At 38.8% G+C, this 52930-nt stretch overlaps 2 protein-coding genes across 2 annotated transcripts in view; one reads left to right on the top strand and one right to left on the bottom strand.

Annotated features, from left to right (window-relative positions):
- TVP23A (trans-golgi network vesicle protein 23 homolog A (S. cerevisiae)) overlaps positions 1-5344 on the bottom strand; it is a 15928-nt gene extending 10584 nt beyond the window's left edge. Inside the window, exons 1-2 of the mRNA XM_010003282.1 lie at positions 5175-5344; positions 4558-4591 (exon numbers count right to left, since the gene is read on the bottom strand). Coding sequence (XP_010001584.1) covers positions 4558-4591; positions 5175-5344 — 204 coding nt within the window. The remainder of the gene's footprint in view (positions 1-4557; positions 4592-5174) is intronic.
- Positions 5345-12032: 6688 nt separating this feature from the next.
- CIITA (class II, major histocompatibility complex, transactivator) lies at positions 12033-35793 on the top strand. The gene is made up of 15 exons (XM_010003283.1): positions 12033-12339; positions 21421-21558; positions 23233-23367; positions 23797-23856; positions 25289-25372; positions 25965-26024; positions 27527-27685; positions 28863-28994; positions 29128-29184; positions 31279-31344; positions 32070-32366; positions 32426-33845; positions 33945-34115; positions 34971-35042; positions 35709-35793. The coding sequence occupies exons 1-15, from the start codon at positions 12033-12035 to the stop codon at positions 35791-35793; spliced, it is 3243 nt and encodes a 1080-aa protein (XP_010001585.1).
- The last annotated feature ends 17137 nt before the right edge of the window (positions 35794-52930 follow it).

Raw genomic sequence — 52930 nt, forward strand, 5'->3', positions numbered from 1 at the left:
GCAGCGCTGGAGGCACCGCTGGGCTCACGGCGGTAGCTCTGTCCTGTGGTAAAGGGTTGCTCCTGCTTTTGTTTAAATTGCGGAGTTAAGGAAGTAGGAAAGTGAAAGGAGACAAATGAGCTTCAGGATATGAGTAGGGGTTTCACAATAATGGAGGGGAATAGCCCAGTCAGCTAAGTATGAAGTGAGTATCAATGAGTATCTCATAAATTGAATATTTGTAGCTCAGACTAGCTACTAGCATTAAACAAGCCTGGAAAATAATAACTTCCTAGCCTTTTCTAGAACATTCTACTAAACCAGAATGTATTGTGTAAGCACAGAATTTACTAAGGTGAACGTTTCAGGAGCCAACTGGAGAGTAGCTTTGTGCAAGATCTGTTATTAGAGCAAGACAATACCTGATGCATCAGGAAAACTGGTAGAACTTAGTAGGATTTGTAATTGTAGGGTGGGAAAATATGTGCTTTATATCTAATATATTGTGTCCTTGGTAGTATTAAAACAACACTTTGTAGTGTGTCAGTAAATACAGCAGACTTACACAAAAAAAAGTGAATAGGCAGTCTGTATGTAATTTGATGGGATGGCTCACAGTAGCCTACAATACTACAAAGTATTTCAGTAGGTTTTCCCTCCTAAAGAAGCTACAAAGTGACATCTATCATGAGATATGATTATTTAAGTAATTTTGTTCATGCCTGAACCTGACCTCTATTTACTGTTTGTTTCTGCTTATGAGCAACATATTAACAATAACTGAGCTATAACTGACATCTGACTCAGAAGCAGTTCCTGCAACTGCACTGACAAAACACGTTAAGCAGAGGGAAGCCTCTTCTCTTTTTGACTCCAGATTATTCATCTCAGCTACTGTATCAATCAGCTCTTCTTTCACATCTCAGCACAGTTCTGCCAGTTAATCACATGGTTTGAATTTAGTAATCCCATAACATTGCTCTATGATCTGAGCTGTTGCATTTGTTGTTCTAAGGCACCAGAAAATAACTGTGTGCTGTGTTCCTTAACAGATATAATAGTACTTGCTTCTAAGGGAGAGGTGACTTTAGGTCTCTTATTTACTACACTGGAGCTGCTAACTGATTTCATTAGAGATTAAATTGTACAATTAAAAAACAGAACCTGTGTTCTGTTTTTTAATCCTTGTCTCTGCTGATTGTAGAGATTATCTGTTTTCCTAATAAACTTTATTAGATAATCCCACAGAAGACTATCACTATGTTGTCCCAAAATGAGGTCCATTTACCAGACGTGCAATAATCCAATCCACACAGAGGTAGCTCTTTATTCCAGTCCTGTGCAGAAAGGGGTGCTAGGTGGTAAATCCACAAAGTTAACACACCCCATATGGAAAACTATGGCATATTTATCCCATTAAACAAGCATCAAGATCCACCTTTATTTACACTTACAGGTTAGTAACTTAACACTACTGGTCTCCTTGGTTAATTGCACTCCCCACTTCTGTTGCAAAGCACAGTGTCCTTTTAAATCAAAGTGCATGTTCTGTCAGGAGTGGTCTTGACTGGGAAGTGTTCTTGAGTCTGTGGTCTTGATCTACCTCTGCCCCCTTTAGTTTCTGTTGATTTCTGCTGACCTCATGCCTTGTAGCACAATGTTTTCTTTTTGTTATCTCTCAAGGTTCTTCAGGATATTAATTGTTATCAAGGTATGCAAGCTAGAGTCCTTGTTATTTCTGTAATTCTTCAAGGCTGTTACATAGGCCTTTACCAGCCTCTGGTATTCCTCAAAAATCTCCCCTTTGTCATAAAGTACACGATGCAAATGGTTTTAGTTATATTCTCTAAAGAGCTATGTCAAATTATGTGATTAACAAGGTATTATATAGGTTACAATTTCCTTTTAAAGCAAATTAAGAGCTAGAAAGAATCTTTGGTCAAAACAAGAGTTACTTCATTCAAACAAAGAATTAACTTGTCATGCAATTATTAGAAAAGCATTCTTCCTTGTTTTAAAGTAAATACATCCTGGGAAAACCTGATTAGAATTTGCCAGCCTTTTCTAGGATTTTGCAGACCAGACTCTCCTATATCACCAATTTTTCAGTGTTCTGATTTAATTGCGAAGTATTTGAACATTGGAAAGATTAGCAACATCCTAAAAGTGATACAAGTCCTCAAATACTGCTTCAATAGCAGAAAATGTAAAGATAGTTACACCTAACTTATGAATTGTGGTTTGGTTTTCAGGTTTTTTTGTACACAGGAAAACGTTGACTATTATAAAATATATGAAGATTTCACTAGATTGCTGACTGAAACATATAGCATGAAACAGTTCAAAACTGTATCATTTGCTGCTGTGTGTTTGCCATGACTTTACAGGCAGTCCTGCCCCAGAACAAATAATGACCTTTCTATCATAGCACTAACAATGTCAAAGGCTTGGTATGAATAACTAAGAAATATCTCTTGCTCTGTTTCAACAATAAGTAGAATCTCCTCCTCCAATATGAATATGAAAGTTTTGGTCATGTGATTAATGTTAAGTCAGCTGATTTCTCGTCTTTGCAGCATTTCCTGGAATCACTCCTTGGCACAGAATCAGAGACATGCCCTGTAAACTGCACAGGGATATCTTGAGTAACTTGGCAGTTGTTTCTCTGACTAAAGTATCTTGGTGGTGTTTACAGTTAAGCATTTTGTCCCCCTGAATATTGGAAAATATTGTTAATCTAACTTTCACCTCACTGGCATCAGATACACTTATAGGGTTTGTTGGAGTTTCAATAAAATGTTTACATTTTTAGGAGACAGACCAAATTAGAGAATGTATTAAATAGATTACTTTCTAATAGCATCACCTTCTAATCAAATTGTAAAATTTTATTTCCCTGCTTTGGCTCTGAGTGAATTTCCATGGAATCTTTTGGCTGTATTTACCAGGATTGTTGTACTTGGCAGCCTTGTATTAGGGAAGTAGCCGCAGCATTTGGCAGATCGGGAGAGTGTCTTTTAGTTGGGTGATATGTAGCAATACAGTCTCAGCAGAGCCATCAGAAAGGAACTGTTAACCAAAAGATGTGTCAAAGCAGAAGGGGTTTGGACCCTAAATATAAATTGAGATTAAAAAAATTAATCTCTATTCAACCTTCATTTAGTTATGTCTAAAAAGACATAAGTAGTCTTGTAGGATCTTGAGAAAGAAGTATAAATACCCATTATTACACAGAAACTGGTTTTGATTCCAAAAAGTGCAATAGCATTTGTATTCCTTTCAGTGAGGGGAGAAAATAAAAGAAAAACAAAAACCAACCTAAACCAAATAAACATTACATGTTTTATTTGAATAACTTAACTTCTGTATTCTCTGTGTGACTGTAGGCCTTATTTAACTCCTGCCGTAGGAATCTCTAGTGCAGTTACCTAGGAGACAAAATGCTTTGCAATTATTAATGAGGTTAATTCAGTAACTTTTCCTCTTGAGACTGTGCAGTGTTCACTTAGAAACAGCCATAACAAAGGCAGACCAAAGCAAAGTCATCAGCTGTCTTCCAGCTTGAGGAGTATTGCTTTCCAGCCCTTGGATACAGACTTCTTAATGTGTTTAGCTTTATACACCTCTTGATATGTACAAGGCTTCAGCCATTCTTAGCTGAAGTTCTCGGTACTTGTTACTTCTGCAAATAATCTCTTATTTCCCAGTTTGTGAACTCCAAAAATAAGGGACCGCTTGGACACCTGTCAAAAGTTTGGTTTAAGTGACTTCATAGATGCACTCTGGTAAACTGGGATAGGATCCATTTCCCAGAGTGGCAGCATTCTGATTTCACTAGAAGAGGTGTTTGGATCCCTTCCCTCCCTTCATATGCAAATTTTAAAGGCCCGTTCACACTTACACCAGTGTCCGCTACCTGTTCAGACTTAGCCAGTTCTCTATAGGCATGCTGGGGTGTGGGAGAAGTAATCTAAACCTGTTAAATGAAAGCCCCTAAGGGTATCAAACAGTTGAGAAACTTAGTACAACAGGAATAGGAAAAATTGAGTGCTTTTGCTTCTGCTCTTTTTTTCTGCAAAAACAGAAGTTGGAATTGCTTATAAAAGCTGTAAACTGCTTATTTGTTCGTTGGTTGTTCTTTTCTTAGCTGCTAGTGATACCTACATAGTCTTGTTCAGATCCCTGAGGTTCTTGCTGGACAGCTCTTCAACCACTGCTTTCATTGGCAATGTCTACTTCATCTTTTGTTGTGGAGGCTGTGGTTAAACATCTTTTGCTGTATTTACTTGCATTTGTTGTTCTTATTTTGAGTTTATGTTGGGGGGTTGTAAAAGCAATAACTTTCTGAGAAAAAAGTAGAATATAGGCAAAACACAAGGGAAGTAAGAAAGGGTTTGTAATCTGGTGATGCAAAGAAGTGAGAAACCTATACCTATAGTTCTTAGTTATTTTGACCTGCAGATTTTTATGAAGCAGGCTGTGGTCTCTTCTACAGCATTGTTACTTAATAGTACCTTTCCTTAATTTGTTTATACATTTTTATGTAGTTCACTAAATAGCTTTAGCTCCCTAAATTACCTTATACTCGAGCACAGGGAACATGATAGGGTACCTGAGAAATTAAAATTCACAAAATATATGCTATTTCTTTATGTCTGAATCATACAAAGAGGTAGAGGTGCTCAGGATTGGTCTTTAGGTAAGCTGGATCTTCCATATAAGCCAGGGGAACATTAAGTGCCTTGGAATGGGGTCTGGCACATGGACTGCAGATTATTTACCAGATATTATACCAGGTACTACTGGAGATAACTGGCTTTATATGCAGTACTCAGCTCTGAACATCTGAAGCTAGGGGCCCAGCCTCTTTTGGCAAAACCAAAAACAATGTTCGTGTCTGTGACCTATGAGCCCCTTTTGCAATGGAGTCTGTGCTTGGGAAGAGACCGTAATTCCTTCTGCTGCATGAAAGGTGGCAAGGCTCAGCCTCTCAGCTTAGAAGAGGAAGAAGCTCTGGGCTATACTGGAGGCCTCCACAGCTGTCCCATGAAAACTGTTCTGCCTAACTCCCCAGCAGAAGGGTGAAGCATTTGTTTCTCCTGTGAATGGGCCCAAGTTAATGATCCACACATCTTGAAAATCTATAAATAATCAAATTCTGACATAAACCTTGGAAGAACAGCAAGGACCCAAACCTGTTTTTTTCTGTCGATGCACTAACTTTCTGGCTTTCATCCTCCATGCAGAGCAGCTTCAGCAGAAGGGTTTGAGTTCCCCTTCCCTGATGCAGAGGAGTGCAGAGACCATGCTGCAGGCCTGCAGAAACATGGAGCTGAAGCTCCTGAAAAGAAGGTGGTGTGACCATCTATGATATCACACTTACTCTCTGCAATAGCAAGAGTAACAGTTCAGCTACTGGAATGAAAGTCATGGTAAGTGCTGGTTTATTCAAGTGGCTAAAAGTAGACCTACTGTGCCTGATATGGGTTTCAGTATCCTTTGTGTCTGCTTTGTGTTTTAGAAGACAGAAATCAGAAACATTCTAGGGAAGCCCCCAAAATACATGGTTGCTTTAACTGTCGGTGGTGTATTTTTGCCCAGCTTTCTTGTCTCAATCATTCTGAAACTCATGACAGGCTGTGGTTTTGCACACATCCTTTTCCTTGTTAGTCTGTGTTTGCATTTGTATTCTGTTTGCCATTCTTTATTTTATTTCAGTGTAAGGGGAATTACAGGGATTTTTGTCACGTGCTCCAATGTACTGGACTAGTTCTATGAAGTCTGGTGGTGGGAACAGAAAGGATATTATTTATTTTCTATTCTTTTTTTTGTTGTTGTTGCTCTTAGATGAATACTGTTGTGCAATCTGTCCCAAAACTACTGTTAAGGGATTTGTACATTTGTGATGCTCACAGACTTCTTGAAAACCAAGGAAAGGCAGCCTGTAGGTCAGGCAGCAGCTGCAGACCCTGGTGCTCATGGTGTGCTTGTAGAGCATGCAGCTGCAGCCAACTGCTGATGAAAAATGCTTCATACTCCATGGCTTCCTGATGAAATACCCTGTGCTAGTAAAACTAGTGTAATAAGAGAACAACATGCTTATAAATCAGCAGTGCTCTAGGAAAGTCTTGCTGAACCAGCAATATTTTGTTAATTTTAAGTTGTTGCAGGATTTTTTTTTTCACTGAGAAGTTCCAGCATGTCCCATGGCACAATCACTCTAGTGCCAGTGCAAGTAAGGAATCACTGGTGTACAGGTGAGGAAGGAAGTGGTGGAATTCATGGTTTAAATATGGGCCAACCAACACGGATAGTTTAGGAAATATTTAATACTTGCTGCTGAAAACACTCTAGTGTCTTTGTCTTCATGTGTCTGTGGTAGCTGTGTCCTCTTGGCACAACAATGACAGTACAAAGTAGGCTGGCAAATTGATGTTATGATGTTGCTATTATTTATGTTACTAAGCTAAAAATGCAAGGGATGCAAGTTTCTAAACTCCAAAATTTTAGAGATGCAGAAGAATTCCATGGCAGACTGGCAGCAAACTTGGGTATCTCAGCCCAGTAAAAGCAGAAACCAAGGTCATTTCCACAGGAATGCCTTTCGAAGTTACTCTACCAGGATTTTGCAAAGCAGTCATCTAAACAGGTCTGTCTTTCAGCCTGCCTTGCTTCTGTTGGTCTTCTGAGATTGCTTTTCCAAAGTTCTGTGAGATTCTGAATGGCTAGAAAAATTTGAGGCTGTAATCACTCCTACTAGGTTGGAAATTCCCAGCTTTTGAGTTCTTAACCTCACTTGAGAAAGTTGTTGTGGGGAAGCTGCCACTCTGACCAGCATCACTGTAGTGCATTGCCTTGGGCTTTATGCCATGTCTTGCCTGCGGGGTTCATGCTGAGGCTCATCAAAGTGCTTGGGAAGTAGTATGGTAGGTGATATCAGAAATGTAGGTGTTGGAGGATGCAGAAGGACTTCTACACATAAATGGAAGCACAGCTAGTTTCTGAGGGGAAGAAGAAGGGAAAATAATATATCAGACAGTTTTGAAAACAAGTTATGGGAAAAGACATCTCAGCAGCCTAAAAGACAGACCTTTTATGTTCAAAATATCTTCCATACCATCACACCTTTACTTTCCTACAGGAAGCCATTTTCAAAATAGACATAAAATATTTTACATTAAGAGTTGTAAACCTTGGCAGAATTACTTAGGAAATCCATTTGAATGTGTTTGCATAACAAAAGACACACCTTTGGTCTCCATCCTAAGAGCCCAAGTAAATCCCAGCACTCTAGCTTTGCAAAATGTAACAAAGTTGGGGAATAGGCTGGTAATTAGGTAGTCACTGAAAGCATCATTCTCTAATGCTGGTGGACACAGCTTGCAAAGCCCCTATTTATTTTAGTAGATACTCTATTATGAATGAACTGTACTTCCTTGGAAATTCCTTTAATTTTGTCTGAACTGTTTGCTCTGGTTTTCCAGTCAGCTGGGGTCTTTGGCCTCTCTGGCCATAAACTGGATTCAGTGCCAGAATTTTTGCTTGGGATTCCTTCTATCCAGGCTGAATAGCTTTGACGTAGTGCTGGTTGAACAATTCTTCGTAGGCTGGGAAGTCTATATAACAGATTTCCTTACATTCTGATTGCAATAATTCAAGCCTGTATAACATATAGGCATTAGCATTCCACTGCTCTGCTTCACAGATTAATGTATGTATTCAACTGCACAACTTCTCTTCCTGTTCTAAGGAATCTCTTAAACTGACACACAGCTTATGTAGATAAGAGAGGTGTTTCATAGCAGCTGTATCTGTTTTTAAGGATCATCATGGTAGTCTTCCTCTAAAAGTCCAAAGGAAAAGGCATCTCTTATCTATAGAAGGTGCTAAACAATAGCAACATAAGAAGTAACAAATAGTGAAAATATATGGGCTGGCTTAGTTCTCTTTTTCACACACATTGTTTGTGCTATGTTACATTTTAAAGAGGAAAGTTAGTTTAAAAGGAGAACTTGTGCTTTTGATTTCTCTGCATTGAGGGGAAGTATCACTTCCAAGTAAATATGATGCTGCCCAAAGTATACAGCTAATTTTGGATTCCAAATAATCTTAGTGAAATCCCAGAAATTCCTTTCACTGTTTTTGCTAGAGGTAATGAAGCAGCTGAAAATGTACCAGTGTAAGCCAGGTTGCATACTGCAGTACCTGGCATTTGGGTATGTCATGAGCCCTAGCAGGTGAGCCTGTCAAGATAATAAGAAATTTTTATTTATTTTTTTTTATTTATACAAATGCAAAAAGAAAAGCAGAAATAGAAACAACATCAAATTATTTCCTCAAAATTGTGAATTAGGACTATATCAGCACTACAACTTGAATACAATTTTCAAAGCTTAAACCACTGTAGAATAATTATTCCCTTATTTTTGCCTTAGCTTACAAGATAATTGGTTTTGAGGTCAAAGACCTTTAAAGTACTTCTAGCACATTTTTGCTTGGCAGGTTTGCCTATAACCTAGCAAAAGCTGGGGACATGCATAGGAATCAAACTTTATCCCTGATGACAATTTTGCAGATCTTTTTGGAAAACTCATCAGGAATCCTTAAAACGTGTGGGAAGCGTAAAACAGTAATCAGTTTGAAACCTTTGTGTTTTAACACCTATGCAAAGGCAGTCCCCCTTTTGATCTGTCTCAAATCTAGACATAACAGAAGAAACAATACTGCATTTGGGTTGAAAAGCCTAGAATCTTCTATTCTTGGTGAAATTTGCCTGGGCACATTTGCAGGTTGAAATTGCTTAAGGTATAAAACACGCAGAAAATCTGTTTTTCTCATGCTTAAGTGGCAATCATGATGGTGAATCACAGGTGCTTATTCCCTTGCTTGTTTGCTTCTGGAGGGAGCTATCCTATGGAGGGGAGTTATTTGCCCACAAAACGAAATCTACCATTTCCACCTTATTATATCCCCTCATAGTCAAACACACTTATGCCCTGCAGCACTGAGCTTTCTGTATCTGGGTTTTGCAGAGCTAAGGTGCAGCAGATCAAGGAGTTGCAGAAACTGGCTGAGGATTACAGTTTAAATTGAGTTTGTTCTTTTAATACACAGCTTCTTTTGCAGCCTGAACTCTCCACCTTATGTCAAAAAGGGGAATTATTAGGAGAATTCTTCTGCCTAGAGGGGCCTTGAATGTAAGTGATGATGCTGAGAAAGGCTTCTGCAAGCATCCTGGGCCAAATAATGTAGACAGTACTTTTTTTTTTTTTTTTTTTCCTTTTTAAAGATCTGTTGAGCCCATTCAAGAGCACATCATTTGCGAGAGAAGTTGAGATTGAGACTGTCTCTCTTCCTCGAACTGTGGTAAACTCATTCAGCTTTGCTGTGGTAGCAAGCAGTTCCTAACTTTCTGCAAGGAAAACCCCTAGCTGCCTTCAGCATGTGTTCTGCTCCACAAGACGGTAAACTACAAGTGGAAGTATCTTACTCAGTTCAGTTTTTATGTTGATAAAACCAAGGGAAACAGCCCTTTTGATGTAGTACCTGAGAATCAGTGCCACTCTAAATGAGTTGGAGCTTATTCCTACACGATTCAACAAAACTAGTATTGTCTCTTCTGTTTTAAATCAATGCAGGTAGCAACTTCAGAGAAAAATACATTTAAAAGACAAATTCTGAACGAGACAAGAGTATGCAGACAAGATCCAAGTGATTTACTTTTCCATAAGTGAAATAAATGAATCTGCTTTTCACAGTTGTATCATTACAGTAAAACTTGTTACCTACCTGCACCTGAAGTTAAATGATTTTGGATATAAATGTTGTATATATAATCATAATATAATGCTATTGGATAATGAGATAGCTTGGTTTTCCAGTGGACTTCCTGATATTGAACATACACATGAATGTTCAGAAAAAGCAGTATTGTTATCCTACAAAGATATATGGGATCTTAACCAGAATTTGCAGGCCCTACTTAAAAGTTTTATAAAGACTTAGCAAGTTCCTCTCAGTGCATTGTTTTTTACTAGTTTGAATTGTTGCTCCACCTTCCAATGTGTCTGGTGAAAAGAAGTCATGGCAATATTGAAGGCTGTAAACCTAGTAGCAAATAAAGAGAAAGATATTTAGATTATGTTTGAATACTTATCCCATACTCAGTCTACGGGCTTGTTTAGGCAGCCACATAGCAGACTGCATTTTAAAGATCCTATCTGTAAGCAGACAGACAGCCCTAGAAATTTTGCCCCACTGTTTACTTCAGGACTGTAGGTTCTGCTACAGCAATCAGGTATCTAAAACAAAGTAGAAAAATCTATAAGTAAACTGAATTGTTTATATAGCTACTGCCATCCTTGTAATGTTGCTTCTGTTTTAGAATACTGAAGTACTCTTCCCCAAAGAAGCAATAATGCCTAAACCCAAGCCACTGCAAAGCATTGTACAGATCATTTAAGTAGAAAGTTTTAAAAGGCATAAGGAAAATAAATCAGCATTAGGAAGCACTGGATAGAATCTGTTTAATTTTAGATATTCATTTTAATGTATTTGTGCCTGCCTCATAAAACATATTTTTGTGATTGAAGATCTGGAAATGAAACATTTCCTTTAAAGTTATAGAGATGCAAAAATTAGTGTCATGTACAGTATTTTTTATATCTCAGCAAAATTGGTAGTTTACTTTGCACTTTTAACAAATTGTTAGCAGATGTAGCTACTATGAGTAAGAACTGTGCTAATAGAATCTAGTTAACCCAGTTTACAAATTATATACCTTATTTTTGCTTGCAACATGGCTGATGTTCATATTTGGCTCAGAGGTGCTTATGTTAAACACATTCATGTTCTAGTCAGTGATGATATTTGCCCTTTTGATGCTGGCTTTGTAGATTTAATCTGTGTTCTGCAGTCACAATACACAAGACTGGTGGATAACATTTGGGCTCTTAACAAGAAAAAAATGCAGATATACATTTTACTGATCTAACTTACTGTATTCCTTTCTATTTGCTCTTACCCTGCTCTTTTAATTTTAAAATTTAATTTTAAAAATTATTTTCAATGTTATCCAGTTTGAAGGCACCTGTCTTTGTTTTTTTCCCTGTTAGAAAATGTTCGTATGAGAAAGATAAAACACTACTGACTGTATTGAGGAATCTCTGAAGTGTCCTAATTAGACATTGCCTAGTCTTGGGCTTTACAACAGAAATTACTTCAGAAAGCAATATTAAATGAGACTCCTTAATAGTTTTGAGCTGAATTGACAGCTCAGGTTGTAGTAGATTTGGAGTTTTATTTTAATATTGTGTTTTGTGATATGGAAGAGTTGATACTTATTTAAACTGGGGTCTTGAAAACTCTTTTGTTTAAGGAATTTAACTTGTATCTGCCCCTGGAATATGAGTATGTTTACTTTAAATGAGAATATATGGAAGTCATACCCAGCTTGTTTCCTAGTTATTTTTCTTCCAAATAACTTCAGATATAACAGAAGCCAGAGCCAGATTTGGGATCATTTTTTTACCCCAGGGTTTTTATCCTAGTTCTAACCCATTTGACTTTCATGAAGGCAGAATTTATTCACAACCTGATCTCGAATCTTACATTGAATTCCCCAAGTTTTAAATCTATCTGTCTTGCAGAGGATTTGTTTTGGGCTGGTTTAATTCAGAAATGACCTTGCTGGTCCCATGCTCCACCTTGGCCAGGAGACAAGATCCAGATATAGCAGTTCTTCTTCACTGGGGTAAATAGTTTTTAAAAATATTTTTTCAGGTGACAATATTGCTGATTGAAAAAATGTGGCTGATGGATGCTTAGAAGAATTGTGCTGTTGTGTCATTTCATCAACAAGTTATTTGTCGTTGAAAATGTTATTTAAAGGCTCAAACAAATGAGGAAATACCCTTGTTATTGCAGGGCAAAATCTCTTTTTTTTTTTTTCACTTCATCTTTTTGATGCTGACTGAGTGGATTTTTTAAAATTTATTTTATTGAAACAGTTCAGATTGTGCTCAAACCTCCTCCAAACATTTTCAGGTGCAGGTATGAATCTCTTTAAGGAGATACTGCCCAGAGTAAGGAAGATTCTTTCAACTGCTACATCTTCTGATGACCACAAATTGCTTAACCTCATGCTGAAAGAAGATGTGATCTCCAAGGAGTACCATCAAGCCTTGCTCAATGAAAAAGATAAAGAGGACCTTGCAAGGAAAATATCTCTGACATTTGTGGAAAAATGGGACATGTGCTTGAACACTTTGGTTCCCTTCTGTTGTTTAAACGTCTGTGGCAGTGGCAGTAAGCCTCAAAACATTACAGACAATGGGCCAACAGGAAGCAATTACATTTCTGGTAAATCAGCTTTTTTGTTTTCTTTTTTTGCTTCGTTAAAGATTTACTTTTGTTTATTGCATTTTGAGATTGCATTGTGGCATAGTGCAAAGTACAGCTGTGGAGTGCAAGTGGGTAAGAGGAAAGGGCAGAATGTGATGCAAAAGCAGCTAAAAAGAGATCTTGTTCAGGGTAGCTAATAGATACCCATTCTCATAGCCAGGTCATAATAAAACCTGTTCTCTGACACCTTTTGCAGAAACAGAAATGCCAAGTAGATTAGTGAAGCCATGATAAGGTCAGGTTTTTTCAACTCACATGCCAACCATTGATAGTCTGACTGGCATTTGTTCATGGCATGTGCTGGTAACTTGCATAGGGAAATATCTTTTTCAATCATCTATGGGAGGAATGCTCTCCACTTTAAATTCCAGCTGTGTATAAGAAACAAATTGCCCTGTCTACAACAGAGTACTGCAGATTTAAGGAGGGGAAGTACTTAATGATTTATTTTTTGATTCAGGAGTCTTGAGATTTTCAGTGGGCAATAGGAGAGAGAAAATGTAGGCACCTTGTAATTCTGAGGCAGTAAACTCACTTTTTAGTCTGACCCACTTAATGGTTAATGTATATGTTGGAGAACAGGGGTTGCTCTGTGACAATCCTGACATTGTCCATTCTATGTAAAATGACAGAATTCCAGCTTAGATTACAGCAATCAGAATTACTTTTACAAAACCAAACAACTGTAAAGGGAGAGTAAAAGAATATTTAGTAGGATATTGGAGTAATCCTGTAAAACTGAAGGAAGGAACTTCTGATATTGTAGTAGAGATGGTCTTTAAAAAAAATACTTCCAAAGACATTAATCCACCAGGAAATTACTCAAATTCTATTTGAGACTTCAGCTTCCTTTGAGGAAAATTATTTTCTTACTTTCTTTTTTAATTTTGTTAATTTTTCAGCCTTATGTTCAACAATTGTTTCACTCTGAATTAGCCTTGCAAAGAAAACTCGGGTCAGGAACAGACTGATATCAGGGTGTTTCTCACTACTTAATAGTTTTGTAACTATTTCTTCTGCCACAAATGAGATCTTTACAATTTCTGGGCAAAAAGAAATAATCCTGACTTTTTGACTCTTGCAAAGTGCACTATTGACAGCTGTTTTGCAGTGCTTCCATCACCAGTCAGTTTGTTCTCTTTCCTCCCTTTGCAATAGTGCAGCATATCTGCATGCATTGAAACAAAGAAGTTGATGGTCAGGTCACCTGAGAAGCTTAGGCAGTTCTCTGCTGTCTCATAGCCTCTTGTTTTCCAGTCTGTTTTGCTCTCAGTCTCTTAGATTTTCTTTGACTAGTCCACCAGATGAACTAGTACTCTGACAATTCCCTTCTGCTGTTTCTTAGCAGCCATGGGTGTTGTGTGAAAAGCAGACAGCCAGTCTTTGCTGCAGTTATGAATTGGAATCACAACACCTGAACTCTTTTGTTCCCCAAACATTTGTTCTTGATATATAGATAGACACAGGTCACCTTATGAGAGTACAGCCTCTGAAGCTGGTAAAGAAATCTGCCCACAGGGCTTGTAAAGGAGCTTATACCTGTGAGGTTGTGCTGCACATTTGTGTAGGGCTTACAAACAACCCTCTTACATTTTTAGAGATTTCTCATGCAGAGATTGCATCATTGTCTCCTATCAAAACAGAGCATTAAAATATCAAATCTGTATTTGAGCAGCCTTTTATTATTTTCTGCTCTGAATGCTGTTATACTGAGGTGTTGTGTTTCTTCTAAGGTGTGTAGAGGAATTCCAATAACACAGCTGCCTGCCTGGTCAGAGAACCTAAAGATGCTGGTGCTCTGCATCACAGGCTGGGCACTGTACCTCTGTGAATACTGGGAAATGATCAGTCACTCCCAGGAAGAAAACAGCTTTATCTTGTCTTAGTGAGCATGTGCTTATGGAATGTGGTGGAAATGGATCTTCTCTGCAAAGGGAAAGATTGACACAGGTCGGCAGCTGCTTTGCTTATTACAGGAACTTTTGTCTTGTGCATAAGCCAATTGTTACTGAGCAGCTGATTGAAATCTTGCCTTACTGAAGCAGCAAGTCATGGATATTGTTGACTTCATCAAATCTCTATTCCTTCCTTTGCCCTTCAGCCTCCAATGGGGCTTTTGTTATAAGCTATAGCCAATGGCATAATACTACAAAAAATACTTTCTCCCTTGAATATATATTCTCTTTCATAAGTAATTTCTCATTTTCATAGGTCTGTGCATGAAAAAAAATACGCAACTAATCTTGAAGAGCCACACAGAAGCAGCTGTAGGCATCATGATAAGAACACTCATGGATGAAGGTGGTTTTCAAAAGGTTGTTTGTCTTACACCAGGGAAGGCAATGCCAGCAGGATAAGTGCTGATTAGATGAATGAATGTTCTGTTAGGTGCTGCTACAAGCAAACCCTGCACACCATGAATAAGCCAGTTTTCATAGAAAAACTTGGCAGTTTGGGCCAATGGCAAGAGGCACTTGCACAAGGTACCAGATCTCCTTTGTATTGGTAGAGCCTGTGAACATGTGAACAAAATACTTTCACTTCTGTTACAGCAAGTGGAGCTGCAAGGTAAGAGTGCTGCATGCTGCTTGCTTGATTCTTACTGAGGACTGTTTAAGAGCATGACTTTAGGGCAGAATTGAACTAGAATAAAAAAGGAGAGGAAGAATTCTGGGGAGCACCAGAAATTGTTACCGCCGGCTTTTGTCTGATTTTGGTTTCCAACCAAATAAATCCATCCGTTCCAAACTAGTGACAAGGGCAAGCTCTGCTGAGCAGTGACCAGTGACTGGTAAAGGTAACTGCTTATTGCTAGAAGGGAAGTTCACCTCAGTTTTTCTTTTTGGAATTTCCCTTGAGCCTTTAACTCTTTTGCAGTGACTAATCTAGCTCATTTCCTCCTTTTGGTGTCACTTTCTATAAGCCTGGAGCAGTGATAGCAGTGCTTCTCATTTTCTAGTACTGTATCCAGAGTGGAAGAAGAGGAACTTTCCAGTTTCTTAAGGTCAGTTTTTTCTCATCTCTTGAATGCAGTGCTTTTGTCATGGTAAATTCATCTTATCTTACCTTTTGTGGATATTGTGAAATACAGTGTGTCATTATCTGGACTTGTATTGCTCAAAATATTAGTAGGATGGAAGTCTAAATGCAGGTGAAGTTTTGGAGAATTTTTAGCAATATAGTCTGGTGGCTAGCCCTGTTACTTGCTCAAAAGCTTGCTGTAGGTTGTTTCAGACTTTATAAACAAATCTGCTTTCTGTATAAATGCTGCTCCTATCGAAACTGAAACTGAAGTTCATTTAATAAATTATTTTAACAGATCTACAAAGACAACTTAGAGCTATGCCTTCCATTTAGGATGGCTGAAATTCTGTCTGTAAGAGAGTCTCTAAGTGTAAGTGTACTTTTTTCTGCCAAAAAAAAAGTTATAGGCAAGGTGTCTTCTGTGCTGCTTTATTTCATCGTAGTTCTGGGATGGGAGAGCTGTGACACGCTGGGAGGTATTGGATATGGAAAGAATTCTGCTCTCAAATCACAACTCTGACACCTGCAGGACAGTATATTGTTAGTCTGCCTGAACTTGTTATCTCTACTAGTAATGTTTTTTTATGTGTTGTGTTAGTCACTATACAGCTAAGTTTATTGAAAGCAGAAACTTCCTTTACCTGATACTTGTCCTAACTTCTTTATATTCATCTCTAAAGGAGATAAAGGAGAATGTGACAGGATAGAGAGCAGCTTTTTTTTCCAGCATCATCTTTGTTGTTCTTCCGTGTTAGACTATAAAGCCCATGGAAAGTAACACACCATTCCATCGGCAAGATAAAGACTGTAAATATAATATTTTTTTTTAAAAAACCTGGTAATACAACAGGAAAACTTAAACTGTCTTTCAGATGTGTAAGCCTTTCATAGATCTGAAATAGAAACTGAAAACTTGAAAGCTAAATATAAATTGAGCACCATTACTTGCAGTTTATGAATAGAAGAAAGGAAAATCTGTTTGGTACCTGTGGAGCAGAGGAATTGTTAGTAGTGGATTTGAGGAGAGGAAAAGGAGACAGGTGACTGTAGCATGGAGGAGAATTGATTCCTTCTCACTGCTGGCTTGCCCACCTCCCAGAGAGTGTTGCCCCAAAACACTGTCAGAGACAACAGCCAGGAAACACATCCCCACCCTGTGGTGTGTGTTATGCAAAATTACATAAGCAGGGTGCAGAAGAAGAGACACTTTCTAAAGCTGTTTGGTTTTTTTTTAAAAAAAAAGAAAAAAGCTTTAAAACTGTGGCTGATGCTATTGAGACTTTAGCTCAAAGTACTAGTGTTTCACTGGACTCCTTAATTTAGAGTTTAATATAACCTGGTTTTTTGCCACCTTGCTTCACTCAGATGAATGTGTAGCACTTAATGAGTCTGGGATGTTGCAAGAAAATAACATTTATTCAGCAATCTTTTTGTTTAATTTTTTAACATCCAGTCTTCACAACAGTTCTGCTCTCTTATTTTTCCCTCATCTGAGACTGGGAGCTGTAACATTATGTCATCCTCGGGTTAAGAAACGTGTGATGTGCATGACACTACTAATTTTTGCTATGCATTATCCTCAGCTTCATGAATGGGCACAAAAATTAAATTGCAAGAGTTTCCTCTGTTCCTGAAATTATATATTTTCAGTTTTCTCACCCTCTGTACTCATGTGAGACATTACTACCTGTCAGTTCAGACATCAACAGACTTTTGGGAAGAAAACATTATTGCCTGTATAATCCTTCTCCATTCTATTGGATATCTTTTGATTTTACGTATTAGCCTGAATTCTTTCATATGTTGATCCTTTCAAATATAAGACGTGCTTAAATAAAATTATTAGTGTAAAATGATAGCTCTCAACCACCTCTCTTACATCTAGAAATCTAAAATGCTTCACCTAACTCTTCAGACTTGTATGTGACTTAAGTGAACTCCTAATCCCTCTTTAACTGGATTCTTTGTCCTGGTATGGTGATGTTCACTATTTCTTTTAATACTTTTCCAGCATTTTTTGTTCTTATGGTGTCACTTGGATTCTAAAACAGCATTGACAAAACTATTGAGAATCTTAGAAATTAATCATAACTTTATGCTGTAAATGAAGAATACTGTGCTAAAACAAATGTATTCCAAGTAGAATACTTGCTGCAGCAGGTAGGCACTGAGTCTTTGCAGAGGTAATACAGTGGGAGCACAAGTCTACCAAATATAGTGATGCAGGTATTATTTCAAGGTTTAAAGAAAAGAAGTCTGACTTAACCAGTGTACAAACAACAAAGGACTGAACTTTCTGAATGGCATGGAAATACAATTGCAAGGACATCTTGTTTTCCCCTCGCCAGCCTGGTCACTTTGTGCTGGAGGCCTGTCACAAAGGAGAGCCGAGGCAGCCCTGGGGGCTTCAGTCCTTTGTCTTGTGGGTCAGTATAGGGTCTGCCTCCCTGCTGAGGGCTGGCTCAGTGCTCCCAGCCCTGACACAGAAATTACTATGGCATTTTTTAGTCCTCTGAAATGAAAATGTCCCAAACAAAATGGCAGCAAAATATATGGGACCCCCAAGGGACTGTATTATTAGTGTGAAACCAGGTATGAAATAACAGAGAAAATGCTGAGCATTGCAAAGCTTACTCATCTTTGGTCTCAGATGTGGGACTGCTGGGATGCTGTGAGAAAAAGGGGAAGCCCTGGGAAAGGAATTGCTGTAGTAAACAAGCTTGGTAATATCTGGTTTCATTTTCAGTTACAACACACAGCAAAACACTTGCTGTCCCTGAAGTGTAATTCCACTTGATTCTGGCTCTCTTGGTGCAGAAATTTCCATCTCTCCAAAACTCACTTCTTCTTTCCTGCACCTTTGGACAGAGTGCTTTCCATGGTGGCACCACGATTTTAATTCAACAAAGCACAGCTGCTCTTAAGTATATGTTGGTTCAGCTACAGAAAGAAATCACAGCATCCCAAATCCTGTGTAGTTAATATAAAGACAGCTATGTATAAATTTGTGTCAAAACTGAAGTTATTAAGCAAAAAGAGGGTAAGCTGAGGGCCATTCAGACCAGTGAAACAAAAAAGACAAGTAATCAAGTTTTTCATTCTTCAGAGTGGCAATCTTCATTCTTCTCAGGGTAGAGGCTGTGTTTCTCTCACTCCTATGCTCCTGTGTTATAGAACACTTAAGGTTCTAATTTCAGCTGTCTAGCTGGGCTTGGCATTGGCAAGACTTACTCTTGGTTTCCTACTTACTTCTTGACCATTGTAGCCAAAAATATTTTTCATTACTTATGTATTTATCACCAGGGAAATTCCATTGAGAGAAAAGTTTAAATAACAAAAGCTCTAGTAACTATGACATAATTAAAGCTTAGTATTTCCATGAAGATGTAGTTATACTTAGTCTCTTTTCATAGGACTTGCCCTTTGCTTTGTGTGCTGTAATTAAGCAGTTTACTAATCACCAAACTTGGACTGATGCATTTGTCTGTCTTGCATTCTCTTTACAGCTTCTGCCCAATTACTTCTCTGTCTCTAACCCAAAATTACATTGACTCTAAGGTAATTCTTTAATCATAGAATGCCAGGTTGAAAGGACCCTCAAGGATCATGTGGTCCAACCTTTCCAGGTACCACTATAGTTCATCTGAGATGGCTCAGCACCCTGTCAAGTGAGACTTAAAACTTTCCAATGTGGGGGAATCCACCACTTCCCTTGGGAGACTATTCCAGTGTTTGACTGTCCTCATGTTGAAAAATGGAGCTCTTGTGTCCAATTGGAATCTCCCCAGGAGCAACTTGTGCCCGTTACCCCTTGTCTTTTCCATGTTACTCTCTGTAAACAGGGAGTCTCCATCTTCTTGGTAGCCACCCTTTAAGTACTGGAACATGGTAATAAGGTCTTCCTGAAGCCTTCTTTTCTCAAGGCTGAGCAAACCCAGTTGTCTCAGCTTCTCCTCATGGCAGTCCTCTGATCATCCTTGTGGCCCTTCTCTGGACTCTCTCCAGCTTGTCCAATCCTTTTTGTAGAGCAGGGACCAAAACTGAACACAATACATCAGGTGTGATCTAACAAGCACCAAGTAGAGTGGGATGATGGTTTCTTGATCTCTGCTGGTGCTGCCCTTGTTGATGCAGCCCAGCATCCTATTGGCTTTCTTTGCCAACGTACTTTATTCTATAATAATGTTATTTTTTAATAGTGTTATTCACAAAGTCTGGCAACCTGGCATTCCAAAAGGCCCGACTCTGTTTAGATTTTATATTAATTCAACAAAGGAAGGGGCAAAGTAAAATGTTGCAACAAGCGGAAAATTTCATCTAGTATGTTTATAATCTTGTTCTTTCTTCTCATGAAGGTTCATCAACTTCTGCTTTCCATTTGTAGTGCATCAGGCAATAATACCAAATTTTCTTAGTAATATAACAAGGCCACACAACATGAAAAAGGAGAACTAACTGAGTGTACGTTATTCCTACTTGTGTGACCTTACTGCTCTTCTGAGTTGTAGGTCTGGATTCTGGTGTCTGCTGCAGTGGAACATAGTGAGGTCCCTTTCCAAACTGTTCAGAGGGACAACCCCATGAAGGGGTAAGAGGAATGAAGATTAGTTCATCACAACATGGCGCATGGTAGTATGAGCAGGTCTGCTCTGCCTTCTTTCATCAGAGCTGCAGTATTACTTGTATTTATCTTTTTTCATGTTGCAGGTAGACTGAATGGTAGAGCAGGTTGCTCCACATTTGCACACCTCAGGAAAGTAGACATACAGCTAGGGTCATCAGTGGCATTCTGCTAAAGGCAGAATATTTGACAGCCATATTATAGCTCTTCTTCATTGCAAAATATAGTGCTTGATGCCCAGCTGAAACTTATGGTTGTGGTGTGCAGACACCTATTTAGGAGAATATGGTCTAGAAATTTTGCTGGTAATTCATTTTATGCTGGCATCTCAATATTCTGGTGGAATAAATTACTTGGATCACTAGCCTGGGTGGCATTAGTATCAGTGATCTGTAAACACTGAGGAGCCAATATCTGGTTTTTAAATAGTGTGTTAAGATGATGAATAAACAACAAGCAGTGTTATTCCCCTACCTGTGAAATATCCAGGAGGAATGTTTGAGCTTATTCTTGTGCCTGCTGCAATAACTGGAAGGAAATAGGATTTAAAAGTAGGTGGAGGAAGAGATTAATTTTATCAAGAAATATAGCTGCAGTAGTCTAAGCAGTTCTCACATAAACATGGGTGACTGGAGCAAGGACCACCTTAGCTCTGTCAGATTTGTCTGGATACTCTATGGCACTCTGCCTGAAAAGCTGTAGCAATTCCCAACTCATTAGTAGATATGTGCTTAAGTTCTGAGGGGGAAGGGAGGCTGATTACAAAATAATTGATAGATTCCAAAGTGTCAGTAAGTGCCCTGTTACCAGAAACTAATCTCCAAGGTGATAATGCCATTTTGTACACAATCAACCATATAGTTTGGGAAAGAATTATATAAGTGTTCTGCCTTTCACTATTCCTTGTTGTGCTGAGGGGATGTCTCCTAGTTGCCACCTCCAGGGCTTAGGAATTGAGTGTAGTATCCCAGCCAGAATCTGCTTCCCCTGTGAAAAAATTATGCTGACAGTAAAACATGGGATTCTTCTTCCATTATCTTCCCTTCAGTCTTCTCATTTCCCCAGTATCTGTGCTTGCATCATTTATATCCAGATAAAAAGGAGTTGTGACTGATTCAATACTTGACACTTTTGTTCCAGGTGGTCATACTGCATTATACCACTCCTCTCATTGGAGTAAAAGATGGATAAATCTCATTGTAAACTGTGTTTGCATCTATAAGCTTAAATAACTCAGGGTTATAAATCAGTGAAAGATTTGGTAAGTAAGATCAGTTCCATAGCCTTAAGATCTCAGTGTCTTGTCAACAGAAAGCCACAGTGCAGGACTTGTCATTTTTGCTGGCAAAAACTGTGTATTTGTCATAGCTAACTGTTTTGCAATTTGATTTCAGACAGCAAGAGACAAATCATGGATTCAGCTTTTTTGCCTGAAAATGGCTATCTTGCTATGCTGCATGGTGATCTTGATCTATTGCATACTTTTCTTGATGCTAAGCCACCTGGAGATGAGGAAGGGGACTTCTTTCCAGGTTAGTAAAACACCAACAAATGCTCGATTAGTCATCATGCTGTAAGTTATTACCATCACTTCTCACATATTAGCCATCTAATGACAGTTTCTCATGGTGTCTGGAATAAATTCAACAGACACTTGATTTTACGATATAGTAACTTTCTATTTGTGTATAAAATAGTGACTCCTCCCAGAAACCATCATGTTTTTTAAACATACATATTTACAGCTTCCTGCTCAGTGAGTCTAACAAAACATACAATGCATGTCACTCACCAAGGTGTGAGGATAATGTCTTCAGTTTGGATATCATTACTGTAAGTATTTTCTTTGCAAATGTTCCTATTTTAAACTGGTCAAGTGTCATTGACACTTTTGTAGCTTCAAGCCAAAAGCTTTACAAAGCAGAGACTTTCAGGCTAGTTTGTGATGAAGCTAGTCTGCCAGCAAACTAGCATTTAATTTCCTTCTGTGATCCTAAGGCACCAACACAGCTGACTTTCACTACCAGTTGCCTTTTAACAGCTTTTTGGGGCACAGACCACTGATTTTATGATTTTTGTGACAGAGGGGGCATAAAGATGATAGGTTCTTGCTCATAAGTTCCTATAGGTAATCACATTGGGAGGTTGCCCTGGCTCTCAAACTTTCCTCTCCTAAATTTGTGTAGAGGTTGTAGGATGTTCTGCTCTCCCTGAGTTTGCTGACATAAAAGTATGAAAATGTATCTGTGCTGCTGACTGTTGTGGAGCAATAGGTGACCTCATTTAAATAAATGAGCTAGGCTGTGGGTTGAGAGTGGCAATGAAAGGAGAAGAACAGATGTGTACCAGATGTGAAGTCTTATAACTCTGGGCCCAATAGGTATGAAACATGGAGGATAAAATTGGAGGGTTCCACCTCACATCCTTGTTGCTCTCATAAGTGACCAATGTCAGCAGGTACATGGTCAAATCAGTGGACAACTGGGCACAAGGATCTCTAATCATCTTTGTGATTAATTATTTCCCAGGTTAAACTTTGGTCTCTCAATTTTGGACTGTTCATAACACCTGCAGGAATGTTTCTTCACTCCCATGGCCTCACTTGCTCAGTGACTGATAGTAGGATGAATTATGAATCAAGGACTGACTCATTACTTCAGAAATGTTTCACTGATTTGAATACTTTTGAGCTTTAGCAATGTCTGAGATGATGTAGATAAATTGAACATTGTCAGGACATGGTGGCAGTTATTGGTAGCTAGACATCTCTGCTGTGAAGATGTTAGCATGGTCCCTCACAAGTTTTTGGCCTTGGCCAACTAGCAGCTTCAATAGGCAGTTTGTAGCTGCAGTTCAAGGGTTAGCAAGGACCCAGCACCAAACAGGAAATTTTTATGGTATCACTATATGCTACAGAGTAAGAAGGTTTAATATTATTAATGAGCCTGGGCCACACTTCTCACAGAATGGATGCTGGAACTGGTTTATTTACTAGGGAAGATGAAGTCTCAATGTTTAGCAAAAGGAAAGTGTTGATTTCTGGGAAACTACAAATTACTGATAGTTTAGTCCTGTTTCTACTTGGCCAACATACAGCGAAGAGCCAAAGCCTTATGCTGAAGTAACCAATCTGCCTTTTCTGCATGTCCTGCTATCTGTTTATTTTTATTCTTTGCTGAAGGTATTCATTGTGTATTCCTTCTTAGTTCTGGATCCTGAAGTTGATGACAGCAACTGTGAGCAGTCCAATAATATGGATTTCCTGTATGCAAAGGAAAGTGATGAAAATGGGGAAGAATTGTATGTCTGTTCCAACACCATAGAAGCCTATGCTAGAATAGGTATGAAAGCAATTTTTTGCTTCTTAAATCACTTCCAATCACTTGCAATAGCTATTTCTTACAAATTTTATTTTCTGGCTAAAGAAGTGGCCTATGCTCAAGTTGCCTGTCCCTCATGCACGGTAGATCTAGCCAGGGTACCTAAACCTGTGGGGAAACATATGAATAGTACCTTGTGGTTATTCAGGGGAAATCTCACTATCGTTGGCTCCTTCTGCTTAATACTTCCTGTCTCAACTTCTCATTTTTAATTTTCATTTCCTGAACTACAATTTATCAGAAAAAAACTTAATTTAACTCTTCAATTTCATTTATACTGCAGAATTCTGTTAGTGAAAGTAAACTTACAAGAGTTTGATGTGAAATGTGTGGTGTCATTACCGTGTTCCTTTTTTCTTTTGTTTTTTTTTTCTTCCTCCTCCTTCCTAGCTGGATTAGCAGAATATGTGCTAAAAGATCAGCAAGAGAAGCACATGGAAGACATTTTTGGTAAGATTTATGTGGCGTAGATTAATTTCCTACATGACAGTGTTTTGACTAACTATACCTCATCCCCACAATCTGAACACTAGTAAAGCTTCTACACATCTGCTATCCTCTTCTTTTTCTCTGGGAACTGTCCCCAAGGATTTACTAGACAAACTTCAAGGGTTTTCTGTATTTTTGCAGGTCTTTGTCAAAGATGGCAGTTTTCTCTCTGGCCATTGATGGCCACATTGCTTGTCACATCACTATGGCCATTGTGTACACACAGCTGTACTGACTACTGCAGTACTTGCCCTCAATTAGCATGAGACTTATTCTGAGCACAACACAGATACATAAGTATATATATATACATAATACAATATATATACACATTTAATATATACATTTAATATATATACATTTAATATATATACAATTAATATATACATAAGTATATATTAAACTTGACCCACCCAGGAGACTTGGCGTGGCTACAAATCTAGTTCACACACACTTATTTCTGTCCAGGATGCACAAAGCTGCCCAAGGAAGCATGTCAAATTTTACTCTCACCCTGATCAATGCAGCAAGGGTATAATACATATGTAGAAAACAATTCCTTCATTCAGTGCTTGGTCAGAGATAATGGCTTGGCTTTTGGCATAAAATCATTGTTTTGATAGTGGCACAAATGCAGCTATTTGCTATTTTAGAAGATATATACACTAATATGTGGCTATTGGGAAATCTGTAGAATTAGATAGATTCATAGAATATCTGTATATCCTGTTCTGTGTTTGAGCAAAGTAATTTGGAATCACTTATGAAAGGTCAGTCTTCCCCTATGACAGTTCTATCTACAGAAATTCACATGACTTTTTAAATGCTTTTTACTACTCCCTGCTGTGCTTGCAATTTGAGGATCTTGTCACTTAATGGCAAAATTTATATTGGCTTTAAAGAAAACAAGATACAATATTATTATTTGCCTTTAGAAGAATGGTATGGGTATTTCACAGTCCTTACAATACAAAATATTACATCTGTTTATGACTCTTTCTTCTGTCTCTTAGAGGACCTGATCCTTTTCAAACATAAGTAACTTTATTAGTACTGAGATCACACTGATGTAGCTGTGATGTTTTATCCTTTGCTTATCATTAGAGCATTGAGAAGAATTTCTGTTTTATTAGCCACTGAATTTCTGACAGTAGATTGTTTTTTTGCAATTCAGAAACTAACACAAGGTAACAGTCTGCATTCAGAATTCTGTGGGCTTTCTAAATTGTATTCATCTGGATATGTGTTTTATCACATTATTTTATTTTTTGTCTTTTATTTGGACCATACTTTATCTTCAGTGACAGTTGGTATGTTCCTCTTGCTTTTACCTCTTACTATAATTTTTCTAGGAGAACAAAGGTTGATGTGTGGCAATATTTCATGTTTTTAGCAGGGAGCCTTATTTTGGATGAAATGGCTGCTGAAAACACTGAGAAATTTACTGACATAGAGATGCAGAAATGTCACAAACGAAGTAAGTGAAAAACAGAGTTAGAAAGGCTGCAGTGTTTGAATGCTAAATTTGCATTTTACAGCACTTTGATTTTAATACCCCCTCGATGCATCTCTCGTAGCTTTTCACTGATACACCCAGATGTGCTTCCTCTGACTTCACTCTTCCTGCGGTCTGAAAATGAAAACAGGTCCCCCAACCTTTACAATTCACAGAATTTGTTTTCCTATAATATAAAATCAAGCATGTTCTATTTCTTCCTTTTTAAAAATCTGTAAAACAGTGTTTTGTTTTGTTTTCAGTGTATTTTTTTGTTTCAGCTTAGAAAAACATTAGCTGGACAATTCCTTCTTTAATAGCAAGAACAGCCGCCAAAATATTTGATTACGGGCACAAAAAAATCTACAGCCTAATTGAACTTTCATGGTTAGAGTAAAATAATGAGACTTTCCACATTCATGTTTTATACATTGGACTTGTACAGTTGTAAAATAGCTGAATTGAAACCCATAACAATCCTTCTACTTAAAAAAGTTAATTTTCCACAGTGGAAACTTAAAATTACCAAACTGGTTCAATTTTTGTCACTGATAACCTTTTTTTCATTTTTCAGCCTTCTTGAGCTCTTCAGAGAGTTGCTCTGATGCTTCAGTACCCAAATACAGGAAAACTGGTAAGTTATAGGCTAAGCAGGAAATTATTATTGTCTCCTGTTCCAAAGTGTCGTGCTCTGTTAGGTATTGTATCTCTACCTTCTAGGGAAAGTTTGCTTTCATAGATTTGATGATACAGCATTACCATGCATTTTCATGTTTCTTCTTCCAGCAGAGTGGAGATGACTGTAGAATCACATTTTCATACATCTCTGACAGATTCATGATGCAACAAATCTGTGCTCTCTTATCAGTAGTAGCTATCAAACTGTGCATCTTAGGGACACCTACATTGTAGCCTGGAAACAGTTGGATCTTTATGCTTCAAAAGCAGATGTTGCTGCTGGGTGACAGGAAAATTACTTCCTTAGTGTCAGCAGAGGAACAGCTGAACTTTTCTAAATTAATCTAAGAGAAGAAAACAAAACAGTGGAGAATTAGGCCGGTGCCAAATTTTCTTCTCTTTATCACATACATCTTATAATTATAATGAGTAATGTTACTCAGGCCATAGTCTGGCATTTCCTGGGTTTGATCCTCTTTGTTCTAAGTGTGACACCTTCCAAAATCCATTGAAACATCCTAGTGAAATAACTATGAAGAGACAGCTTCTTGGCCCAGCTCATGCTATACAGTGCTTTAAACCAAAATAAGAATGGGAGAAAGGGAAATCTCAAGGTGTCACACAGGGTTAGACCATCTACAGGGCATTACCTGTGGCCAGCAGGCAGGCTATAACTTGTTCCCTAGGTGTAAACTGGTGCTAAAGTTCTTACCCAGCTGTATGTAGCCTACATGGGTGTCTCAGGCATAGCTAAACCAGCAAAAGACTCTTCCAAAATCCTTGTGAGAGAATCACCTTTTGATGAATATATTATACTGTGTTTTGAAGTCACATGCACATTAGAGCATGCTAGCACACTTTCCAAGCCTCCTAATGGGAACTCTGACTGTATCAAAACCCTTGGGCAAAGTATGTGTCAGGGTGGACAGCCAAAGCCAGTGTACATCCTAGAGAGCCATACAGAGGGCTTAGGTCATGGGACTGCACCTCAGAAAAATTCAGGCCAGCAATTGCTAAGGAACTGGCATAGTCTGGATGAAAGTCATAGAGCACACGTACACTGGGACTGTGACCCCAGCTGGTTTTCAACAACCATGCTGACTTCTGGGGGTGGGTTTGAACAGAATTAGCTGTGAAAAAAAAATACATTTGTTGGATCTGGATGGTTAATCAGAGTTCTGACTGAACTGCTGGTTGTAGTTACTCAGACACGGATCAGGTTCCTGGCAGTTCATACCTTTTAAAGGTAGATAACCTTCTCTCTGCTTAAATTCCTTTATAGATTTGGCACTTTTTAAAGCCTATGTGTATGACATATTAACAAGGAGAGCTTTCAACAAAGAAATGGCTCATCAGCTTCTGATTAAGAAATATATCTCTATATTGCAGCCTCTTCTTTGCCCTCCTTAGCTTCCAGCAATGAATTAACTTTCTCCTTTTGTTTGACTTTTTTTCAAGTGGAAGCCCCTGCAGTGTCTGCAGGAAATGGCAGTTTCTTAGCTATGCCTCTCAGCAGCCATCCAGCTACCTCTGCCTCACTATCCAACCAGCACATGTCCTTTTCTCTTCCTGCTACCAACGAGTTGGAGAGGAGTTCCATAATCCCTGGTAGGTACAGTACAGCTCTAAGTCTGCACCTGTGCACAGCTTGATTTATACAAGGGGAAGGAAAACTCTCTTATTATTGGCTATGAACCATGGTGAGGGAAAACAAGTATTGCAATTGTTTCAATCAAGGGCTTAAAATCGTGGCACTCACTGGAATAATTAAAAATATTCATAGGAAATTAGGAGTGCATTGCCCTTAATGAAAAAGAATGAGTTTTTTCATTTAACTGGTGAAATGCATATTCATAAATAAGATAACAGAATTCTTTACTATATGCTACCCTAAATAATTACTTAAGCACAGGAAATTACAAAACTTTTGTTAATAAACTTTGGATTAGTTCCAATTTCTTCCTCATCCAGAGGTTTGTAAATGACTGCAGAATAATGATATTTGCACTAGTAAAGCAAAATCTAGGTTGGAAGTTTGTTTACAAAAACTGAGTACTAATCCAAGTGGTAGGCTGTGTAGCCTCCTTGCCATGATCATGTTGTGTAGCAGAAGGTGCTTGTGGTGTGCTGGCAGTGCTAATGACAAAGACACAATTCACAGCTTTCACTGTTAAATCTATACTGGAAATGAACCAAAAAGCAGTGGATAAGTTACAAGTCTTGAAGTATCTGATGCTAGCTGAAACAGCACAAAGTAGCAGAAGTTCGGTCACACTCAGAGCTATGGCTGATTAAATTGCAAGCACTGCATCATCAAAAAAATTTTCCAGTTGGGCTTAGAAGGATGCTTGCTAGCTGCTTCTACCAGCTGCATGATGTGCAATTATATGGGAAAGGTGTAGTGCAAAGGAAAAAAGTAAAATTCAGAGACATCATATTTACATGTTTTTTCTTCTGGATCTCTGGCCCATACATTTACAAGCTTAGCCTTAAGGACTTCTTCAGTTAATAGAATTTCTCTTTAGACTATCAAAAACCAGTGGGCACTAAAAGCTGGAGAATGTGTTTCACATTCATCATACCTTTAAAGAGTTTGTTTCATGGATTCTATGGACCTCATGTGATCCTGTGAATTCTGGTTCACAAACTGTTCCCTGAGAATAGTTGTTCAGAAGCTGCTAGAAAGTTTTAAGTAGCTTTTAGGAAGCTTTTTTTTTTCCTTAGAAACTTTTAGAAACCAGGAGCCTTTAAAAATTGAAGAATAACTATTCTGCACTCATTTCATGACCTTTAGCACCCTTGAGTCCAGAGTGTCTACCTGTCGGTGTGAAAGGAAGCCAAGAGAATACAGGATTTGCAGATCCTCCTCAGCAGATATTTAACTTGGTTCTTGGAAATGGCTATTCTGATGTTATAATATATCCAGGTAAGAGCAATAACATTTTATCCTCAGAAATAGGCATAAAGTACTGGAAAATCAGTGCTGTCAACAATGTACTAAGTTCCCTCAGTTACCAATAGCTACAATAGTCTGAAAACTATAATTTGTTTCTTGCCAGTGCTGACTTCTTCCACAGAAACATTGATATATCCAAGTTTTCCAGTTAATTTATGTAGTAAGTAGAAAATTAATTTTATATATGCAGGACTTTTGTTTGGAAGAGGGAGTATATTCCTTCTACCCAAAGCCAATTCTCCCCTCCAGGCTTTACTCATATTCACATTCATGAGGAAAATAAAAATTAATGGCATTTCCCTCTTTGTATTGATCATTGGCTGCCCAGTCTATTCCAAAATACAGAGCAGATAAAGGGTTTTAGAGCTACAGTCTCAAAGATATCTTAGCAGCAAGCCACTGTGTTTGCTATGAGTTCCAGTTCCTGGAATAAGACAACTTGTTTAGTTAAATAAATACAAAAGCTTCATGTGCTTGAATCACCATGAGAAGTGGAAGTTGGGCTGGTACCAGTATGGCCTGAGCACCCCAAAGCCTCAGACCTGGAAGCCAGGCTGCAGTCATCTCACATAGAAGCCCCAAAATCAAAACTGTTAATACTTTGTTTAACTAAACAATACAGAAGCCTAATATACAGAAAGGGTTGTAAAGAAATCAAGAGCCTTGGTCACGGTGTAACAATCCCACCTGTGGTAGCAAACTTTCCTCAGACACTTTTCCTGTAGCTGTCAGAGAGCTCTTAGAACAGGGAGCTTGATTTCAGGGTTTATTTAGTTTCTGATCTCTGCTCCCTGGTGCTAACTGCTTGCAGTTTAGTACAAGTGTGTTGTTGCCCTCTGGCGGCAAACACCACCCAAAACTGGGATTAATACGCAAGTACCCCTAGGTTTGGAGAAGTATTTGTAAATTATATGTACTGTTTATGTGAATATACAAGATTAATAATTCCAACAGATTTACAGCAGCACAAAATATATGAGTATGTTGTAAGCCTAAATTCCAAATACAGCAGAAAAAAAAAACAGCATATGAGCCTACAAGGCAGTCCCTTTTCCTTTTTGAAAAGTTCTTAACAGCTGATTGATTTGACCGGTGCTGGTTCACATCTAAATGTGTCATTGCAGCTTTTCTTGGTTTTATTTACTAAAATAAATAGTAATCTAAAAACCAGGCACCTTTCTGAAATAGGCATGTCCCCTTTTTATTTAATATTTGAAGTTGATTTTTATTCTACAAGAAGGAAAACTATCTCTATATCAAATGTATTCCACTGGAAAAAGGACTTGCTTGTTACAAGTCTGTGAGTGCTTCCCTACTAGAAGCAACTCTGAACTCTAACCATTTCATCTGTTGCTGGCATGCAGAGTAGGAATTGGTTTCCAGATTACTGAAATTTTTAAGATTTATATTTTTTTAACCACATTATACATCAAGATGAGCCAAATATAATGGTAATCAATACACTTGTAGAAATGGGAGATTAACCCATTGGAGTTTTTTCCACATCACTGCTGAGTGTGGTTACCACGAGACTATTGATGAGGTTGGGTTTGTTACAGTCTCTGTCCATTTAAATTCTGTCCAGCATCTTGCAAAGTTTTTCCTACCAAAAGTTTTATCAAAAGTGATATTTGGTCATTACCAGTCTGTAGGAAATATGCATTCTCTGAAAAAAATTCCAGTTTCCTTGTGTATGGCAGACTCATCTGACCAAGTGTAAAAGTCTGCAGTAGTTTGGAAGAAAAAAAAAAAAAGATAAAAAGAAGCAAAAAGAAAGAAAATTGGACAGTGACGGTACTTTGTCAGGAAGAGTAATGGGTAAATTCTGTTACCAATAGTCACATCTCTGTGAGTTGAATCCTTAACGCTTGGTTACAAGGTGTAGAATAACAGAAGGAAGCTCTTGCTTTTGATGACAAAGAAGTCCATGTGAATGTGAATTTATGCAAAACACTGACAAATCAGTGGATGTCACCTTGTTGTGCTGAGTCTTCTGCTTCATTCAGCTGTGGAACAGCTGTCATCTAGTTTGGTGTCATACTGCCTGCAACCGTTCACATCAGCCGAATTGTACTTGTGTGAGGACTTGTTTCCTTTCTCTCAGAAAATAAACAACAGATCTCTTTTTCTGGATGGCACATAATATATATTGCAAAAAACTTTAAATTTGTATTAGTCTTATTGTTAAAATTAGTAAAGCTGAGTCAGTGACTATCTACTTGTCTTCCTCAAGTGTATTATTTTGTTTCTTCAGGTTCAGAACTGTTCAAAGAGATCCCAGTTACCATCATTCCTTACAAAGAACCTTTCAAAAGACCAAGTGAGTTTAGAACTCTTGAATGAAAGCTTCCAGTATTTTTTTGGCTAATTTTTCAGTGTTTCCCTCCATAAAGAAAAGCTACTTGTTAGAAATTGTCCTTCAACAACTGGCGAAGCTGTTCCAAGTGTCTAACCATAATTCCTGTTTTTAAGATGTTAGACTTGTCCAGCTTTAGGTATCTGGCTGTAGCACCTACTAATAAGGTCACTATACTTACCTGGTTTTATCATATGTATAGATACCTCCAAAATTATTCAGTTCATAGGTCTAAAAGTGTCTTTTGTGCCTGCACTCCTAACTTAAGTACCTACAGTTGCTTGGGACAAATCCAGACCTACATGCTTGATGGGAACGGATGTATTTTGACCGTATTTAAATTATGTAATTAAAAAAAAAAAATTTAAACTGCCATGAGCTCCATGCCTGGAGCATAGGAGGTTCCATGTAAATATCAAAAAAGACTTTTGTGAGAGTGACAGAGCACTGGGACAGGTTGCCCAGAGAGGTTGTGGAGTCTCCTTTGCTGGAGACATTCAAAACTCACCAGGATATGTTCCTGTGTGATGTGCTCTAGGTGATCCTGCTCTGGCAGGGGGGTTGGACTAGATGATCTTTTGAGGTCCCTTCCAAACCCTAAGATTCTGTGATTCTGTAAGAGTCTGTGATGAAGTGTTGGAATTTGTGGATTGGTTTCTTCAGTCTGTGTGTCCTTTTTGTTTCTCTAGAGCCAGTGGAAGCTTTCTGTGCATCACTCGTGGATTATTTCAGAGATATGTGCAAATATGTGGCCATGGAGCGTGAAGTAACTCTTGATCACCTGTTTATTGGTGGAACACTTGTTCAAAGCCAACCTGAAACCAAGACTGGGAAGAATAGCACAAAAGCAATGGAAAAGGAACTGGTAACCTGCAGTCTGCAAGGAAAGGAAGAGACAGCCCTTAAAAGAAACCAAATATTTCAAATCCCAGAAGGTAAACACATAGAGACTAAAGTGATTTTGGTGCTGGGAAAAGCAGGAATAGGCAAAAGCATGCTTGTTCAGAAGATCTGCCAAGACTGGTCCAATGGAGAGTTTTCTCAGTTGGAATGGGCAAAAGCATGCTTGTTCAGAAGATCTGCCAAGACTGGTCCAATGGAGAGTTTTCTCAGTTTGAATTTGTTTTTTGGTTTGACTACAAACAAATAAGCTTGCCTGAGAAGAAATACAGCCTGAAGGATCTGCTGCTTGAATTTTTTGTAAAACCTCAAGAGAGTAGCAAAGAGATCTTTGAGTATATATTGCAAAATCCTGCTAAAGTCCTTCTGATTTTTGATGGTTTTGAAGGGTTGCATGTTCATGAGAATTTTCCTTATTGCTCAGCCAGCCAGCCTGAAAAAGACTTGTGCAGTGTAAAGGAGCTGCTTTCAGGACTCATCCAAAAAAAGATACTGAAGGGTTGTACTTTATTACTTACAGCAAGACCAAAAGACAAGGTGTACCAGTATGTGTCCAAAGTGGATAAGACTATTGAAATAGTAGGATTTTCCCCTCAGCAGAGAGAACTGTACATAACCAAATACTTTGAAGGATTACCCTACTGTGATAATGCACTGAAATTGATCAAAGACTCTGGGTACTTGTTCAGTCATTGTTACAGCCCTGTTATGTGTAGATTTGTTTGTTTTCTCTGTGAGACAGTTCTTGAAAGGGGAGACCAAAACCTTCCTTCAACTCTTTCTAGAATCTTCCTGAAATTTGTTCAGCAAAAGATAATACATATGCAAACAGATGTTACAGCCATGCAAAATCAAGAGAGTCTTGCTACACTAGCCCGTATAGCCTGGTATCTTGGAGAAAAGCACCAAAGTGCCATGAAAAGTGATCTTCTTCCTTCTAAGAAAGTTAAAGAGTTTGCTCTGAAATACGGATTTTTCCTGCCATTTGCATTCCCCAGACATTCAGATAGTGGAGAAGAGGAATTTGGGAGCACATTCTCTGATTTCATAATTCAGAATTTCTTGGGTGCGCTTCACCTTATGCTGCCAGAAGAGATCAAGGATAAAAGTCTAACCAAGTACCTGTCTTTTCTATCCAAGAAGAAAAAACTTTATAGCTGGTTAGATTTAGTGCCTCGATTTTTGGCTGGTTTGTTGTTCCTCCAGGATGACCCCTACTTCTGCTCCCTTTCAAGTAAGGATGTAAAACATTCAATCAAGAAGCAGAAAAAATTCTTGAAATATATTAGAAGACTGAAGATGAACAAGCTCTGTCCGGAGAGGTTACTTGAGCTTTTACATTGTATTTATGAAACACAAAACAATTATCTCTTGCAGCATGTGGCCTTAAGGCTCAAACCAGACCTGTCTTTTCTGGACGTAGGTCTTACACCACCTGATGTCCATGTAGTGCACTCTATTTTAAAAAGGTCAAGAAAAGAGTTTTCCTTGGATTTGCGAAACAGCAGCATTGACATGCAAGGGCTAAAAGACTTGATTGGCTTAAAGAACGTGGCATCATTCAGGTTGGTCATTCTTTGTAGAGTCATTCATAGGACTGTCTGTAGATGACACTTTCATGCAACAACAGAAGTCTTATCTGTTGATGTTTTGTCACTTCACAGGGCCTCCCTCAGTGATGCAGTCAGGCTCTGGAAATCTTTAGAACAGACAAAAGACTACGAGCTGCTCAGAGCATCAACAGAGAAATTTGTTCTTGGCCCCTTTAAGGCAAAGACAATGAAGGACATCAGTGACCTTTCAGACCTTGTAGAGGTGCAGAAGATGATTAGCTGGTAGGCTCTTTTATGATCAAAAGTATCTTAATATACTAGCAATTTAAGAAAATGGGGGTTCACTGACAGTGCTGGAGAATGAGTTCTCTGCTCGTTCTAAGCAGAAGTAGCTCAGGCAGTGCAAGCTCGTGTCATGTTGGAGCATTCTTCTGCCCTGATGTCTGGTGTTTGTCATGGCAGGGAGGAGCAATGACAGCACCATGCAGAATATTTATCAAAACTGCCAATAAAAAAGCCAGCTGTATTTTTTTTAATTCAGATTTCTTTTTCATTTCTGAGGATGCTGCCTTCCAATTGCTTTCAATTACATAACTTGGGATAACTGGTCTTCCCCCTGCAGCACCTGTGCCATAAGTGAAGTCTCATTTTCCACTGGTCACAAATGACCCAAGTCAGTCCTTCAGCTCAGGAAGTAAAAGCTTGTGCCCTGTGAACTACAAACTCTGTGTTTCATCCCTGCTTATGAGGTGGCTAGGGGGTTGGTTGCAATTAAAAGCATGCTTAGCCGGAGTGCTTTGGGGTTTTTTTAATAAAAATTGTGACTTCCATTTTAACATGGGTGGAGTATTGTGATTAAAAGATACAAAAAATAAGCTTCATGTTTGACAGAAAATACTTGAATTAGAAGAATGTCTTTTAAAACTTGATTGGGAAAAGAGCACTGTGAAAGCAAATTATCAGATGGAAATTAATCAAATGAAGAAAGGTAGGAGCAGAAGTTATTCTGAATTTCCCAGGGTCCTCAGTTAATGAAGTAGTGGTTTATTTTCTGTAAAAGTTCACTAGAAATTATTTTTAAAGCACTGGTTTGATTGCTAGAATATTTATCATACTCTTCTACTGTGATTTATTTAGTGTGCAAGAGGCATCTGGTTGCAGCAGCTATGAAATTCCTGCCATCAAAAACCTTCAAAAACTAGAATTTGCGTAAGTGAAACACCTCTCTGTTCTTAAATGTATCCATGTAAGACTGAGAAGATGCAAGGGTGTTGGCTGCAGTCCTTGGGCTGATGTATAGTTAGCTTATAGTTAATCATTAAGTAAACCTATGTATTGCTGTTTTGCTTTTCTCAACTCAATTTATTAAGTTATGGCCAAAAGTAAAACTAAAAAAAAAATTATGTCTGGCTCCTGCAGTAACACAGATCAACATGGTTCTATCAGTTTTGTTTGATTTCCACTACTCGCTGGGGGAAAAGAAGATTATTTTTTTCATCTCAGTTATCAAGATTCTAATACTTAAAATAAAAAACCTGAAAAAAATTAGACATAAATAATAATTTTAAAAAGAACAGAAATAAAAGAATCTAAAATAAGGGAGTTGAGTCTTGAAAAGAGTAACAAAAAAGTGGCAGCTGCATGTTCTGGTGCTTCTGTGCAAGCTGCTGTGCTCTGACCTAAGGCTTGTGGGGTTCTTATCTGGAGGATTCAAAGCAGAAATCCTTGCTGCAGGTTGTAGGGAATGGCTGCTTCTGAGGAGTGTAAAGTAGCTTGTGTTTGGGGATGCAGGGAAAGAACTTAAAATTCATAACTTCTGCTGTTTTGGAGCATGTGAAAACACAGCTGCATGTCGGCATATTGATTTTCTTCCAGGCTAGGTCCAGTGTGTGGCCTTCAGGGACTCCTAAAACTTGTGGAAATCCTGGCAGCATTCCCATCACTTCAACATTTAGAGTGAGTAACGCTAAAGATTAACTTTGCTAATGCTGCTGCTCAGCAGCCCTTGCTGATGGGGGAGCTCATGTACAAAAGAAACATTTTATTTGCCAACAACAGTACTTGCTTTGAACAAACTGAACAACAAAAACATTCAGAGAATGTAACAGCAGACTGAAAACTTGGGCTCTTCATCCTCCCTTGAGACACTTGGGGTGTTTCGACACTAGGGGTTTGTTAGATACCCCTTCAGTCACTTCCACTTTAACCACAGCTCCTCAGTGGATAAAACCTTGTTGAAAAGGTTTAGTACAAAGCCCCACTCAGGTGCTCTCCCTTCCTGCCAGGGCACTGATCAATACTGCCTGCAGATTACTTGTTTCTTCACTCAAGCTGATAATGTGCCTGAGCTCCTGGCTTCCCCATGTTGAGGTGTGAGGGACTCAAGCTGATAATGTGCCTGAGCTCCTGGCTTCCCCATGTTGAGGTGTGAGGGACTCATGGTCATGTCTGCCTCAGGAGAGAACAGGCTTCCTCCTGACCTAGAAGCAGAAATAAACTTGGAGGGTAATTTTCAGCATTTGTGTTGGTGCTGTGCACCTTCTGGTGTCAACCATCATCCCAGACCTCTGGCAGAATTTGTAAGAGATTGAACTTTGTGGATATGATTTGTATAAAAGAGATAAAAGGGCCATGCTTAGCTAGTACCTAGTTTTGTTTTGCCCACATAATTTCACAGCCTTTGTCCATTGCTTTACTAGGAGCAGCATTAAAAATAGAGTTTTAAGAGCACCAGTTACTATTTATTCTCTTGTATCTATGACAAAACAGCTGTCTGAATGTTAAGCTTCTCTGTGCTAGAAACAGGTATAGCAACGATAGTCAATATTCTGCCATTATCTCTATGGGAAGATTACTGGGTTTTGAGAAGACCTTTAGTCTTACCACCTCAGCCCATTGGCTGTTTGTCTGTATTATATCTGACCTTTTCATGATATTTTGGGAAAACAAAGCTCTGAAGTTGGAATGAGTCCTAGGTAACCCAGCATTGTCTGTCAGATTAGAAGATCCCTTATCTAAAATTGTGACTATCTAGAATTCTTTCTGTCTGGATACCTGAATGAGGAAGAACTTCATTTCTAATACTCCCCATCTGGAGAAGGAGCTGTTTAGGCAGAGCTCTACAGCATCTGCAGGATTTTGTCAGTTCTATATTTCTGTGTGCACAGGAAATCTCATTTCAGCATAGCTGGAACTCAGTTATTTCATAACCATCTTAATAATCTTCAGTGTATGGTGGATGCAAGGCATTAAGTGCTCCATTTGCATATCAAAGCAACTGGGTCAATCCATTCAACGAGTAAAAAAAAATCCTGTGCTGTATAAATTTGAGAAGCAGAAAGCTGCTTATTAGAGAAGCTGTGGTTTGTGTGATGCTTCTTGCTGATTGAGGCTACTGAAGTGAAGGAGCTTCTCAAGATGTACAGAGTGGTCTCTGAGGTCAATAAAATGCAGAAATCTAAATTAAATGGGAAGCTAATTCTCCTTTTGTCCTCACCCAGCCTTGATGCTCTGAGTCAAAATGGCATAGGAGATGAAGGAGCAAAGAGTCTCTCTGAAGTCTTTCCAACCCTGAAATCACTGGAAACACTAAAGTAAGTGCAGGGTTAACAGTTCTGGAAAATTTTGAAAAGAAATAGATTAAACCTAGAGCCTTAAGGGACTGTGCGTTAACAATTATGGGCACAACTAGCCCATGAGCATGGAAGACCAATGAGTCTATGGACATACTTAATCTTTACATAAATTAGAGAAATAGGTTAATCCTACGGCAATTCCTCATTTCCCTTCAAGGGCCATACTTTGTCTTTCTCCCTGTATTTGGCCTAAACAGACTCTTCAAATTAAATAAAAAATACATTGAAAAGATTTTTCCCCACATTGTAATAGATTAGAATAAATGTGCACAACTAACAGTGATCTCGCTTACTGTAGCTTATCACAGAACAAGATAACAGATGTGGGTGCTGAGAAACTAGCTACAGCCCTTCCTTCCTTGTCTTCATTAAAGACACTAAGGTAAGTAGTTGTATCCTGTTCAGTTGTTTTGTTCAATGTACCTTGTTATCTCTGTCAAATTGCTGAGTGTGGAACTAATATCCACACTGTGCAGCAGCCAAGCTTTTGACTTCATCCTTGCATAAAACCTTTAGAGGGAAGAGGAGAGAAATGTATGAGCCAGTCTAGACATACTGAAGGATACCTCAGGGACATAATGAGGACTGTACTGATTTTTAAATCCAATCCTTAATACCCACTTATGAATAATACCCTGTACAAATGCACACCCAAGGCCAAGATCTACTGCAAGCTTGTGTGGAGCCTGCAGAGTGCAGGGATAAGCCTTCAGCCAGCAGGGATGGAGTGTGTGGTTGGTGCTAGGGGCCCAGTGGTCCATCCCACACCATTAGGATGTCTGGCCTGAGCCTGGATGAAGGGAAGAAGCCCTGGTGTGCAATTCTGGAACAACTTGCTCATGTGAAAATCTTTTGAATGCTGTGCACCAAATCTTTGAGCTTACATTTTCTTGCAGATTTTTAATTTGACCTAATGTAGACAGAAATGTCTGATTATTCATTAGGAGTCTAGGTCTGTTTCTGTTCTAGCTGTGCTAGCTGGAGCAGGGGTGTGGCCTCCTGTATTGATTGACACAGAAAATATAAAACAGTGTTTTAAACACCAACTGCCAATAGATAAGGAGAAATTGGAAGTTTGACCTACTAAACATATCTGAAATTCCTTGTTCTAATATGTAATCTGTTTATATTACCCACTATTCAACTGTGACTACACTGGTTTGGTTTTCTGCAGCTTATACAACAACAGCATCTGTGATTTCGGAGCAGAAAATCTTGCAAAAGTTCTTCCTGTGATGGAATCTTTAAGAGTGCTTGAGTGAGTATGAAATCTTTGGAGAAAGAAAACTTGCTTACTTGGATACTGAAAATTCAAATCTTCCATGCTTGGGCTAGAGGAGACAGAATTAGGGGAGGCAAATTTCATGGAAATTTCACAGGGAAAACATGCTTATGCAGAGTCCAGATAGTCAGTGGTTAGAAAGGATTAAGGAGCAGCTCACCATAAAAACTGGAAAATTGGTTTTAAGATGGTATTAGGGTCCTGGGGAGTTGAAGAAGGATCTTGGGTACATAGATGTCCCTCAGATGAACTAACTTAATGATGTTCCAGTCTGAACTTTTGAGTATTTTATTAGAGACTTTTCAAGTCAACAATCTTTTTTTTTTTTAAAATAATTTTTCTTTCTTCCCCCGTCTGCAGATCAGGCTGTATAGTTTGGTTGTTGTGTTTTGGTTTAGGGTTTTTTTTCATTAAATGTTTGATTATACCACTACATTGTGATCTGGACTAACCAAGTCAGTTTTTTTCCTCAGTGTTCAGTATAACAAAATAACTGGTGTTGGAGCCCAGCAGCTGACTGACAGCCTACGAAAATGTCCCCATATAAAGAGCTTGGTGTAAGTCTCTTCATGTGCTGTTTGTTTGATCTTGTTCTGTAAACTGGGTTAGAATTCATGCTAATGCTGTGCTCTGTATTTGTCAGATTTACAAGAGGGACAAAAAAAGATATCACAGAAATGTTAAAAATGTCCCTGATTTCAGCTGCATTAATTCCCAATCGTGCCAGGCAAGCAAGCTTTTCCTGCATTAAGCACAGTTTATACTGAGCCTCCCTTCATAGTACCTGAACTACTCTGTCCTACAGGACTTGTGTTTGAAGAATAGACAATGAGCAGATATTATTAAAAGCTAAGTAGATTGAAGCTGCCAGTACACATTCAGAGGAAGTGAGTTTGATAGGAAGCTAAAGAACAGTTAGGGAGACAGGCCTGTACAGTGTCCTATAACCAAAATCAGCCAGGTTATGGGTGACTAAAATGATTTATTTTAAATGAAAATGCATTTTCATTGGTTCCATAGCTTAAATATTTTATAGGATGAGCTTCAAAACAAAACACAAACTTATCATAACAAATGCACAAAAAAGCTGTGAACCAAGTTATGCTTCTTAAAATGTTTCCTTTCTGAATGTATCCCTGCAGGATGTGGAATCCCACCATTCCCTATGGAGTTCTCGAACACCTTCAGCAGCTGGACTCTAGGATCAGTGTGTAGATTCAGATGATCCCATGAAGGTAACATAAACCCTGGTTCCCTGGGACAGCAAGACTTATTTTTGTGGCATGTGTTGATTCTGGTTCCACTGGCAGCAGGCACAGTAACAGCATCCGTGTATACATGGCTAAGGAAAGAGCTGCTGCCTCAAAGTAGCACAGATCAATATTACATCAGGCCCCCTTTGCCCCCCTCACCTTGCACCCCTTATCTTCCTGGCAGCAGCACTAGCAGACTGCAGAAGCTGCAGCAACAAGAATAGACTTCTAGGACTCCTAGCTCAGCCCAGCTCAGTGACTGGCAGCTGGCTTGCTCACCTTCTTTTCAGCTGCAGAAAGCTAAATAGCTCTGTGTACTTCTCACTTTTAATAGATGCGTCGTGAAGTCCTTAGAGATAGTTTTGTGTTGCTTTTTAGTAAGTAATTTCACTTCTGCTTTGTTTAATACAAATCTTCCACAGCTGCTTGTCTCACTGTGAAGCTGCACCTACACTATACTCAGAGCAAACCATTGGTTCTTACATTCCTTGTCTTGTTTTGTGTGGTTTAGCCACTGGCAGCCACTTTTACTTCATTGATTCTGCCTGTATTGTTTCAAGGATCCTTGAAATAATTGCATTGTTAGGAATTTTCTAATAGTGCTGATGATCACCAGGATCTCACTGGCTTGATACTTCTGGACTTGAAGGAGCTGAAGCAATCACAGGAAGTTAGGTTTCTGTGTAGGATTTTTGCTCTCAGTTTTCTGCCATGTGCTTCCTCTTACTCTTAAACAAAAAAAAAATTACACAGGATGCAACAGTGAAACGATCCCAGTGAAGAAGAAGCCAAATGCTCCTTGGTCAGCTCCCAAATGATCTTAGTTTTCCTCTGGACACAGAGCAGTGGCAATCAGTGGTAGGGAGTTCTGCTATGTGAAAGCTGGTGATTCTTGGATGCTGGTCAGCTTTTGCACCCAGCAAAAGGTGTGTTTTACACAGCTCTGAATAAACAGCCCCTTGCATCTCCCTGCACTGCTGTTCTCTCATGTTTGCAGCACATGCCTGTGGCACCAGTTCCCACATTCAAGCAACATGAGTATGTGAGGAAACATTCTTCTTCCTTAGCACTGAGGATTAGATGCAGCAGGAAGTCTGGATCCTGTATCTCAAACTTGAAACATCCAACATCTACTAGTCACTGCTGTCTGTTTTCAGAGCACATCAAATACATAGTTTTGGTGATGATAACAGTGATTAAGCCAGTGTTCATACATCTAATATTCTATTTTCATCATTCCACAGGTAGCATAAAGAAGAGGTGAAGGTGTCCTCTGTGTTTTCCTATCTTCTTGCTGCTTTATGAATTGGTGGCTTATTTTCATGATAGTGGCAAAATGAAGAAAGTCACCATTAAGTTTCTGGGTGGTGCTTCAAGTGGGTGGATGATAGAGTTCAATGTTTAAGATCACTTTAAATGCTATTTAAACACCTACTGAAGTGATGAAGAGTAAAGTAACATCAAGTTTTGAAGATGAAAACAGCATCTGGATATTGTGATCACTATTAAAGGTGACAAGGAATCTCAGGATATGGATGGTATAAAATTCCACCATCAATTAATCAAAGAATAGACTGCAAGCTGCTGGACCTGCAACATCTGAAGAAGTAGTGACAGATCACATCTCCTTTTTTCATGGTGCCAGTGCTAACTGTGATCAAATTCTGCATGATGATTTTGGACTTCCAAAGCTCTGTTAGAGATTTCACTTCTTTGTCTGCACTGATTTGAAGTGCTAGGGTCAAGAGCATAAATAGGAATGATCAGTCTTATAAAACAGTCTGATATTGTAAGATTATCCATAAGAATCTAGAAGTAGCTCTTTTCTTGATGCTAAACACCAATGTTGTCTTAGGGATAGAAAGATATTTTCTGTCACTCTCTTGTTATTGAATCCTTCAAAAAGATTAGGAAGAAGAAAAGAGAAAAAAATAATTAAAACTGGAAAACTGACATTGCAGAAATTCAAATGCATACAAATACCTTCAGTTTCTTGCACAAAAATCCTCAAGGTGACAGTCATCAAAGGTTTTTACTGTGTCTCAAATGAGAATTTGAATTTTTTATTTCTTCATTCCTATATCTGGTTAGGGATTTAGTTTCTCACTTGCAGGTGGCAGCATAAATGTACGAGCATCTGCTTTATACTTGACAGTGGAATCACTACTGTGTGGAGTTTGTGTGGCCTTCTCTTACAGTTATTCTTAACTAGGCAATGACAGTAACATATTTCAAAGCATTACCATGTGTCTGCACTGCTGGCCTCAGTGATATGTGGGCCAAACACTGATCCTGCTGACTATGATAACAAAACTATTGTCCCCTTTTTGCCTTTTTTCTTTTATTTTTGTCTTCCGTTATTTAAGCTCTGTGAACATGGAGAGAACTTACAGTCATATAGAGATGATTGTGAGGACTAGCATTCTGGCTCCCTGTCCAGATACACCCTGGAGACAGAAAAACAAAATAAGAATTGAAAAGGCAAGGAATATTTCATATTCCATAAACTGAGAAGGGAGGTTTCTGCCATGGGGTTATCTCAACAACCTCCTTGAAATCTCTGCTGCTAGGAAGCACTGACAGTACTGACCCAAGGAACAATACAAGCTAGAATCACTCAACTAGCCTCTCAAATACTCTACTAATTTTTTTTTTAAAAGTCCCCAATTTAAACAGTCCAAATCCACAACCTTTATATTCTTTCCAGCAAATTATACTTCTGCTGAAGTTTCAGTACATGCATAATCTTGACAGCAGGGATGGAGGATGGACAAATTAAGGAATGAAGGAAGGAAGCTTGGTTTGGCTTGTTGTTCCTGTTAATCAAAGGAGAGCAGAAAACCAGGTATAGTACACGGAGGAAATGGTACAAGAGAGCAAGGTGGAAAAACTCTGTGGAGATTATATTTGTAACTAGGAAGTGGTATTTTTAACTGTCTGCATGGTTCTTCCCTCTAGCTAAACTCTAGCCAGAGTCATGGAACAAAATCTCATTTACACTCTGCTCTTTGAGCTGCTTGAATGGGAGGCAGTCTGAGCCAAATCCTGTGTGATGTTTCTATCAGTCTGCAGCACTTCAGCCACACGAGCCCTTGACTTGGCATCCTTGAACTAAGCTTTGGATGACAAATGCCCCTTTAGGGATATATTCTGCACCTACACTTCACCCTGGCTGAATCTGATAATGTGCTAAATATTACATAAGCAGCTGAATGTTACAGGACCTTGTCTGGCCTGGTAAAATCATGCTGGATGTACTGCTGTACTCTTTACAGGTTAGTGGGAGACGCATGTTTATAATGTACAGATTGTAAATTGTCACAGTGTTTTGTTTTTCTTTATACATCTTTTTATACATATTAATAAATGTATTTCTTTTTACAGTAGCTCATAGTAGCTGTTGAAAATTATTTTGATTTCTCTCTTGGAAATGCCACAAAACCACTGCTGGCTTCTGAACATAATGCCATGCTCAGTGCTTCCTGTGGTAGGTCCATGGAAAGCATTGTATGACAGTGCTGACAGGTTGGTGACAGGTTGGTCTTGCTGGCACTTACCAGTTCAGCGGTCTGGAAATGGAGATTCTTAACAGGCATTGGGATCTTGCAATGCCAACTGACAGAATCCAGGATTAGATGATATAAAAATGCTGACTGAAGCCACCTGCTAATAACAGCAAAAAGTTGTTTTCATCCTTTCAGATGTTTAAAAGTTCTGAAATTAATCAAGGTTAAAAGCTTGGATATTCTTGTGGCACAAAGCTTATCCAAAATGCTTGTTCCAAATGAGTGCCTTGTGTATAGAGGGGTGAAGTCACTGGCTACCCTAAAAAAGATGTTCTGATCAAATCTATATCCTAAAAATCTTTTAGAATGAGAAAAGTGTTACTCTCTTCATTCCCAGGCTCTTTTTGTTCTCAAAAAAGCCTTGTTAAAATGCTAAGGCTTGTGTTAGGATGGTAGTCAGGTCCTATAATCTGAGTACTCTCTCCATCCTTTGCATGGATGAAGCTAAGCTGAGAAATCAGAAATGTCAATCTAAGATTAAAACTCTTCAAAGTGAATTACTTGGTGGAATTTGTATTGCTTGATCTGTGCATTGGGTGGCATAAACCTCCTGCAGTGAAATTATTAAAAACTATCTGCAGTAAGTCCCTATAATGACAAACTGAACCATGTTCTTCAAATGGCATACATGTGACCCTGGAACATTAGTGTAAGCCATCTCTGTGAACAGTGTAAATTTATATTTATAAATGCAGCAGGAATGCTACCTTCAGTAGCAAAATTCAGCTTTTTTGCATTAGTACCAAATGGGCATGTAAACACAAACTTAGCAAGCTTTAAAACTTGACTATTCTTAACACAAGTGCCTAAATGGGGATTTAGTTCCCTAAATGTGTCTTTACTAGTTGGAATACTGTGCACTAGGTGACTTCATCCATGAATTGCAGGCCAGGGATTGTATGGAACAAAGCACTTGCCAGTGTTTTAAGGCCCTAAACAGTGTCTGATGGAATCTATCTTGGAGAAAAGCTACTTAGTTCAGTGACAGTGCTTCATCTCTTGTAGGAGCAGCTGAAAATTTCATCTGGAGCACAGAATTTTGGGTACTGGGAGCTAATTTCTACTGCACTAGTAGTGCATGCTGCACTAAGAGTTTACAAATGTCATTTTAGTACAACACTCTGAGAGCATCAAGAAAAAAGATGTTGATACACAAGTTTATTTGTCATTGTTTCATGGGGGGTCTAAACCATCACCCTCTTGTTCCCTTTCACTGGCTGTCATGAGACTCAGGACACCATCTGTCTGGATCCAATGTCTGAGCTGGGAGCAGATGGTAGAGATGCAGACTGCAGAGCATGGACATAATGCATAGAGAGCTCAGGAGAAATGGGTTCAGTTCTGCTTTATCTGAAATGTCCTTGATATATCAACTTGGCTTAACAACTGCCCAGTTACAAAAACTAGACTTTTGTAAAAAATCTGATGAGAATAAGACAAAACCAGTCCAATAGCTGCTGCCTGCAGTAACACCTGGGGTTTTACCCCCACCACACTGTGCAGTCCTTGGTGTTTCAGTTCAGGTCTGTTTTTTTTAAGTAGTTGTTCATGAGAATTTCCTACATGCTGGCCATTTCAACAACCTGGAAATACTTGCAGGTAACTGTACGAAAACTGGAATATTTGGTAAAGTTTATTTCAATTATTTTCTGTTCAGACTGAGAAAGAACAACTCCAACAGGACTACTTCACTTTTTCATGGAAAAGGTCAGTCTTTATTGTATTGCTTTCACATCTGTACATAGGAACATGAGCTTAGACAATCTGCAAAGTATCCTGTTTAGATAATTAATCCATCTGACATATAAAATTCACACTCTGATCTGTTTCAAAATCATTATTTAAATAAAATCTCTTACTAGCACAGTTCTTACCGTAATACCTCCCTGAACAGAGCCTCCTTGCATATTTTCCCCTGAGAAAGCACTGTCTTTGAACTACTGGCTGGTAAAGTTTTCAATGTGCAATTGTAAAACTTGCTTAAGCAGTATGTAGAGAGTGTCCATTTGGGTGACATGGTATTTATTCGAAAGTTTAGAAAATCCAAGTAACATCTTGATTTTCTGTTATAACATAACATAGCTTATATTACTTGTTAATATAGTCCATCCCAGAATTACCTATGGAAGCCCAGCACGTTGCATGAATCACTGCAGTTAGTGCACACTCAAGAGGCAATGAACATGAAGAAAAGTCACAGCTGACAAGGTCTGATGACAACTCTTCTTGTTGTCCCCTTGTCCTTCTTTCATCTCTACATTTCAGAGAATACTTTCTTTCCATGACTCAATCCATTAACCTGGTCATAATCCATTCCAGGTGTTTAATGAATCTGTTTAAAAGAAAACAAATACAGAGTAACCCTCTCAACCTAAAACAAACACTGTGTATGTTAGATACAGCACCACATCGTTTACTTCTCTAAAAAGAAAACCAAAAAAAACCCCAACCATTGAGGAATAAAGTCCTGAGCAACCTTTCAGACAAATCATTTTAACAGTTTCTGTTAATATCAGAGCACACTAGTCCTTAGAGTAGTTTTAACAGAGGCATGAAGATATTAATGTGCAGGGTGTGACACTAAGCTGTCAACCACAGTCCATCATGTCAATCAGTAAGGGTTGTTCTTATGACAGTACAACCAGTTGTGACATACAGCTGGAATAGCCTGTTTTATGCTAGGCTTGATATCATTAGACCTACCTAATAAAACTGATATTTGAACTGGCTACATTTTCTTAACGAGATACTATTAATTTGACTGTTGTTAATGTTTTTATAATTGTGTTAATATGTATTGCCTATATTTGATGTAGCCTCTGAGTTTGGTCACTTTTTCTTCTTTAGAGTCACTTTGTTCAAAGCATTTTAGGATCCACTGGTAAGTACTTATGGAGGTAAATAATATGTTGGGGTAACTTCTTGGTAATACTGACAAGAATAAATTACTGTTATGTTGCTTTATTCCAGTTTATCTAATTTGCCTTGACTGTATCAAAGTATCCAGCAGCCAGTAAGAGGTGATTTTTTACTATTAACAGAGGTAAACACAAGGCCTGAGAAGCCTTCTTTAAATAGAAACTGTAATTGTGAATTATGCTGGGCACTAGTGACTGTATCCATTTGGTCTTGTGATCTTAGAGATGACTAATTAATGTAGTGCAGAATGGTGCAGCTCTGAGAGGGGATGATTGGGGGTGAATCTGTGATGAAGAAGAGTTGAGGCACAGATAGATGAAGAGCAGGTCCCCTGGCTGCCTGCAGCTCAGGAGATTATCTCTGCTGTGTGGAGCAAGTCTCTAAGGGACAGCTCTTCCTTCCTTCCCCTCTGTGGGTATTCCAGGCCTCCTGCACAGCATGGAAAGGCCATGGGCCCGACACAGTAAACATGCTAATCCTGTTGTATAACAGGTACCAAGCTGTACCAGCCCTGCTGACAGATCTGCTCTAAGCCTGGAGCTCTTGTGAAAAGGCTCTCAGTGGGCTGCAGGGGAAAACACAGCCTCTCTCCTCTTCTTCACTTTCTGTGCTTGGAGCTCAGCAGATCATGTCAGGTTGGCTGGCACCAGGGGTCCTGAGGCAGGAGAGCTGCCACCATTTCAGGTGCAGAAGCCATAACAGAATCTACCAGGAGTCCAAATGAAGACTGAAATGCCACAGTCACATGTTCTGCAGGAGCATGGACACACTGAGGAATACAGTATAATGGGCAAACAGGTTGACACTACTGTGAGGAAGGTTCCTCAATGGACTGAAAATAGATTAAAAGACTGGAAGCAAAGAATAAGACTTGGTAGGACAGAAGTCAGTAGCAGGATATACCGGGGACCAGTTTTTATTCAACATCACTATTAATGATCCAGAGAAGAGAACACTGAACACTGAAATCTTCAAGACTGCAGAAAGTAAGCATTTTCAGATATTCAGATGCTGTACTGATAGCAAGGAACTACAGAAGGATTTGGGAACACTGAGACAGGTTTGGAAAACATTTGCTAAAGAGCTGGGAAGCAATGTCCCTTCTAACATTCTTCCTTCCATTGTGGATTATGGGAAGCACAAAGAGAATGGACTGCAGCTCTTGGTCAGGGTCTTGTGTTCTCCTAGAATGCATCCCCTGCCCCTTTCAGAGGCAGAAAATGGACCTGGTGATCACGGTCTGCCTCATCACCACATTCTGTGTGTTACTGTGTGCCACTTGCTGTAGATGCTAGGTCAGAAACAAAAAGCACTTTTGTGTCCAGTGGGGAATTTCTGTCAAATGTCTATCACCTACAGTACCCTGCTGACAGTAATCAGATGCTCAAAATTATGCCTCTTAAATGAAGAAGGAGGAAAGAGGAAACAGCAGCTCTGACAGGTTAGGATTGTTAGAATTCCATATTGTAGATCATATTTTGGGCTGATATAAATAGCCCAGCAAAATGTATTGGGGCTCCAAAGCAAAGGAGAAAGCTGTTTAACAGAAGTTTCAAATATTGCTGTAGGGCTGCTAGTCCAAGACTGTAATTTGTAGTGGCAGATATTAAATGGAGTATAAATAATACAATTGACCAGGATATTCAGTCTTGCCTTTCTACTCAGCTGTTTTAAAGTCTGTCCTTCAAATTTCATGTGAACCTAATTTTTAACAGAAAAATTAAAAAAAAAAAAAAAAACCACAACAGAAAATTAAAAGGTAGCAAATATTTTTAAACTCTCAGAGCTATAGTCTTCCAGTAGCCTAAAAAATGCCTGTAAGCATTTAACTCTGTGGCTATTCTAGTGTAACTCTAGTGTTAGACAAAGAAAAGTCATTATATTTTTGTTAATTCTGTCTGTGAAGTTGCTGTTCTCCACAATTCAGGCTGGACCAAAGGAAACATGGTGACTGTTTGACACCCTGACACTGCTGTTTCCTGACTTTCTGCAAGAGCATGTTTCCCATCTCATGGCCTGTTTGGTCTCTACTGTCTGAGCAAGCCTGTCTGGTCCTTCAAAGAGTATATAGATTTAAGTCTATTAACTGAACTAGAGCTTTACCCAGCAATAGAGCATTCAGTGCACATAATTTTTTCCATTATACCATTATTTTCCACACATGGCTGCTATTAGTTTTTACCCTTTTAATCACATGCATTAGAAATGTATTTGTATTTGTGTCTTCAAAGAGCATAATTTAAACTATTCAGCTATTTTTTTCCCAAGTTTGTGGCCAAAGTACTAAAACTCAGCTGAGAAAGACAGAAAGACAGTTTGACAGTTTCCCTGAAGAAACTGAAATATTTAGCCACTTATGTGTACTATTTAACTCTCTGGAACAGTTCTACCCATATAAACTAGAATCACTCCAAGGGGACAAATGCAAAGAATCAGACTGGCCAAATACACAAATAAAATGCCTTTAAGCAAGTAATTATTTTCTTCTGTTCTAGGATTGCTAGTTTCTACCTGAATTTTAGTGTCACTTTGCCCCTCCTCCAGAGGAAACAGACATGAAGAATTAAATTGGATTTGCTTCTTAATTCCATTGACAGATTAAAACCATCCTCCTAGCAAAGAAACTGATCATAGTAAGTTTCATTGTTATAAGGAAGAAGCACAGAAATTACTTGTATTGCTATTATTCTTTAGAATTACTTGTGACTGAGGCTTTTAACACATTAAATACTCAGGCCTGAACTATTTCTATCCTAAACTGAATGTCTCTATTTTCTATGCCTCAGTTAAACTTAGGTTATTAACAGAAGCTTTTCCAAAACTTTTTTAAAATCTGTCTCCTCTTTTTGCTGTATCTAAATGAATGCATTTGGTACAAAATCACGTAGGACTGTCCATGGCTGTGCTTAATATGGGTCTGTACAGACAGTTCATCACTTAACCACAATTTTATCTTCCTTCCACCTAGGATAGAATTCCTGCTAGAAGTCAGAGTACAAACATCTTTTTAAATCAGAGCAATCAGGTGAGTTTGAGGACTCAAATTCTATTAATATCTCAGAATTTAAAAGACAGTTCTAAAAATCACAGCTATTGCTCTTAATCCTATTGTTACTATAACATAGAACAGGCAATTGATCTGTACCATGGGGTCAACAAGCCACCTTTTTTTTTTTTTAACATCAAGATTTCTACAAATAAGGGAAGGGCACAGTGCAAAATGACAAGGTAGAATAAGTAACAAATCACTGCGGTCATTAAAATTCAAAGTCTGAAAAGGACAAAGTCAGGAGGTGGATTCTTATGAGAGAATCCTGACATTGCTCATGATCGTTCTTCTGATCTGTTCCTTTACATGGCACCTCTGGTTTAGAGAGATGGAACAGAGGCACAGATGAGGTAAGCTCACAGAAGACATCAGTGGCAGACACAGGAAGGGGTCCAGCATGCTTATTTCTCTCTCCACTGGGCCATGCTGTCTCTCACAGACACTGAGCCTGCTCTGACTGGCACTATATTGATGAGCTAGTTAGTAAAGCTACTTCTTTGATTCAAGATTTAGGTGCTGGCACTCAGCAAAAGTCCTGAGTCACAAGTTTTTGAGTGCTGGGTTCTGCTCATTGAAGACATTCATCATAATTCCCCTTGATGAAAAAATATAGGTAATGACTGTACTGTAAGGTTAAACAAGTCCAGTATTTGCTATTCAGTTTTCATTGTTGATTACTTGTGCTCATTGTCTTTCTGATTAGAGTACTTTGTGATGAGTCACATCTGATTTTAAGACAGTACAAGGACAGTCACATCACCTTATTCCAGGGGACTTGAACCTGGCACACTCACACTAAAAAAGTAGATGACATGAGCAAGCTCAATTCTGCTCAGTTTACACAGATTGATTTCCATATTTGAACTGGGTAGGAAGCTTCTTTGAGCTGCTCAGCTGTCTACCTTCAGTTATGCTCAGAAACCTGGATGTAATTTTGCTCCTACTGAGTTTACTCAAGTGAGGGCTTTGGTGCAAGAGAGAACAGAGCTTTTCTGATTCACATGCTCTTTTATTTTTACTTATAAATTAGCCCTTCCACATTTTGCAGAATGGCCCCTTGGGATTTCCCCCCTTTGTTTCCCTGTCACACATGCCACTCACCTCCTGGAGCAAGGCACTGCTCTAAATGCAAGGAGCACACTGCAAGGTTTTCAGCCAAGGCTAATCATAGCTTTTTAGTTGTTCCCAGTCATCCCTGGTGAGTCACATGAAGAATGTTCCTCTTACATCTAATGCGAAGAGTATGCCTATGTACTTTTCATCTCTGCTGGTAAAACTGAGACCCATTCGTTCAACAGCAACTTGTGAAGCCTCAGCATTTCTGGGTCTAAGTGAGCAGGGCAGGTGCAGCCTTCCTAGGCCTATGGAGTGCATGGCTTAACACTCAGCCACAGCTCGGGTCCCTGCCAGGATAGGCACCCAAGGAATTTAAATCTTCCCTTTCAGTGCCTTGCTTCTGCTCCTGAAGCAGAAAACAGCTCCAACACAGCTGCCTGCTTTGCTAGGGAGCTGGTGAGGGGGCATGGTACAGAACAGTGAAGAAACCTGTCACCAGGACATTAACAGAAATCCCTTCTCATGCTGACATGCTGAATCTTTGCCTGGTAGCTCAATAGTTGCATGATTTGTGGCCTGGTTGCTGTGTATATAATTAACTCTATAAATAGACAGAGCACAGTCATCATGTATTTTTGCTCTCTAATAATTGATCTAACTTTAGGGATTTGTGATTTGATTCTCAGTGGAAACCACCACCTACCATGACATTCCAAATTAAAGGGTAAAGGCTGGAGCTTGGTACCTTTGCAGAGCCCTGTCAGCTCAAGATGGACATAGACTGAGATTTCTGAGCTTTGTGAAGACATCTGCTTTTGATTCCTACCTATGGAGGTAACATGATTTTATAGTTGGAATAGCAAAAAGTTTGCAGAGCTGTTTATCCTATTAGTATGGAGGAAAATGTTAATAAGCCCATTTATCTACACTGAACACAACTGTGCTCAGACCCCATGGTCTATCAAACCATGTCTTCATGTAGTAGGTAAAATCCACTGAGGAAAGTGAGGTCTCTTGTTTTCCTTAGGTCTCCCTGAAAATGAGATGCAACTCCTAGACAGCAAAAAAAAAGTGATTAAAAAGTATTTTTAATCCCTGTATTAGATGGTGTCAGAGTAATAAGATTTGGGGTTTAGGGAAAAGTACTTTGGAGGAGAAAGCAGCTAGGGCTTTGCACACAGTATTTTGCTTAAATTTTCATTACTTTTTATGGATTTCTTTCCTGGATTATGGAGCACGTGTGTTACCTGAAAAGAGAGTAGAGGAGACAGCCACAAAAGTAGCCAGAAGTGTTTTGGGGGTAATTTAGTTCTGCTCCAAACCTTTTGTTCCAGCAGAAGTGATTCTAATCCAGCTGCCTGGGGTGGACCACCAAATGTTGTCATGGCCAATTTTATTTGCAGTAACTATGTGCAGTGGGATTTCTTTGTACCTCTGACCAAGCTTTACTCAGCTGTGTTTGTGCAATGTTACTTCAATACCAAGAACTTCCATTTTTTTCTTCTCAACTATTGACAAAAATCAGCTATTCTTGCTTTGTATGGAATCTGAATAGAAATATTTTTGTGACAGTTTAAGCTGTGTGAAGGACAGCATTACAGGGAAGGCTTCTTTGTTTTTAAATTAGAAGACAGATTAAAATAGCCTGGTGCTAAATGGTATTTGTAGAGTATGTTCACCAAGGTTATGTTTGTAACCTTACAACAGAGTTTTCCATTTCCATAATTTCAAATAGAAAACAAAAAGGTACCCTGAGCTGTGTTTCAAATTTACAGACAATATTTTGCTAAAAATGCTAACACATTTTAATTTAAACTGTGAATGCTTTCATTAACATACAAAAAGTCGTAGCTAGGAATAGTTATTTTCTTCCCAATTGCATGTAAATGTTCTAAAATGTTAAACCTTTACAACACTGTTGGAGTTTTAGTGTCACTCAAAGCTACAATAACAAATTGATCAATCAATTGATCAACTCTTGTGCTACAATTATCAAGACAATGGTGAGCTAGGTGGGTTTCTTACTATCCAAGAAAGAGGTTTTAAAGGGCATCTGATTAAGAGGTATTTCTGGCTCAAGTACGCTCCCTGAATGTCAATAAATCCGACCCTGGGTGTTCATTTAGATTCAGAGCTGCTTTCAAGACCGCATTAGCCAAGTTGTTCACCGGCTGCGACCCGAACACGTATCCTAACAGCTGCAGAGGCTCCGAACTATGAAAATGAGTCCTTAGGGAAAGCCATTCTCCCCGCGGCGCGGCAGAGGACCCGGGGGGCAGCGCTGGGCGCCCCCGGCCCCCAGAGCTCCCCGCTGCGGCGGGGGCAGGGCCCGGGCAG

The sequence above is a fragment of the Chaetura pelagica genome, unplaced genomic scaffold (genome assembly GCF_000747805.2).
Source record: "Chaetura pelagica isolate M959 unplaced genomic scaffold, ChaPel_1.0 scaffold138, whole genome shotgun sequence".
In the NCBI taxonomy this organism is placed as follows: Eukaryota; Metazoa; Chordata; class Aves; order Apodiformes; family Apodidae; genus Chaetura; species Chaetura pelagica.

What these genes read in the sequence shown, in the direction of transcription:
- CIITA (XM_010003283.1), top strand. Translation starts at nt 12,033, where the DNA reads ATGAATCTCTTTAAGGAGATACTGCCCAGAGTAAGGAAGATTCTTTCA. An exon ending in CATAATCCCTGGTAGGTACA is followed by an intron (nt 27,686 to 28,862) that starts GTACAGCTCTAA and finishes CATGACCTTTAG; the next exon opens with CACCCTTGAGTCCAGAGTGT. An exon ending in AAGAACGTGGCATCATTCAG is followed by an intron (nt 33,846 to 33,944) that starts GTTGGTCATTCT and finishes GTCACTTCACAG; the next exon opens with GGCCTCCCTCAGTGATGCAG.